The sequence below is a fragment of the Meles meles genome, chromosome 5, assembly GCF_922984935.1.
Source record: "Meles meles chromosome 5, mMelMel3.1 paternal haplotype, whole genome shotgun sequence".
Lineage (NCBI taxonomy): Eukaryota > Metazoa > Chordata > Mammalia > Carnivora > Mustelidae > Meles > Meles meles.
This window is the reverse complement of record NC_060070.1, coordinates 31823244-31895332: the sequence shown is the minus strand read 5'-3', so window position 1 is coordinate 31895332 and position 72089 is coordinate 31823244.

Below are 72089 nucleotides of genomic sequence, written 5' to 3'. Positions count from 1 at the left end.
GCCTTGGGTTCAGGTCATGATCTCAGGGTCCTGGGATTGAGCTCGGAGATGGGCTCCCTGCTGAACAGGAAGACTGCTCCTCCCCTCTGCTACTGTTTGCTTTTTCTCTCTCTCCCAAATAAATAAAATCTTTTAAAAAAAGTAACTTTAGGCAAATATCCTAAATTTATAAAAAATATAATTTACTGAGTTTATTGGATATAAGCTACCAATGTGCCTATGCTCTAAATAGAAGGAAAAAATAAACCACCTGCTTAACTTCTTTTGTATCTTATTCTTTCACTGAGGGTCACCAGTAGATATTTTGTTTCTATTTTCTGAGAAAAAGAAATTATTTATTTGTGAAATTTGGCAGACAGGACTGAAACCTAAATTTAGACTTCATCTCAAAAACAAAAATATTTTTGAATAATTATGACCGGTTAATTAGTTGCTGCCTTCTAGTGAGTAGTTACCTTATGTTAACTGGAGGGGAAAAATTAGCTTTTTGATGAGACAGGTGATATAAGTTAATTTTTTGAGTTAACTTATTAACTGCATAAGGTTTATTCATTTTCTCTAATAAGCACTAAAGAAATTAAGTATTTAATCTTTTCTTAAGTGTGGATTTATTATATCCTTTTGGTTTTCTTTTTTCTGTTTTACCCTCTCTCATAAACAGCTCGTCTTTTATCTGAATGTTATTTCAAACTGTACTGCCACCTAGTGTTTGTACAATTTCACTGGCCCATCCTAAGACATAAAGTGATAGTCATTGTTTCATGGGTGAATATTTTAAAGTAGAAAAGCAGTATTTTTTTTTTTTATGATTTTTCATACCATGGACTCTGAGTGAACCAAACTTATATCTTAAATTAAACTCAACTTCTGATTTCACCTAAAGAAAGCAACCAGTTAGTTTTAGTAAACTTCAAATGGGTCATGGCTGAGATGTTTAGTATTCTGCCGACTTCACTGAAATGTTTGGAATTCACAGAGCTTCACACAATGTCAAGTCCAAGGTAGCTTCTTAACAGATACTTAAAATCATAGACTGCTAGTGCTGGGATGTCCTGGCTGAGTAACTGGGGACACAGGGCAATGGTGACTGACAGCGTCGCTGTAAATATGCTGTTATTTGTTTTCTTTTCACGAGTTTCCTGGTTGGTTCACATGAGTTCAAACTCCAGAACTATATAGATTCAACTATTTCAAAAGTTAAGGAGGAATGTAAATAAAGAATTTGCCTATTGACAAGGTGGTATCTAAGAGAATAATTGATCCTAATGTTAACTCCTTACAGATGTCCTCTCTTTAGAAAGATATATTGGATTATTTATTCCTGCTTTCTTAGAAGAAAATTTATCACTTAGAATTGATGACAACTTTCAGCTCAATTTTAAATGTCGTCTAAAGGAGTAAGATTATTTTGGGAACTTCTGACTACAGTTTTGGTAACTTCTCACCTTTCCTGTGGTTGATACTTTTTTAAAAAAAGATTTTATTTATTTATTTATTTGCCAGAGAGAGAAAGAGAGAGCACATGCAGGGGGAGCGGCAGGCAGAGGGAGAAGCAGGCTCCCCGCTGAGCAAGGAGACCGATGTGGGACTCGAACCCCTGGTCCCGGGATCCTGACCTGAGCAGAAGGGAGACGTTTAAATGACTGAACCATGTAGGCATCCCTTCTGAGGTTGATACTTTTTAATATTGTTTTGGTTGGAGTGCCTTTGTAGCAAGTGGCAGAAGACCCAGACAGTTTGTTGCCCACACAGTAAGAACCTGTACAGTTGGTTTGATCATGGCTCTGGTTCTGTTTCTCTAAGTTCTCTTCACCCTGTGTTACGTTTTGTCCTGCAGCTGGCTTCTCTCATGGTGATAATACAATCTATCACCTTGACATCACTGCAGCACCCCGGAGGAGAAAGTGTCTCTTTTCCTCTCCCTGTAAAAAGGTCCAGGCAGAGCTTCACTCTGACTGGATCTGATTAGATCGTGCCTCTCATTCTGGGACTAAGTCAAGAGAATGGGATCACTCTGAATGGTTTAAGTCAATCAGAAGCTGTCCTTGGAATAGAGCTGAGGTTAGTTACAACCGAACTTCATGCCTGAAAGGCTCAAGGTTCTGTTAGGAAGAGGGGAGTGTACATTCCACTCCTTTTTGGATCTCTGACGATGCTACTGAACTGTAGATAGGTCATTAGTTCAATCATGGCTTATTCACATTGGGTATCCCAACACAAAGTGTCATATAAAGTAAGTCCAATTAATACATATCTATATATTTACTTTTAAAGATTGGATTTATTCCTTTGAAAGAGAGAGAGCAGGAGAGAGAATCTGGAGCAGACTTTGCCTGAGTGCAGAGCCCAATCAATCCCACGATGGTGAGGTCCCCACCTGAGCGGAAACCAAGAGTCAGACGCTTAACCGACTGAACCACCCAAGCGCCCCCCAATTAATGTATATTTAAAATAAGTTAATGAGAGGCTAAAGGATGAATTCAATAACGGCTTGATTTTATGATTTTAAATAAGTATGAATATGTTGGCTTAAAATATCTTTCTAAATCAATGGATTGAGAAAGTGGTCATGTTTAGAACTGAGCACTTTTGGGTTATTTTTGCTATCGATTGTGATAATAGCTAACATATGCTGTTACCACCCCACACAACCAAACAGAAAGTTAAAGCGATGATTCATGGAAGAAACAGTACCCTCAATATGGAGATTAAAGTACAGGAAGTGGAAGACAGCATAAAATATTCATATCATTATTTTTCAAAACTTGTTTCAGATATTGTCACAAGATGTTATCACAAGAAATCAAAACAGTAAATCTGGGTATACTGATAGAAAATGTGAGACTCAAAACATGTTGTTGATGTCATTTAGCGAAGTCCGTGTCAACAAGTGAAGCTGGGAACCCAGGATTCTGCAGGTTTTTGCCTTTCGTCTTTCATTCCCGTCCAGTGATGTGGCCACACAGCAGGGACATGATGCTAAGTCCCAGTCTCCAGTGTCCACACAGACCAGGCCTTCGGAGATCAGACACTCTCTTCATCAGCTGTAGTTATAACCCACCAGCCAAAACTTATCCCGCTGAAGTGTCTCCTCCCTGCTGACCACTTCAAGTAGACGGGAAGTACACACCTGGGTAAAGCCCAGAATTTAGTTTTCTCCAGAGAGAAAGTTGCCATCTGGGTAGGTGGAGCGCCTGATGTGGTTTCCAAATTTGTTCCTTGAGAGACCCAGGGTTTTGCATACCTCAGGGACTAATGGGAGAAGGAGGTTACTAGTGAATGTGTGTCCATTCCTGACCTCTTTGCTCTGCTCTACAAATTGATCTTCTATATATCAAGATCTTATATTCAGTTTTATTTGGAAAAAAAAAAAAAAGAAAAAAACAGTAGCTAAAAAGTTTGGAGAGGCCTTTCCGTGCTGGATAGGTGAGCATCCATGTCTGGAGGGCATAGCCGCGGACACTGGAATGAGATAGTGAAGCTTCCAGGGACATATGGACCCCATAGTGTGCATATTGGCGAAACTTCTGACTGAAAGAGTAGTTCTAGTTGTTATCTAGATGGGCTATTCACCATGCAGAGATTTAAATGCGTATCACTCTAAATTCTCAAACAAATGGAATATTAAATGATTTCTAAAATGCTAAGCCTTACAGTGTCCTGTATTATTACAGATCTGCCTGTGATTCCCGTGGGGCAGAACTGAACTTCTCAAAAGGCCTGAGCGTATGGGTAAGTGACTCTCTGTGACATTGTGACTTAGGAAATTAATATTCTCCTTTATTTTTTTTTAAAGATTTTATTTATTTATTTGACAGATAGAGATCACAAGTAGGCAGAGAGGCAGGCAGAGAGAGAGGAGGAAACAGGCTCCCCGCTGAGCAGAGAGCCCGATGAGGGGCTCGATCCCAGGACCCTGAGATCATGACCTGAGCAGAAGTCAGAGACTTTAACCCACTGAGCCACCCAGGTACCCCTAAAATTCCCCTTTAGAAAAGACATTTCTTCTAGTGACCTGTGACTACACATTCTTCTGTTAAAAATTCACGTTTCTAGATCAGAACATTGTCTTCTGTTAAAATGTAATTAATTGTATGTAGAAGATATGATGTTTCACAAAATACGTACTCAAGTTTTCAAAAATATAATTAAAAATATCTTGAATTGTATTTATTTGAGTGTGCAATACCATCTTTCTCTTCAACAGCAGAAAACTGAATCCTGCTGAACTGAAATAATGTAGTCACTTCTGATTTTAAACTCAGTCTTTTTGAAAACTTACTGTTCAGCCATTCAAGAGTCTTTCCCCCCTTCTTCCATTCTCCTTGAAAGAATCTGGGTTTATGGGGGCTTATCTAAGGGAATGCTGGTGCACTGAAGAGTATGGTGGTTTCCTGCCCTCAGAGGCCTTTGTTGAGGTGTAACTCACCTCCCCAGGCCTTGGGGATTGACTTCTGCCTTCGCCCGGTCTCCCACTTCCACTTGTAGAATCCATACTCCCTGTGTCCTTCTTGACCCAATCACAAGAGTTCTTTAGTCTATCATTCCCTTTGATAGTTCTCCACCTTCTTGGGGACCAAGGACCCCTCACTGGTCCCCACCCCAAACTAAGGTAAGTAGAACTCTGGATAAAAAGGGTGGTATATGGACACAATATGAGTACATAAACTATTTAAATTATTTGTTATTAGTTTTTAAAGAGATCAGTACAGGAATGGAGAATAAACATTCAGAAACTTTTGTAGAAATTTAGATTTAATAATTAAAACCTGGGGCTTGTATTTTTATGTCTTTGGATTTTCTTTATCATATACCTAGTAATTCATTTTTGTTATTTTGTTTTTATTAAAAAAAGCAACTGGTCCTTCACCACAGTGAGTTTGAGAAGTCTTGGCCTGAATGATTGTTTTTCCTGTTCAGGCGCCCTGTAGGACCTGGCTTAGGGCTTCTAGGTGAGATCTGGAAAGCTACATCTGCCCATTCTACTGAGGCCATGAGTCTCACTGACCTACCAAAAGGAAAGCCACAGGCAAATCAAGAAAAAGCATGAAAGGGGCACCTGGGTGGCTGAGTGGGTTAAGCCTCTGCCTTCAGCTCAGGTCATGATCCCAGGGTCCTGGGATCGAGCCCCACATTGGGCTCTCTGCTCAGCAGGGAGCCTGCTTCCCCCACTCCTGCCTCTCTGCCTACTTGTGATCTCTATCTGTCAAATAAATAAATAAAATCTTTTTTTAAAAAAGAGAGAATAATAAATCCCATTTCATTGATTATCGTCAGGCTTAAATGTGAAAACATTCAGAAAATTCTTAATTCAGGGTCGGGCACAGAAAATTTAATTGCTATAAAGTAGGTAGCTTTCACTACCTAGGGCTATAACTATGAAAATCATAATATTTACTCGAATTATAGGAATTAAATAAGAGAACGAATGCACAGTGGCTGAGCAAAGTGCCTTGGATACAGGAGGAATTGAATTAAGGCTAGTGCCTCTCATACATACACACATTCATTCACCCACACCCATATGCACGGATTCACACACTCACCCACATCTAGCACACTCGGATATAAGTTTCAAAAGCTGTTTTCTGCCAGCAAAATAAAAGATCCAGTAGACCTGGGCATCTACTGCGGATGACATTTTGTTGATATATTTGGTGTATACGTTTATTAAGTAGAAACAAAGCAAAAAAATGATAGCTGCCTCCTGACGATTATATTCTCCTGCTTTCAAAGAGCGATTCCATAAATGCTTCTGTTTTCTCCCTATCTTGCTGTGATTTTCGTAAAGTAATTATACTAGGAAGGAATGGTTTGGACCTTGGAAGTGAAATATTTCTCTTAAATACTGCTGTTTTAATTAAATGTAACCCTAGGAGAACAGTGTTTAGTTACACAAATGAAACGGGCTGAGCCTGGGGGCACTCAGAATCCAACAGAGGAAAGTGAGCAGCAGAGTCAGTTGGGCACAAGCTATGAGAAGAGTGAAGCCATTTATCAGGCAGCCTCGAAGTTAATTATTTAGTCAAAATATAATACGTCATAGCATGCCAAATGCATCAAGCCACGTGGGGCAAGTACGTCAATGTGACGACTATTGATCACCACCAAATTAATGCCTTGGTTATTTAATCAGTTTTGTATTTGTTTTTAGCACTTTAAAATCAGCTAAAAGCCACTGCAATAAAAAAGGGGGGGGGCGAGTTGGAGCTAATACAGAGACCAGAGCCATAATCGAATTTCAAAGTCAGAAATTGAATTTGGTTCATAAAGTCCCAGAAAGCATGGTTTCAGAACCACTATGTAGACTAGATTTTATGGGGAAAGTTTCTCAATGGCAAAAATGAGATCCACACACCGCGTAACAAAGAGAGTAGTCATCTTCTCTTTATACATCTCTGGGCCTTCAAATCCACCCATAGTCCTGGACAAAACATACTTTCACGTAATTTGGGGAACAAAGTGGTATCAGGAAATGAAAATGATGGGGAGGAGAGAGCACGACATTACCAGGAACCTGCTTTAAAGGGGACTCAGCGGGGGGGCACCTGGGGGGCTCAGTGGGTTAAGCCTCTGCCTTTCACTCAGGTCATGATCCCAGAGTCCTGGGATTGAGCCCCGCATCGGGCTCTCTGCTTGGCAGGGAGCCTGCTTCCTCCTCTCTCTCTCTCTCTATGCCTGCCTCTCTCCCTACTTGTGATCCCTATCTGTCAAATAAATAAATAAATAATCTTTAAAAGGTACTCAGGGGTTTTAATTTGTTTTATGGTAAGACCCGTAGACATGGAAACGACTATGGTGAAGGAAGGAGTTTTTATGCTCACAGATCTTTAGAAGCTGGAAGCTAGGCATGCCAGGCAGGTCTGCATGGGAAGCACAGGTTGGTCAGGAGGTGGAGAGAAAGCAAGGGGAGGTATGGGAAGACTTTATTGTGGTTTCTGTGGGAAAGAATGGGCAAGGCAAGGCAAGCAGATTTAAGATTGACTACTTTGAATAATTCCAGCAGGTTCTGGGGTGTATGGATTGTCCTGAACTGTTTTATACCTGGTCCTGACATGATTAGGGCAGTGGGGACAGTGGTCCGGCACCTGAGAATTCAGTAAAGGAGATAGTGGGGGAGCTTGGGCTCTGGATGCGCTGGTTTGCCTGTGAAAGGGGTGTTTGCTGGAAGTCCTTTGTAGTCTCTAGGAATTGCCCCTGAGAAGCAGTCTCTCCAAGGCAGGTGAGGCCCAAGAGCATCAAAAAGTTGAGAAAATATGGGTAATCCAGGACCTTTCATTCTCTGCATTCTGGAGTAGGAAGAATATTCAAGTATTGAAAACACTGGGGCTGGCATCAGTCTGCATGTCACTCAGCTGTGCTAAAGACTGTCTTTATTTTTATGCTTTGTTAACCATTCAAAGATGCTATTTGAGCTTTGCGGATCCTGACCAGGCATTCTTCTCAACTACAGATTCTTTTGCAGCTCTGCTGCTAATCATGTTTTCTTCAATAGCAAGAAGGCTTAAAAAAGTTAAATAATGAGAAAATGACTCTTTAGACACCAGTGATTCTGCCGAAGTTCTCTTGAAAGCTCTTCACTTATGGAGAAATGCCTGGGAAGGCTGTCCACTGAGGGTGTCAGTGAAGGTATTAAGAGATCAAGCATTGTTGAGGAAAGATGAACATCTCATTGTGACACAAACAGAATACATTCTAGAAATTAAGGTCTTGATAACTTCAAAGAGCAGAAGCAGCAATATCCTTAGACTGAAACAGGTGGGAATGGTTTTCAGATCACTGTTTTACACTTCATACACAGGATGAGTTATAAACCAAACTGTAGCCAAACTTATAATATCAGAGGTGTATTTTACTTTCATTTATTTAATGTGATCATTGTAATGTCTATGGTTACATTTGTGCTAAATTTTCAATTATTAAATTTGATTTTCAGTAGATTAAATTTAGCAGTAAAATGTTCTCTCTGCCAAAGCATAAAAGGAAAATCCTCAGGCAATAGCATTGTTTCAATCATTGATTTTTGGAAATGCATTTGGTTGTAATAAACAACAAACACGCAGGGTAAAATATGACAACTATTTTTTTCATTGTTAGCATTTTCATCCGTAAGTTTTGAAATTTAGCCAACAGTTGTTTTTGTCCTGAGGTCAAGAAGCGAAAACACCACAAAAATGTGTTTTCACAGAAAATAACACTGCATTGATCACATCTAGCCAGCTCTGGAAAAATAACAAAGAACCAGTCCTCTGTCTCCAGGGGAACAGCTAACTGCTGGTGTTTCCTTCCCTCAAACAGTAGCTATTCCCTGTCTCACCACTGTGTGGTGCTGCTTCCTACAAACTGAGTGTGTGTGTGTGTGTGTGTGTGTGTGTGTGTGTGTGTTCGTTCTCTTTTTACATTTATGATGCTCGATGTTGAAAGGATGGTATTTCTGATTTGGAAATATCAAATGCTAACTGAATCTGAGCTCTTTGAGCTTGACTGTGGAGATCCAGCTTCACCAGATGATACTAGTTATCCTGAGCCTGAAATTACGTGTAATTCCCCCCTCAACCCATGACTTCTATGATGGTAACAGAACTCAACTAACCGTATTCCTAATTAATCTGATTCCACACACAGACATAGATTTGCTGTAGAAACTATGCAAATAAAAACCTTTCAAATTATGGAAGCATTTAACTCTCTTTCCAGTCGAGATTCCTGTGTTTCACTATTTTCGTGAAAGAATAATTAAACAAACAAGACTTTTGAATATGGATGATCAAGTAGACTTGCTAGTTAGTTCGGTTAAAAAAAAAAGAAAAAAGAAAAACAACTCCACAAGCCTACTCAACTTAAGCAAAAGGGGAATAATTTAAAGACTACAGGAATAGCTTAAAGAGTTCAAAGAAAGAGATTATAACCTCCAAGATGGGAGCAGGTAAATGCCAGTCCTCAGGAAGCAATGGATAGTTCCATTAAGTTCCATAAAGGCACGTAGTCCTTTTCTCTCTCTGAACTTCAAACTGAGAAAATGCTCCTGTCCTTCGTTTTTATATTTAAGCACAGTAAAATTCCACGAGGAAAAAAAAAAAAAAAAAAAAAAAAAAAAAAAAAAAAAAAAAAAAAAAAAAAATTGGAGAGTTTCTGTAATACTTCTCTTTACATAAAGTGATGCTGCACTTTGAACAGACTATCTGTTCATTTTTTATGTATGTCGGGATTGATCTCATTCCAGCCAAAGGGGTTGAACATTGTAATGATACCCATGTCTTTTTGTTCATTTCAGCTTGATGTCTTTATAATTTTTGTTGATCTTTACTGAATTTATTAGTATTTTTTAAGAGTCCTGTGATGACTATGTAATATAAAGGCAGGTTTGCTGTTCTTCTGATCACTATGGCCCTTGGACCAGGGATGGATACATCAGGCAAGGCCTATAAGTGCACTGATTGTGATTGGCTAGATTCTCTCTCACAAGAAATGGGCCATGGAGACATGTATACTACAGTAACTTGGGGGCTGAAGGTTGAGCTGAAAGGTCAGATGGAAGCAGAGCCTGACCCAGTACAACAGCAAGCAAAAGCTACAGGCAAGCTGAATGTTATGGGGAAACCCAAACTGAGCAGAAGGCACATTATTAAATTTACTGAATAAATTGTTTTCCATTGACAAATACTTTGGAAAGGATTCCAAGAGAACATGAAAGGAGGTCTAATAATTGAATTAGGTTATTTACATGTCTGAGACTCTGGAGTTGGGAACAGAGGAAGTATTTTAAAAAAATATATACCTTTCTCTCCTGATTCAACTCCAGGAAGGTTGAATAATTTAAAAGTCCTGGTGAGATTGAAGAGCATTTCTAAGGAAAATACACCATGAATATGACTGGATTAAACAATCGCCAGCTCACAGGTGTTAGACCTGGCTTTGCTTTCATCATCATATGCCCCTACCCCAGTTTCTGCCGTGCCCCTCTGGCCCAGGAATGGGGGAGAAGGAACTGCTTCCTCAGTATGCGGATGACAGAAGAGGTACAGTGGCTTTAGTTGCTGGTTTCTTATTGACATTTTATTTTCCCTAGGACACCAATGGAAGAGAGGAAAACACACTATGTTATCAAAAATATAAGCCCATTGAGAGCAGAGCTGTGGCATTTATTTTAGATACCTTCATTTCTACCAGAGAAGAAGCACCATTCATTGTTAGAAAGAAGTCTAAAGGAGAAATTGGTGCTTTTAATTCTGTTCTATCCTTAACAGACTTTCAGAACCCAGACAGGTCCCCTCATTTATCTGGGTCTCAGTTTCTTTCATATAAAAAAGATCAAGTCCCTTCTTATTCTCTCTATTGCTTGTATTTCTTGTTATTCACACGGCACCCTCCTAAAGTGCTCAAATCAGATAACAGTATTTGTTTCCTAACCCAAATCAGGGTGGATAATTTTGGAAGAGCAGATCTGCCAATTTAAGATTTATAGGAACCAATAAATTAAATAAGATGGGCTTTTAGCAATGAGTTGTTTGAAAGAGGGGAAAAGAATCCAGGTAATTATTTGTTAGTTCTATGGAATTAAACCATTTCAACCCTCCCCTCCCTATTCATGTACACATGAGTCCAACTGAATTTTTGTGCATCTGAAACCCACATGGAGAGGCAGGGGAGTGCAAAGAGTTTGAGGGTATAGGTCGTGAGGCCAGGTTGCCTAATTTCAAAGCCCAGCTCTGCTATTTCCTACAATGTGATGTTGGGCAAATTACTTAATCTGTCTGAGCCACATTTTCCTCATCTGTGAAATGGGTATAATAATGATACTCTCCTCAAAGAGGGGTTGTGAGGATGAATAAAGGCACTCACTCAGTATAGTGTCTGGCACATAGAAACATTGTGTATAATTATTATCTAAATGTACTGGTAAGGAAGGGGTTAAGAGTTCGTGGAATTTGATAAGGTCTGGGAATGCTTTAAAAGGAAGAAAACGAATTACAGAATAACTCTCCTTGGCTTCCCAGAGACATTTTTCCCCCCATGCTGGCACGTCCCTAACATTTGTCCGTTCCACCAAATCATCATCTGAGTCATGAGTAGCCTCTCCTCTTGAGTATGTTCCAAGAACCAAGGATGGAAGAATCTTTGTAGACAACTCCAAATGGCTACCATGTAAGCGGGCTGGTTGGGTTTTATTGATTACCTAGTTTTAGCTTCTCGTTTTATAGATGATTGGCCACCCACATTGGAGAGAGGGGTAGGAAGAGAACTGAAGCAGCGACTCTGTCCAGGGAAGGGCCATACAGAGTATGCGGAGGGCTGTCTCAGAAAGCTGGAGTCCAGAGGGGGAGAGAAAACAGGAGTCAACTCCATCTAAGCAGGCGAGAAGGAAGAGGCAGAAGAATAAAGTTAGGAGAATTTTCCACAAATACCTCCAACAATAATCATGCAGCTTGGGAACTGAGAACTCTCTGTGGAGCTAGGCTCTGGTGTGGCCTTGGTATTCCTAGCATCGGAGATGGCCTTGGAGACCCAGCCTGAGATACAACTCACGAGGGCCTCGTGAAGATGGGAAGGATATATGGGGCAAAAAAGTGTGGCTACCAACTGCTGGCTTACTTCCAGGTACTGTAATTTGTTTAGTGTTTTATTCAGTGTCCAATAAAGCTGCTTATCATTTTGTCCATTTCACTTTGGACGTATTCAAAGACACCTCTTTTTGTTAAAAATCCTGATGTAAGCGCTCTAATTAGTTTTTGTAGAACTAGCTAGATGTGGAGGGGCTCTAATGATCAGCAGCTGTTTGCTCTGCTGGTGCCTAAAGAGAAGGCCTGCCCCTAATTGGATTTACCTGCATGGTTTAGTTATCAGACAAGAAGTACAGGAGAAGAGTTGTTGCGGGATAAAGATGTGAAACAAGGATAGGTACGTGCTCATGAGAGACAGCCAAATATCAAAGCCTGTGCCATCTGTCGTGTTTTCAAAGCTGTGCTAGTCATAGATCAGGCTGGACAGAGTTTTAGGATTCACCTAGCATTAGATCCTCATTTTTTAAGAAGAGGAAACCGAGGCCTAAAGGAGTTCAGTGCAAGGTCACCGGGTCTAGTAAGCAGCCCATGTCCTACTCAGGGGCTTTTTTTGTCTTAGCCCACTGCCTCTCATGGTCATCGCTAACCTGTGTCTTTCGTAGGGAGGAAGTTGTTTCTCTCTGTTCTTTCCGTGTAGGCTGGAAGACTTCTTTTTAGTAAGACCTAGTGATGAAAATGACTGTCGGCCATTTTCTAAAATAGAATTCTTTTAGAATGAGGAGTTCAAACAAAGCTTCCAGGAAGAAGAACTCTTCATGACGATGTGTGAGACAGACCGCCCCTTTGACCAGCCCAGGAATCATTCCTTACGGAAGACTCAGGGCATGGGTAAAGAAGCTGGAACAAGGTGATGGCCTTTTGTCAGAAAGGAACAAGCACTGATGAATGGGCCAGGGCAAATATGTGAAAAAAAAACGTACCCTTAAAACCCAGCAAAGGGAAGGTGGGCTTGCTTGTCTAAAAATGGTTAAAAATGGCCAAGTTAAGTGTATGAATAAGCCAAGTTACTTGTACTTGTCTGAGAGAAGAGGTGGCTTATCCAACTACCTTTCAGGAAAGGAGTGTCTCAGGGCTCTGTGACTCTTCAAGTTTGTTCAGGTTTCTAAAATAGGATTACCAAGGAGGCTGACAGTGTGGGGAATAATGAAGTGCCCCGAATAAGCAGCAAAGGTGGCTTATGCCATGTTGAATGCAGCACCGTGAATAAGAGGTGATTTATCCCTTTCATCAGGCCACGCTCCTCACAGGCAAGGAATCTTATTCAAACGATGGCCACATCCTAGACCATAAATAAAAATCCCAAGCAACAAAAGCACCCTTGGCCAAATATAATTTAAAATAAGATGGTATTCATCTGGTTTTAAAGGTAAGAAAATGTCTCAGAAACATTTTATCCATAGTCTATAAATAATACCACGATCTTCACAAATTTGATATTTCAAATTCCAGTTGGTGAAACTGTTGTCAGACTCTCCCAGGGCTTTAGGGGAATATGAAAAGTACTGTAAGCCACTTGAAGCCAAGGAATATTCAGAAAGCATGGTAGGGTTGATGTCTCTCTGGGTTTTGTAGGAAATACAGGAATGAAGTCACTGTGTAGTGTAATGGAAACAAATTTGTATTTATATAAATATACGTATATATGTTTATATATATACATATATATATCATCTTATATATGTGCAAGGAAAACAACATGAGCAACGTTAATAAAGTAAACATTGTCTTACTTTTGAAGGGCATCAAGATCCTTTTATTTTTTTCCTCATGGAAAAATCTGCAAACATTCCCCTTAATACCTAGGGAGGTGAGTAAAAAGCATTTGACAGATCATTCTGAGGTGAAAAAAGCCTCACAAATTTGACTTCTATTGTGCCGTCACAAAATTTCTAAGGAGTTTTATTTATTATTTATTTCAGTGACAGGAAAAAACTAAAATACATTGTATGCCTCTGTTTACCAAGCAAAGCTTTTAATGAGGTCATTAAAATGACTTCCTAATTTCTCCGTGCTGATTTTTTTAGGTAAAATGAGGGGAAGGGCTCTTACGGCAACCTCTGGTCCCTGTTGTAAATTGACCTTGCACATGCCTGTCTGCTATGCGAACCGTGAAGAATTTTTTGGAACTCTTTCAACCCCCTCTCTTGCCTCGTTGTGGTAGTTAAGATCTACAGAGAATGATAAATCTGTAAGAGGCTCACTGCAACGCTGCTCATTAATTGGAACAAGTGTTACAAATTCGTAGGTAGATGGAGGCTGTGAGGACCCATAGAGGAAGTCGAGAACAACGGGTTGAGGCAGCCCCCTTTGTTCTTCACGTCACGATAATAAGGGACATACGGTCATTACCAATAAAACAATGTTCTAGAGATCTCTTCCTAATGAACATCAGTGCTAACGCCGGAGGCTGTTAGCTGTTGCCAGTATTATAAAACTACAAACAAGTTTACTAGTTTCTTCCTGAAGCTTTTTTTGGGTTCTGTGTTGTAAGCTTTTATCGGAGTGGCAGAATGAACGCATCATTCAGCGACTGGTTCTTTCACTCCGTCTTCCTCTTTTAGACCTAAAAGCTATACTGCAGACTTGGCTCATTTAAAATCAAATTCTTTGGACATTTTATAGATTTGATAGTTTAAATGAGTCTGTTTCTTCATTCACTGTAACTTAGGGGGAAAAAAAAAACCTGGGCAGATTGTATTAGAATTTCTCTAAGTGAATTTAGGCGGGGTAGCTGCCAAAAGTCCCTTCTCCAAGGACAAGGCAAGCTCAGGTTAATAGTCACTGTAAATAAGAATCTTGAAATGGAAATAGAATAAGCGAATGATTACAACAGGATGATCTTTACTGTGTGGTTGCTCACAGGGTGGTTTCTGGTGTTGGACTCCGGCTGTCTGAATTTTGATTTGCCATTTACTATCGTATCGCTCTGGGGAAGCGTTGTATCGTCTTGTTGAGTGTCAGAATAAAATGGAATGATAACAGCGACTTCCTCATAGTGCTGGGAGGACTAAATGAGGTGGTAGGTCCAAAGCTTCTAACAGAATACCTGGTTACAGTAACCATTATTATGTTATTATAATCTAAGTGTAGTGACCTAAATTCACAGGATTAAGTGAGCCGCTCATCTTGAAATTCTCATAATTCTAGCTGTGTCCACCGTTACACTGCAAGGCACATTTTATTTCTGTTGTTGGATGAAGGAAAGATACAGAATGATAACATGTAATGGATTTTATCACTGAGTTAAATATTAAGATATTTGACAGAGTGCTTCTAATATTGGGACATGATAACTGTTTGGAATGTGAGTCACGCTCTCTGTTATATCGTGTGACTTCATCTGTCGAGAAGCTCAGCGGTTGCATTTTCCCTTTCCTTTGTTCTTAACTTTGCAGAACAAGTGGAGCATTTTACTTTTTAAATTTCATTTGAGGGAAAAAAACGTCTATGCTGTACTTTTTGCAAAGATTTGCCCTCTTTCTGTTCTATGACAAAATCTATTCTGTTCAGCTAAGGACTTTATGGCCAAACCATTTCTCTGTACTGTTAGAATCCATGGGGAATCAGACATATATTTTGAGAATAAGAGCCAAGTTAATTGACAAGTGCTAAAAGCTAAGAACAGCTAAGTGACAAGGACTTGGTTCAGGAAGATAAAACTCAGCCAAAAGAAGAACGTAAAAAATCCGTGCCAGAATGAAATGGGGGCTTATTTTTTTAATTTTTATTTTTTAAAAGATTTTATTTATTTATTTATTTGACAGACAGAGATCACAAGTAGGCAGAGAGGTAGGCAGAGAGGGAGGGGGAAGCAGGCTCCCTGCGGAGCAGAGAGCCCGATGTGGGGCTCCATCCCAGGACACTGAGATCATGACCTGAGCCGAAGGCAGAGGCTTTTTTGTTTGCGTCCTCATTTTAGCATTTCTTCTGTCTTCCGTATGTGGAGAAGTGGAAATGGTGAATTCTGGGAGCTGTTGCTCTGTGCAAGAGATGAAGCAGGTACCTCTGGCCGGTCCCTCCTCGGTGCCCAGGGCTCTCTGAGCAACGGGGATTATGGTAGTCCCTAACCGCTTTCCAGCCAGTGGCACTCTTCCTTTTCTCCTTTTTCTCATTCTTCTGTTTCCTTATTCAATAAATATATATTCTCTAAAGGCCTAAGACCAGCTCCTGTCCTCAAAAAGCGTATTATTGAGTGGATGTGCCTTGCAGTGGTCCATCCCAAGGAATCCTCCACGTACGTGACCGTCAATGTCCAATCAGGATGATTCTGGTCCCTTACTTTAAACTGCATTTTATGGGTCTAAAAAGTACCTCCTATGTAGCACCTTTGTAGTATAAGGACATGGAGAAAGAGAAAGCTTATTTGTCCCACGATTACATTTTCTAAGGGAAAACTTAAAATGGGCCATTTTATTTTCCCATACATAACACCGTGTTTTGTGTGGAAGTTGACTCAACGATCCAAGAGGGCGTTTGTAGGAATGAACAGAGTTCTAGGGTGCTCACCACTGTACCCAGGAACCAAAAACCACATACGGCTATCATTCCAGGGGTGCTCAGTTGACAGCAGCCCAGAATTATAAGCTTGGAATGAGAGGTGAAAAATTCAAGAGCATCACTGTGTTTTATTTAAAAAAACAAAAACAAAAACAAAAACAAAACCCCAAAACAAAATAAACAAAAACCAAGCCGTAAATGTATTATTTCCCCTCAGAAGGGGAACACCAATAATGGGTTTTAGGCTTGTGGTGCCAAGTTCTCTCAAGTTAAAACTAGACTGATGCAAAGCAGATGAAATTTCATCTGTGGCTTGCAAATGAAAGCTTTTTAATGGGGGAATGGAACCACTTCTGGCCCAGAATTGTGGAGCCTCAGGTTCAATAGAAGTTCAAGTCTTCTTTTCCTCGGCATGCTGGAAACAGGCATCTTGGTAAACATGTTCTAAAGGAATCATGCGGAACATACTAAAGGTTTAATGAGAAGGGTTTCTGAAGGCCAAGAAATGCAAACAGATCCCCCAAACGAACCGTCTACTGTTTAGGTTTATTTTTTTTTAAAAAATATGTCAATCTAACATACATAGAACCACCAAATGGGCACTGGTTGATAGAGGATAGCTTTGGTAACACAATTCATTGTCTTTTCATTTGGAGATGCTAGTGAATTTGCAGCCATCCTGTCCCTTATTATAAATTTAGCAGTGGGATCCCATCCATCCCTAACTCCTCTATTTTCTGAGTAGAGCACTTTTCGGGCACCATTGTCGTCGTTAAGGCATTCATGCTGATAAAATTGACAGCATTTGGGAGAATTGGAGAGGTGACGGTTTTGTAGTTTTTTTTTTTTTCTATGATTAAGTCTGTGTCTTTAGTTATTTGTTTGCTTTATGTTGTTTTTGACCTCAATGAAATAGAATCCTTTTTTCCCCCTCCAATCATTTATACTGCTCATGGGAAGTGGAGGTGGAAAAGAAGAGGGAGTTGTATGAAAGGTTCCCGCGAGTCCCAGCAGTCACCAGCAAGGACGGTGCGAAAGGCTGCTTCTGATGGTGGCCTGTGGCACCTGATGCTAACACTCATGGCTGAAGAGTGTAAAGTGTCCTCGGCCATCAGAAAGCTTGTCCCCAGCTTCTGTGACATCCCAAACCAGAGAGCTACGAGTCAGTTCCAGTTTTTCCCAGAATAAAATGATAGCGACCACGGATCTTCCCTTCCTTGGTAAAGGTACATCGCCAACAGGGTAGGAAGAATCCTCAAGGTGGCAGCACTGTCCCAGCTTTCAAATCCTCCCGGTCTGAAGTTTTTAATGAGAAGATACAGTAACTACATAAAAACAATGGATCCACGGAGCACCGGGGGTTTACGCAAACAATGCATCACGGAACTCTACATCAAAAAACTAATGATGTGCTGTACGGTGACTCACGTAACATAAAACAAAAAACAAAAACCAAAAAACAAAAAACAGTGGCTCCAGGAGTAAACACCTCTGAGGCGCTACTGACCCGGAGCGAGGCAGGAAGCCTCCCGTTATTAATGCTCTCTCCCAGTCTCAGACTAAATATTGCCTGTTTGGACTTTCATGCGAAAATACTCCCTTTCAAGGACCTACTGCCAGTTTATAGACCCGAAAATAAAACAGAACATCGACGTGCAACAAGGAGGCTCTGGCCTGTGAGTTCCACGACGAGGTGATACTGTGGGGCTGCCCGTTTGTCATCCCGTCCTTCCCACCCACCAGCAGAGCTGTCCGGTTGTGATTGTTGCTCTGATGTCCATGTCCCTGCGCTTAAGGAAAAAGCAATTAAGGGAGCTTTAGAGCCAGGGTAAGAAATGATTGAAAACGAGGAGCAGGAAAGAGAGGGAGTGACCGCTCTTCAGAAGGCTGGTGAAGGGTGAGCAGAACGGCCCTGGAGGAAATGGCTTAATGTGTTTAGGAAAAACCGTATGCTGTTCCGTGAGACGTCCTCTTTCTTTTTGGACTTTGCAAATGATCCTATGGAAAACAGTTACTCATTGAAAGTATAGCCAGTTCAGTCAGCAGTCTTTTCTGTAAAAGAAAAAAAAATGTAGAAAAGGTTATCATATTCCACAGGCCCTGATATGGCTTGATCCTTCTTCAAGATTCATGGGTCTAGGTCTCTACGGCATCACAAAGGAGTGGGCAAGAAGGGAAGTACCGAAAAGTTAGCTCTCCCTCTCAGGTATCCCTATACTAACCAGCTGGAATTTTTTAAAAACTGAATTTATTGAATTAAATGAACTGACTTTGGGTGATCATAATTTCAATTTTGTGTGGTCTCAGTGGAGCCAGTGTGAGGGTGTTGGTGACATTACTGTCCCTTATTTATTGTCTATTAGTGTCTCGGTTGCCCAGGCTCGGAATCTGGGATTTACTTATTAGCCACCTATTCAGACATGATGCAACTGTTTAACTCTGTCAGGCCCAGTGCTAGGGCCTGATCGTCAGCAGTTCAGTTTCTTTCATTCCTGTCATCAATCAGCCCAGTTTCGGTTTTTCTTTCTAGCCCGTGGACTCCAGCATAGACTCTGAACATGTAACAGGTGTATTACCGCAAAAGCCCTGCTCTAAATGCTCATGTTTGCTGATGCTGAATGTCATTGTATTCTGTGTGCCCCTGCTGCCCACCTGCATGGTTCATTATTACTACCACAACTCCATTGTTTACGAGATCAACTGAGCAATCCCTTGTTATGGAATCAAACTTTCTTATTTTTTCTTTTTAAAGCTTTTATTTATTTATTTGAGAGAGAGTGTGCAGAAGTCGGGACAGGGGCACAGGGAGAGGGAGAGGGACAAGCGGACAAGGGACTGCCTGAAGCAGTGCGGGGCTCGATCCCAGGACCCTGAGATCATGACCTGAACTGAAGTCAGATGCTTAACCGACTGAGCCACCCAGGCGCCCCTGGAATCAAGCCTTTCTTATCATCTGACCCTCCATCATGGGAATAGCCTTATTTCCGGAGGCTCTTCATGGTGTCCTATACCTGCCATGCTTTTTTGCCTTCTGGCATTTTGCTCAGAATGGTTTCTCTAACTTCTTGCCAAGCCCCAGGCCTCCCCTAACATTTCTTGTCTCTTCTTTGCAATCTCTCCCATGGCAGTTAGTATGTCTACTCAATATTCTGTCTTCCCTTACCTTTTTTTTTTTTTTTTTAAGCATTGCTGTTTTCCTAATAAGTTTATATTTTTCTGAAAGGCATGTTCTGGATCTTGGACACTTTTTGTCTTACGCACTGTGCTCAGCACATGGTAGGTGGTGAAGAAATGCTTTTTAAAAAGTGCTTAGCAAGCTGAATGTTTTCTCTAAAGCAGAGGCCAACCGATGCATGCCTCCTATTCACATCGGTCCCCACAGGAGCGGCTTCCAGAAAGAGTAAATGTCCTTCTACTCATAAAAGGAAATAGTCAATATAAAATGTTCCTAATAGGTACTAGAAAGTGTTGAATCTTTCATGTTGTAAAAGGTACCTTTAGAAGATTACGTGGCTCACGTAACAGTAAAAGCTTCCACCTGATTTTCCTTTGAAACGGGAAGCTCAGGTAACAGCGACATCTGCATTCTTCTGCTGTGTTTACTGCTGGGCAGCCTGACCTCTTATTCTAGCTTAATAATTTTGTTTTCTCTAATAACACAGTCTCTAGCACGGTGAGTCATGATATTCAGAAATGTTTTGAGGATTACCTAGTGAGCAATTACTATAGTGAGTAATTCTGACCACTGGGAGCTTTTTCTGCACAAAGTAAGGGGTTGTAAGACAGTTGCCCTTTGCTATCATCTGGGTTGACTTTGAAGAGCACAGGGACACGGCAAACAAGCTTTCCTTCATGGGACTCGTTCAATGTGTATCTTGCCCATACCTGAGTGTTTCCATTACTGATATTGCCTCTGCATCCTGGGACTCAGGAGAGAGGGGTGGGAGAGGATGATTCTAGCTTCAGATACAGTAGTTATTTTAAAGACACATTTATTTCTGAAGTGATCTCCTAAAGAAAGCATAGATAATGCAATTTACATCTTAAAAAAACATAGCCTATTTAGGAACTAACCTTTTAAAGAGTGTTCTATTGCTACTGATGCTTGTTTAATATGTTCCACATTTGGTGTAACTCTCCTTAATTATAAGCAGCCTTCAAATTTACAAAGGTTACTTTGCACAGGTGAGGTGGTTAACAGGTACCGAGCATAGGGACTTATAAAAATGGTCCACGGTGGGGGTGCCTGGGTGGCTCAGTCGTTAAGCATCTGCCTTCAGCTCAGGTTATGATCCCAGGGTCCTGGGATCGAGCCCCGCATCAGGCTCCCTGCTCAGCGAGAAACCTGCTTCTCCCTCTCCCACTCCCCCTGCTTGTGCCCTCTCTTTCACTGTCTCTCTCTCTGTGTCAAATAAATAAACAAAATTTAAAAAAAAATGGTCCATAGTGAAAGGCAGGAAAACCTCTGAACAGGAAAGGCTAGAATCCTGGGAAAAAGGAATTGTCCGTGGCTTCCATCACTGACTATTAGAACTGCCAATCACTGCCCCAATTCAGTTTTTCTGCCATCTTGACCAGTTGGTCTGTTTTGCAGTGTTTTCCATGTCGTCTTTGCATTAGCAGCCTGGAAAAACTCTGCAACCTGCATTTTCTAGCTTTTGTGAGAATATTCCCTGCTTGGTGAGCTTTAGCAAAATCCTTGTGCTGGACTTGAAAGGCTGCACCGATAGGAAGGACTCTCCTCCTACTCCCAACTCTCTTCATTGTGGGGTAGGGGGAAGTTAGCTCCCTTGTCTCTCTCAGGCACTGCCCACGTCAGCCCAGAGCAATGGAAGTAGATATTTGGCACAGTGGAGTAAAAGAACTATATAATTATAATGCCCTAGCATTATGTTAAGAGAAGTGGTCATATTATAAGAGATGGGGGTGTGTTTACCTTGTATTACTGCAAAAGTACCTGAAGAATTTAAAGCCCTCCCACGTGCAGTCACTCATGCCAGCTCCATGAGAAAGAGGTGGGGAATCCAGGTGACACAACATAGCTGAAATCCAATACCTGGGTGGGGGATGGGGGGGAGGTGGAGGGGTGAAAATGTAGCCGGGGTTATCAGCAGAGGTGAATAAGGGAGAGGGAGACACTAAAGGAGAAAACCCTTGACACCGAGCTAAGGTGACTTCAGTATGGAGTGATGGATAATTTAAGAGAAAAAATAAAAAGCTGCTTTGCTCCATCCTCTGGCTGGATGTAACCTCCATTATGCAATAGTATTGCTTCCTTTCTGACAATGTATTTGCCATTCCTTCCGAACCTCAGAGTATCTGAAAGATACACACACAAAAAGAAACAAAGTTCCTAGAGTGGCAGGTCATTAGGAGACATAATCCATGAGTGAAATGTATAGATTTTCACCACAGAGGCACCTGGGTGGGTATTTCACTCACATTGCGACCTCCTCCTTCCTTTTCTGATGCCGTTCCTCAGATTCTACTCCTCTCCAAGGCCCCTTTCAGGAACTCTCTCTTGCACACTTCTGTAATATCTGTAGAAACGTCTTTAGGAGCAGAGAAGTTAAGTATTCTTTCTTATTAAAGGGTTTAAGGACATATATATATTTTAAATACTCTTATCTGCCCCAAAGGTGGGGACGGGGGCAAATTAAGAAGTGTAAAACCTCCCAGGAAAACAAACAGATGAGTGGAACCCAGACCATGGCTTTCTGCAGGAGAAACCGCTGGCTCATCTGAGGTCTTTTCTGGCTCTCTCTCTGACTAGGGGCCTGAATTGGTTTCTGATGTCTGTCTAAATTAACCCTTTGTTATTGAAAGTCAAGACCCATTTATACGAGTCAAGAAAGAAGTTGTTCTCCCGAAATCTTGGCGTTCTGTAGCTATGCAGACGCAGCCCAAAGTTTCAGGTGAGGTGAGAACATCGATTTCCCTGCTGCTTCCCTAACTCTTTACGTACTCCTGAAAACCAGGCCAAAAAATGTGTTGGTTCTCAGGATCAAGTGACTGAATTCAGGTTGCCATGACTCCCCACCTCCTTCGGATGTCATTTTCTATCATTGTTCTAAGGGAGGAGAAAGCCAAGAGGTGAGGACTTGTGTGCCTAAGAAAGCATTCTAGTTTGACTCATGATAGATGCAGAATTACCAAGGATTACATTCAACTCTGTTCCATAAATCCCATATTTATTTATTTATTTATTTTTTATTTTTTTAATTTATTTATTTTTTTCAGCGTAACAGTATTCATTGTTTTTGCACAACACCCAGTGCTCCATGCAAAACGTGCCCTCCCTATTACCCACCACCTGTTCCCCCAACCTCCCACCCCTGACCCTTCAAAACCCTCAGTAAACCTAGCGATTCACAGACCTGTACCCCTGGGGATAAAAATACATTATATGTTTATAAAAAAAAAAAATTGGAAGGGGAGGCGAACCATAAGAGACTATAGACTCTGAAAAACAGCCATATTGATTTTTTAAATGCATATTCTACCCCGATGACAGTACTTGGAGAAAAAAATTTGGAAGATACTTCCTTCTGATCGTATGTGTTTGAAGATACCATAGAGTAGTTGTCTGGTACCTACTTCCTTCTGTGTGACTCTTGCAAAACATTTAACCTCCTTGTGCCTCAGTTTTATTATTCATAATATGAAGATAATAATAACTTCTATTTTATAAGTTCGGTGTGAAGATTAAATAAATTAATCCACATAAATCCAATAAGAACGTGTGCAGGACATACAAACACTCAAAAATATTAATTGTCAGCAACAGTGTTGCTGGCATTATTGGGTTTTCTGTTATTTCTCTCATCCTAAAGATTCATACAAAATTTATTTAAAAATGCATTTGAGGTAGTGATTTATGATTTGTGGATTACAAATCAACTATAAATTACTGTGGATTCATTTTATAAATTTTCCCAAGGCAATAAAGTTTCTCTGGTAATAAATCTAGATATTATAAAAATGTTCGTAAGTTTCCAAATTAAGGAAACTTTTCATGTAATTCATAAGGACTTCAGAGAAAAAAGCTACATTGAAACTATTAATTTATTTAGAGGACATCTGAGATGATCGGGACAGAGGTAGCAACATAACCTTTGGATATTCCCAACTACCACATTAAAAGAGATAGACAACTAGACAGCAGCATAAAAAAACCCACAAACAACACAGAAGAGTGACAGAATATCCCTATTAACTCCACGATATAAGAGTATGGGAAAAGATTACCAATAGCTACAAGACCTACCAGTTATCAGCTTTTGTGTGAGGGGAAGCATAGGGAAGCACCAGACATCTGTCAGATCTGAGAACCAGAGTCCCCACATAACCAACAGATATTCATGAAAAGTGCAACAGGCCAATTTGAGAAACCAGGAGAGATTTTGCCCAATCCAATAGCGGCATAAAAAGTCTGGTGGTAAAGATTGGAAAGACGAGCAGGCCAGCCCTTGGGAACTCTCAAAGTGGCCTAGACATGATTCTATTCATGACAGAATCCTACACTGAGGAGAAAAAAATTAGATCTGAATAAAAGCTGAGGACAGAGACAATGGAGATGAAAGAAAGAGAAAATTTAGATAAAAATGGGGGAGGAAAACAGCTCAGAAATTGCAAAATGAGCGGCCATTTTTTTTAACAGTACACAAGAATATGAAAAGAAACACTGTGAAATTTATCTTAAAGTTTATAAAAGTTCATGGAAACTAAGTTCACATTAAAATGGGAGAGAGTAAATTATTAAAGTTAAATATTACAAACACATTTAAAAGCAGAAAAAAATTATAACACGCTATTTAAAAAATCCTTTAAAAACTAAGAACATATTAGAAGATCCAAAAGAACAATGTAAGTCAGAATGACAAAAATTTAGAAATGAAGTGACAGAATTCAAGAAATAATTAGAAATAAAAGATAATTTTATTTATTTATTTTTTTAAATATAGTTTTAAAAGCAAACACTAAACTAGAAAAAGCACCACAGCAGTTAACACAAAGGATGAAACTTTAAGAGAAACAGAAAGGTAAAGACAATTTTTTTTTTTTTTGGAAAAGACAATTTTTAAAACAAGAAGAAATAAAAAGATTTTACTTATAGTACCTAAAAATCAAATGCTATACATATACTACACCTAAAAATGAAATGCATTATAATAATAACACAAAAGAGAGAAGGGGATAAATGTAATTAGGATTTCTAAGGTCCTAACGCTGTTTGGAAGGTGGCAAGAACATTCAATTATATTGGATTCTAATAATTTAAACATGCCTATTATAATCTCTAGAAAATCAGTAACAACCAGTAAGTGAATATATAAATAACTAACAGGAGAAAAATAAATGTCTGCTTAATTCAAAATAAAGAAAAAACTATAGAAAAGTGATATAAAATAGGTGAACAAAAAAGAAAATGCATAGCAAATTGACAGATAAAAACCCACATATTAATTATAAGTGGTCTAAATATTCTAATTAGTAGACTGGATTTTTTTAAAAAGCAAAACCCAGCTATAAGTTACTTACAAAAGGCACACCTTAAAGTGTAAAGTAGACTTAAGTATTATTAGAGATTAAAGGAGATATTTCTTAAAGATAAAAAAATCAGTTAGGAAGATATAACAATTATTCTAAATTTGTAAGCATCTAATAGCATAACTTCAAAACGTGTAAGTCAAAAATTGATAGTACTACAAGAAGAAATAACTAAGTTCACTATCATAGTAGGATACTTTAATACATATCTCTCAGAACTGATAAAACAAGCCAAAAAATTAAAATAGATCATACCCGAACAACATGATTCACATATATAGAACACTATACAAAGCAGCAAAATACTCAAGGAACTTTGACAATAATTGAATATCTGCTCAGCCATAAAGAAAGTTTTATCAAATTTCAAAGTTTGAAATGATGAGAGAACATCATAGAATTTATTAACCACATTAAACTAGAAATCAAGGTAAAAAGGATGACTAGAAAATTTACTGAATGTTCCAAAATTAAGCAATTTGCTTCTCAAAACAACCCATGGATCGAAGAAATCACATCACAATTTAGGAATAATTTTAAATAGAATAATTAAAATATAATCTATTCAACTTGAGTAATGCAGCTAAAACTATGTCTAGATGAAAATGTAGGACCTTAATGGTATATTAGAAATTAAGAATAGCTGAGAAACAATACTTCAAGTAACTATCTCAAATAAAATCAGAACTAATGGAAAGGACCCCCCTGAATGCCCAACCCCAGGGATGAAAACAGATCTTCCCTGAGACATATCAGGGAGAATTCACTCTAATACAAAGTAGAATATGACAGTTCTAGACAAAGAGGAATGCCTGCATTTAGCAGCACTGACCACAGTGTGCCTAGCATTATTATAGATGTTGCTGGGTCCTAAAAATAGGTACGAAATGTAACTCTACCCTTAGAGAAGTTTCTCTGTTAGAAGAGGTGCTCCCTGGAAGGAAAGCAGGATAGACAGTAATAATAATCAAGTAGGGAAGGGTGGTGAAAGGAAGAAGGATTTTCATTAGGGAATTTTTTTGAGTTGCAGCAGAACTCCAGCTCTAAATAGAGCAAGAAGAAAGAGCAGTTCTGGCCCATGTAACTGGGAAGGCCAGGGGTGGTGCTGCCCTGAGCGCAGAATGAGGCAGGAGCTCAGATGATACCAGGACCTATCTCTCTTCCCACCTCTCAACTCAGCCTTCTCTGGGTGATGGCTTCGTTCTGAAGACAGTCTTTGGATATGGTGGGGAAGATAGCTTTAAACCTATTCTTATCTTGATGAAGTCCCAAAGGTTCATTTTCATTTCCCTTGTCTTTGGAGACGTGTCTTGAAAGATGCCCTTCAATAGACCAATGGATAACGAAGATTTATATACACAATGGAATATTACTCAGCCATCAGGAAAGATGAATACCCAGTTTTTGCATCAACATGGGTGGGACTGGAGGAGATTATGCTGAGTGAAATAAGTCAAGCAGAGGAAGTCAATTAGCATATGGTTTCACTTATTTGTGGAACATAAGGAATAGCATGGAGGATGTAAGGAGAAGGAAGGAAAAAATGAAGTGGGGGGAATCGGAGGGGGAGACAAACCATGAAAGACTATGGACTCTGGGAAACAAACTAAGGGTTTTAGAGGGGAGCGGGGTGGGAGGATGGGGGATGGGTGAGCCAGGTGATGAGTATTAAGGAGGGCATGTACTGCATGGGGCACTGGGTGTTATACGCAAACAATGAATCATGGAACACGACGTCAAAAACTAATGATGTACTGTATGGTGACTAACATAACATAATAATAATAAAAGCCTATTCTTTTTTGTTTAAGATTATTTATTTATTTATTTATTTGACAGACAGAGATCACAATTAGGCAGAGAGGCAGGCGGCGGGGGGTTGGGGGGCGGGTGGAAGCAGCCTCCCTGCTGATTAGAGAGCCCAATGTGGGGCTCGATCCCAGAAGCTTGGGATCATGACTTGAGCTGAAGACAGAGGCTCCAACCCATGAGCCACCCAGGCACCCCAAAAAAGCCTATTCTTAACACTGTGATTCAAGTAGAGATCCTCTGTGGCCGGGTGGCCTGGCAGAACTCATGAAAGAATGTAATCAGCCCTGCTTCAGGCCACTAAGTTACTCTGCTGGGGGAGGGGATAGTCTGATCAATCGTCATAGGTCAAGTGCAACTTTCTGTGATGAGATGTCATTGACAGCCCTGTTGGGACCACCTGGAGAGGGGAAGTTAGGTTCCACAGAGAAAAGGATGCTGCTGGGCAACATCCAGAAGAAGCGGAGAGGCTGTAGACAACGCATAAGGTAACAATGAAAGTTAGGACAATGTAAGAAAGAAGGTTTGGGGGATTTTTGTTTTGTTTTGTTTTTGTTGTTTTCCTTTGTTTTGTTTTACTAACAAGTCCTTATGCTTCTACCAAAGCATCTTTTATTATTTCAGTGTAGCGCCACTGGGGCTCTAACCTGTTCCCTCCTACACAGTTTTAGAAATCTCACTCTTAGAGCTCTCCCTGATTGTAACTGTTCCAACCAGCAATGGATGAGAGCAGAAAGGATGAAGGGTTGCCACGTGGTGAGTTGATGTTGCGTCACTGAAAACAGTCTTTTTCAAGTTATGCTCCAAAAACATTTAATGGATGAGAAAAGCATTTATTAAGTACCCACTCTGTGCTCACGTTGGCCATAGGCACTAAAGATCCCAAAGCAATAAAAGGAACAATTTCTGTCTTTGAAGGTCTTGAAATTTAGTTGTGGGTTGCTATGGACTGAATATTTGTGTCCTCAAAATCATGTGTTGAAACCCTAGTCCCCAAAGTGACTGTATTTGGAGGCGAAGCTTTGGGAGATAATTAAGTCATGATGGTGCAGCCCTAATGAATGGGATTCATTCATGAGTAAGAAGAGATATAAGAGAGGTTATCTCTGCCTCTGTGCTAGAGAAGAGGTTGTTTCTTTTCCATGTTGGAGAAGGAAGGGTCCAGGAGGAGACCTCTCACCAGACCTGAGACACTGAATCTGCTGGCACCTTGATCTTGGACTTCCCAGCCTTCAGAACTGTGAGAAAAAAATATTTGTTGTTTAAGTCCATGGTAATTTGTTAATGCAGCCCAAACTGACCAAGACAGGCATGAAAAACATATAAACAAAACCAGAGATCAATTCAAATCAATTCATAAACTATAGACAGAGTAATGTGTTCCATAGCTTATCCAAGTAAAAGCTCTAGTCGGTAGAAGGATGGGGAAACAGTGTGCTTTATGGTGAGCTGCTGCTTTTCACTAGTGCCCAGCTCTGGGGTATTTGGCTAAAGCTATGAGGTATTTGGATAAGTCCTTAGAATATTTCACTTTTATTGCAGACATAACACACTTGCATATCCACAGTTCGCCTACATGTCTTGCTCCTTTCCATAAATTCTGTCCCCCTTTAGAATGTCTACATTGGAACCCATCAAAAGAAGAGACTTTCTCTGCCCTAGTCTTCATTTATCAAGTCTCATGCAGAGATTCAGATGGAAACTGCAGGCTGACTGCCTGGTTCCAATCCTGGCTTTACCACTGAATAGCCATGTTGATCTGGGAAAGACATTAATTTCCCTGTACCTCCTACTGGGTATTTACCCCAAAGATACAAATGTAGTGATCTGAAGGGGCACCTGCACCCCAAAGTTTATAGCAGCAGTGTCCAACAATAGCCAAATTATGGAAAGAGCCCAGCTGTCCATCGACACATGAATTGATAAAGAAGAGTGGTATGTATGTGTGTGTGTGTGTGTGCGTGTGTATTTTGGAATATTATTCAACTATCAAAAAGATGAAATCTTGCCATTTGCAATGACATGGTTGGAACTAGAGGGTATTATGCTAAGTGAAATAAGTCAGTCAGAGAAAGACAGTTATCATATGATCTCATTGATATGTGGAATTTAAGAAACAAAACAAGATCGTAGAGGAAGAGAAGGAAAAATGAAACAAGATTAACCAGAGAGGGAGACAAATCATAAGAGATTCTTAATCACGGGAAACAAACTGAGAGTTGCTGGGGAGGGTGGGGGGTGGATGGACAGGGTAACTGGGTGATGGACATTAAGGAGGGCATGTGATGTGATGAGCACTGGGTGTTATATAAGACTGATGAATTACTGACCTCTACCTCTGGAACCCTTAGAACCATACCTAATAGCTGACGCTGTATGTTTGCTCACTGTATTATTTTCCCAGTTCTTCAACAGCATGAGTCTCTCCATCTTTTTGGATGACTGGATGTTTATTGAGTTCTGCCATGCCTTCCTTCATGACATCTACATTTTTTCATTTAATAAACCTTTATTTACCATGTACCTTGTTCTAGACAAGCTGTGGAGATTAAAAAAAAAAAAAAAAAGGACCAGCCTGTGGGGCACTGTCTCCACTATCTCTCCATTTCTGTGACTGTAGTTATCAAATCTGGTCTGCTCTAATCAGATCAGCTTCTCTAAAATCTGTCTTTAACAAAGCCATCCTACTAAAGCCCTGTTTTGTTCTCTGAGGGTTATTAGCTTGAGCTTGGTCCCTGGACCGAAATTTCTTCTCATGGATTCTACCTCTCTCCCTTCATTCCAGTGACAATTCTGGTCTAATCCAGTCTACTGGTCATCAGTTAACACACTATGACTCAGGTGTTTTGTTTTATTTTGTTTGGTTTTGTGCCTTTCTCCTCTTTAGATTCTAAAATTCCTTAAGAGTAGGCAGTGGTACAATGGAAAGAACATGGGCTTTGCCTTTAGACCTGGTGCTGACATTTTTATACAACATGGTGGTCAGGTAACTTGTCTGAGCATCAGTTTCCCCAGCAGTAAAGGAGAATTGTCTCACACAGTGCAGGGCATGAAATAAATGTCAGTTTCCTTCCTTCCTTTTGTGTCCTCTCCAGCACCCACTAGAATGCTGAAGGATCAGCAGGTGTCTTAGCAAACACACAAGAAGAGGCCAATCATGTAATGAGCATAATTCATTTCAAAGTTGCTTCCCTTAACTGCAGCTGCTCTTTGAGGGCATGGGAAATGAAGAAACCTTTCCTCTTTTGTTAGCATCCCAGCCTCTGCTTAGCCTTTTCGAGATTTCCTCTATGCATTAACAGGGCAAGAACTGGAGTCTGGATTTTTTCAGCCATTCATCCTGTATTTTTATTTCTGACATCTCCGACACATCTCTCGTGCCATCAGAACTTCACCACTAACTTCTGAAGCTTAGGTTTGGTTTGGTTTGGTTTTGCTTTGTTTTAAACCAGGACTCCATGCTGCTGTGCAAACAGCCTGGCAGGAGAGATCTGGTATGTGAGGGTCTAAATCCTCCAGCTGGAGAAGAAGGAGTTGTCCAGCTTCCTCCAGAACTTCAGAGTGGACTTCTGGGGCCAGATTGATTTGACGCTGCCGCTCTGTGGTGAGTTGGGTAACTACTGAGTGAAAGAATCAGTTTAGGTTATTAATGGCCAAGACTCAGAAGATTCAAAGACTAGGTTCCAATGAGCAGTCCCTAAAGAGTGCAGGGAATTTAATTCTGAGTTGTTTTAGTGTGGAGCGTAGAAAACTTATCTTGAAAATGTTGAGAGGGGTTCGCTATTGTTTGAGCAAGAAATAGCAGAAGAAATACCTTTTTGAGATGTATTTTCATGATCTGGAAAGACTAGATATGAGGCTAACAGGAGAAATCCTCTGAATCATATATTTCAGCATCATATTAAAAATATACACAGTTATGGACATTGGGGAGGGGAGGCGAACCATAAGAGACTATGGACTCTGAAAAACAACCTGAGGGTTTTGAAGGGTCAGGGGTGGGAGGTTGGGGGAACAGGTGGTGGGTGATGGGGAGGGCACGTTTTGCATGGAGCACTGGGTATTGTGCAAAAAGAATGAATACTGTTACGCTGAAAAAATAAATAAATAAAAAGGGGGAAAAAAAAATATACACAGTGAGTTTTAGCATATATTGAAGTAAAAATATTTTTTGTAGCCTACTTCATGTAACAGCTTGGTAGAAAGTATTAGGGAATGGCAACATGGCTCATGGATGAACGTTAATGGGTCAGTTATGTTGTGTTAGCCTTCCTTGAAGTTACTGAGAGTAAATGAGACCAAGTGTGACATGTTACTGTAGATATTATTCTATGAAAGTGGTTTTCTGATTTAACATAACCTAAATTCCAGGACCTACCATTCACAGTGGGAGAATATGTAAGCATTTTAGGGGGCGGTTTTGTTTTTTGTTTTTTTTTTTTTTTTTTTTTTTTCGTATTCAAAGATAAATCTATTTTGTTGTAAGAGGAGATTCATCAGTGAATCATGGGAAGGTAGTGTTGAGTGACAAAGGCAAGTGCGAGACTACCTCAGACAACAGGATATCCTTTCCCAAAAGTTCAAAAAGCAACTAAACTAAACAATATATCATTTCGGCATATATGTGATAAAAACCACATTTTCAAGAGCCTGCGGATGATGGATAAAGACAAAAATCAGGACAGAGGCTCCGGGGCACCGGAGGAGGGAACTGGAACACACAGGCTGATCTCAGTTACTGGCGACGTTCCAGGCTCTGCGTCGGGCAGTGTGCTCACGAGGGCTCACTAGGTTATTAAATAGATGCGCCAAAAGCTTTAACATGAGACTATGCATGAGTCCACAGTGATAATGTCCTGAACTAAGAATTTGGATCATTCCAATTGGGTCTATCTGAGGTTCACATTCATGAAAGACTTAATTTTGGAATATAATAATTCTGGAGGAAGGCACGGGCATGATACTTTTTAGAAGTTCAAAAACATTTCTCAGTTAGCTGTATACATCTTCATCATGAGTCCTAGAATCAGATCAATGAGGTAGGAGGTAATTCCCCCCCAGAGCAGCCAGACTAGAACTATACACTCTGGAAAGGCATGTGGAGTGAGGAGGACACTGGGAAGGAGGAAAAGAGGATAAATTAAGAGAGAAACAAAGCCCATCTGTATACATGGGAAAGTGCCCAGCATATAAAGGTATGAACTGAAAAATCTGTTGGCTGGCTGTGGCCTCATTAGCAATGCCATTGCATAAGACATACATCTAACACGAATATACAATTATCTGCTAAGCATTTACTATGCTATGAGTGAAATACAGTTACCCTCTCAAGGGGACTTACAGCCTGAGGGTAAAAGGCCTAACAGATCCTCAGGTTCAAAGAGATCATTACCTCTCCCTATATGAGAGAAGAAATGAGGAAATAAATGGTGAACAGAGCAGACTCCCAGCAAGGGATACCAGTGTTGCATAAAGATACTGGATGGAAGTTTAGGAAACTTGATTCAGTTTGCCAGAGCAAAACAGCAACTTCTTCCCCTGCTGGCCACAGGACTTAACCCCCCTGTAGTTTGGAGGCAGAGAATGTTGAGCAACAAGGCTAACAAAAGGCTCTTTGAATCATGTTCTTTCCTCTTCCTATTTACAGGATTCGCTGAGCTCCCATCACTGGGCACCTGCTCTGTGCGAGGCACAGTAGAGCTGTAGATGAAGGCTTTCAAACAGGCACTGGATTAAAAGTAGAGCCTCCCAGTTTTGGTTTTTTTTTTTTTTTTCCTGGAGAAGACTGTAGCCTAAAGCAGTTGAAAAAATTGAGTCTGTCTTTTTTTATTCCATCCGATCACGACATTACCATTTGTGAATGTTTAGGTTTGATTTTGATTTGTGATGCCTTGCTAGGGGCATCTGTCCTTACCACTGTGGGCAGCCTCCCCCTATGTTTTATAATCTGTATTGCTTAGGACTGAGGCTGACGGACATCTGTAACCAGCACGTTTCTGTTCAAATACAGCATCTTTACAGGAACTGGAGTCTGCTTCGCAATAAAACTTACTTTCTGGGATTTACTGACATTAGCTGGAACACCAATTCCAGTAATTAGGCTGAAACCGTGGCATGACCGATTTAGAGAGACTGATGTTACGTGCTTAGATCAGCACGTTCTAGGGACCTTCCATGAAATGATTTGCCTATAAACTGCCATCACTTTGGGGTAGGTGAAAAGCAATGTCCGTAGAAGCCCTCTGACATACTTCCAACATTCAATTATTCATGGTAATGAGGACCAGGCAGCCATTGTTCCCAGGGGGACATCAAGTTAAATCCTGATGGCCTAGAAATAATGGTAGTATCTGGGTCTGTACACCCAGGGGCCAGTCAGGCATTTGTCAGTGGTACTTTCTGCATTTTTCCAGGGTAGTAGGTGAGAGCTTAGAGTAGTAGTCACCTGCTGAACAACGGAACTATGCCCATTGGCCTCCTCTGACGTCCATTGGCCTCCTATGACGTCAAGATTCTCAAGGGCACTCCAAGAGCCACCTAGAGCCCATCTGCTCTGTAGAGATGCACTGGCAGTCCTGGCAGACGACCCCATTTGTGTCTTCATCTCCTGTAGCCTTCCTCTGGGTGTAGAGCAGACCCACTGAGGATGGAGGCTCCGCTGACATAGGGAGAGCAGCTGCCAAGGTGGAGAACCTGCTTGGGCCGGGCTCATAGGGGCAGGCATACAGCAGGTGAGGAAAGCAAGTGGGCCACCCGGAAGGAGAAGGCTGACGGCCGGGTGTCCAGGGGAAGGCGTGGAGAAAGCACTTTCTCTTTGTTTACTCTTGCTTCTTATTTTGTGGCCTCTCAGAGCACATCATGGTCCAGGGCATGGAGATAGATCACTTATTTAAGGATTCCTGCTTTTGTTTTCCTTTACAAAACTATTAAAAAGGGATTGTGTCCCAGAGTGGGTTGGATCTGGGGACAGCGGTGCCAAAACCACTTAGTAGATTCAGGAAGGATACCGAACCTGGATGTGAATAACATGCCAACAGATTCCAAGCACAAATTGAGGACAGCTCTTTTTCAAGCGAAAGCTGATGGAGAGCATCACACTAATTAATGCAAATGAACAATGCTGTTTGGGTCATTAATAATGAATTAGTAATGCCATCTAATTTGCACAGGCGTATTTTCCAGTGATTATTGGATCCTGAGATGGTTCTTGTCAGGTACGACTGACAAGGTAACAGAGGAGTTGTGTGACTTGCCCAGGTCGCACAGCTGATGAGAATGGTGAGGAGAGGTGGCCCCGTGTGTCAGAAGGGCTCCGGTTCAGAAGATCTGTCTTTTGATTCCAAGGAGCTAATTAATTTTGCAGCGGTAAGCAAGCAAATCACTTAACTGCTCTAGAAATCCCTCATTCATAAAATGAAGTTTGAGAAGATTAATTGCTCTCAACCCCAACTGCACTTTTAGTTCCCCTCCCTAGTGGAGATTTTTGGAAAATATTATATCCCAGACTTGAGACCCTACCCCAGATCTAGTCGGTCTACACTGCTGGTGGGCAAGGCTCCTCAGCATCGTTTGCTTGTTTGTCTGCTTGTTTGTGGGTGTTCAAGCTGCCCAGCACGGAGGGCTCCTGAGCTATAGATGTCTGAGGTGCTTTTCATCCTATAAATTTGCTGCTAATCTGGTTCCCAAGCCTGGATATTTTTAGGTCCATTGCATAAGCTCCCACAGTGTGAAACTTGGCCGAGAGGCTGAATGGGTCTGTTTACGCAAAAGAGCAAAACTGAGACAGGAGGGCACGGATGCTGAGGCCCATCCTGGGCTATGCCCTCTAACATCGCAAAGGCTCCTGCAAGTGTCAGTCCCATGTAAAATAAGCACTCATTTGTGTAAGAGGAAAACAGCACATTTTTGTTGAGACACATTATCAGTTTAAGGGAAAGTCAGATCAGAGAAGGAGACGACTGTCACTTTTTTAGTTTTAAGAATTGAAAATTGGCAAGAATGATGATCTGTAGAAAGAAAGAGAACCTGATGCTTCCCTCATCTCACTGAGGGAAGACATATCAATGCTCACACCCCTATGAACACCTACTCTTTCTACAAGAAACTAATGGTAATTTAAGGATATAAACATTTGATTAATTATTGAAAATGTCAAAAGCCAAGGAATATTTCATTGTTGTACTTTACCTCAGCACCCCAATTTAACCATCTGGCATGATTTTTAAAAAGATTTATTTATTTATTTATTTATTTATTTAAGGAAGGGGGGAGAGAGAGAGAGAAATAGAGCACAGTGTGGGGGGGTGGGGAGTACTCCACTGAGCAGGGAGCCTGACCTGGGGCTCAATCCCAGGACCCTGAGATCATGACCTGAGCTGAAGGCAGATGCTTAACTGACTGAGCACCCAGGCACCCCCCCCATCTGGCATTATTTGCTAGGCGTCCTCTAGCCAACAGTCTGAATGGAAGAATAGACAATTTAATGGTTGTATTTTTTTCCTTAAATTTATTTATTTTTTTCAGCGTAACAGTATTCATTGTTTTTGCACAACACCCCGTGCTCCATGCAATATGTGCCCTCCCTATTACCCACCTGGTTGTATTTTAAAGCTAGCACAAATCTCCTGATTAGAAGGCAGGTCTTTTTGTGCTGTATGTTTAAAGTATAGTAGTGATACAAATACTAGCACATTTACTATTATCTGTGTTGCTACTGTATGTGAGGGAAAAAAAAGCAATGTTTTAGGGAATACTTTTTCCATGGGGGAGGAAAAGATTTTCTGAATAACTGCAAGAAGGACTTAAATAAAGTTATACAGTTTCCTTTAGAGCAAGTCTACTCAATCTATAATACACTAACTGGCCCGGACCTCTCCAAACGTGAGAATGCAGGGCAACATTTGCCAAAGTCTGCTGCCTCAGAACCACATTTTGTGGAGCATGCTGTGGGCCGGGGATGCTTGCAGCTTAGGAAAATGATGGACTAGAGACAGAAAGATGTTATCAGTCATAATGCTTACATTGGATTTTGCCATTTTAAAGCATCTATGGTGAATTTTTATGTTAAGTTTTTGCTTAAGAAAATGAAGATGAGAGCAGAATAAGTAATTCTCTCTCACCTGCAATGCATTGAATGTCTTCCACAGAAACCCTCAGAGGTGGTAACCCTAAACTCCTATTTAACAACCCAGATGTCATGAAGATAGTACAAATCAAGAAAAAAAAAGAGCAGAGTTTCAGAGGGAATAATGGATGCAATTAAGTTATTGGTAAGTTACTTACCATGGGGCAGCTAAGTCAGCCCCTTATCAGTTAAAGTCAGAAATAAAGTTCCATTAGAAGATTGAAAGAATACCCAAACACTTGCTTAATTTAGGTAATGATGATTATATATTCAAAGAATGCTCTGTATTTATACTCAGCTTTAAAACTGTTTTGTGTGGTGAAAAATATAATTGCAAAACTAAATTGAAACTCAATTTTACTTTTATAACATTGCCAGTTTAATTAACAAATACATACGTGGTGAAATGATAGAAAGCATATTTTAAATTAAGATTGCTAACCTAAATGTTCAAGATAGAGACACAATTTATGCTTGCTCAAAATTGGCAGGAAGCATTTGGAACTGGACTGTGTTTTTGCATGAAGCTCTTCCTGCCTCAGGGTAGTAAACACAGAGTTCTTCCCTGGGGTTAGGAATAACAAAAATGAGTGAAATCTTCAGATAATTCAAGAGCTTAATTTTAGTTCACAGTTCCAATTTCCTCTTGAGTAAATCATATCACTGCTGCTAAAAAGTAGGAAATACAACTAATTTTAGTTCTGTTATTTTTCCTACTCCTATCCACACATTAATGAGCAATGAATGTACGTAAAGCAGGACACGGGAGAGAGAAGTTAAAAAAAAAAAAGAAAAAAGACAAAACAACATCAGGAAAAAAGGTCCACTGGCTGGGTAATAGTTCCCTAAGTCCATCGAGAGTGCAAAATTAGAAATCAAAACAATGCTGAAGGCCGAAATAACCTTTCTAATGACATGATTGAAATGTCTACTGAAAGAATGTCCATTTTTTAACTTACAGACTAGGACTGTTTGGAAAACACACTACTTAAAGTAAGTGAGTCAACTAGTTTATAGGGTGTTAGTAACAATTTTCTGTAGTGAGGCTGCTGGACCATTCTTTACCTTGAGCACCGGGAACTGGAGTATCCTAGCAGAGCACTGTGGAGTCAGAATAATAATGCCAAGCACTAAGAAGGCCTACAGCAATGAAAGGATAGATGAAAGGATGACAAAATAAAGAAACTATGGAAAGAGGGATGTCACCTTTGATATTAGCCTCGTTTTTAGGTTAGGCCTGATTTCTTAATGTTGTGAGCTTCTAAATACCTCATTCCCTCTAGGACTAGGATCTTTCTTCTTTACCCTCTGTTTTGTCTTGCCCCTGCTCCCTGTTGATGGAATTCCCTGATTCCAACTTTTCCCCCATCTCTCTGGTTTCCAACTTCTGCCTACTCTTGGACTCTGTTGCATTCCTTCTTCTACCATCCTCTGTCCACTGTGTGGAGAGCCAATCAATCCACAGCCACTGATTTCTTGGCTATTATTGGCATCTACTATTGGTATTTACTTCTTCCCTGGTGGGATTGGCCCCATAGTCTGTGCCCACAGCTCTGGGGCTCTGGTTTCTCTGCCCTACCACTCTGGAATTAACCGAGCATCTGCAGGGGTCCTTCCCAAGGTATAGCCATGAATATGAATCTAAACAAGTTGATATTTGAAAATGAATACTAACTCATTGTTCCTCTCGCCCAGCCCCAAAACCATCAGCAAAACAAATTTGTGGGCATATTCATAGTCCATGAGACAACTCTCCACGTACACCCAGCCCAGATGACCACTGAAAGTGCTCTATGTAACTGCAGGTTCCCAGAGGTTCTAGCTCAGGGTATCTGGTGGGAGGATTCTGAGGCACAGTCAGGCTCAGGAAGTCCTGGGCTCCGTGTTGTATTCTCCACATTGAATTATTAGCTTCTGAGCACCAGCTGTGATTCATCTGACTGAAGTAGCTTGGGTCGTAGAGTGCAGTTTCTATTATTTATTTTACTTCAGGTATTCTGTTACATCTTGGACTCTTGGAAGATTTTTTTTTTTTTTTAAGAATCTCACTTTTCCAATGTCAAATGATACAAGTGTTGTGGAAAAGAGTAGGACAGTTCCTCAAAAAATTAAAAATAGAATTAAATTGATGAGTCATTGAACATTATGTAAAAAACCAATGATGTACTATACCTTGGCTAATTGAATTTATATAAATTAAAAATGGAATTAAAAATAGATTATGACCTAGCAATTCCACTTCTAGTTATACACTCAATAGAATTGCAAGCAGGGTGATAAAAAGATATTTATATGCCTATGTTCATGGCAACACTATTCATAATAGCCAAAAGATGGAAGCAATCTAAGTGTCCATCCATGGATGAGTGGGTAAATAAAATGTAGCATAAACCCATAATAGGATATTATTTACCCGTAAAGAGGAGGGAATTCCGACACATGCTATAGCATGGATGAAGCTTGAGGACATTATGCTAAGTGAAATTAACCAATCACAAAAAGAAAAATACTGTATAATTTCATTTGCATGAGATTCATAAAGTAGCCAAATTCATAAAGACAAAGTAGAAGAGCACCTAGGTAGTTCAGTCATTAAATGGCTGCCTTTGGCTCGTGTCATGATCCAGGGTCATGGGATGGAGCCCCACATTGGGCTCCCTGCTCAGCGGGAGGCCTGCTTCTCCCTCTCTTGCTCGCCTTGCTTGTGTTCCCTCTCTCACTGTCTCTCTCTGTCAAATAAATAAATAAAATCTTAAAAAAAAAAAAAAAAGAAAGTAGAATGGTGGTTTCCAGAGCCTGAAGGAAGAGGGGAGTAGAGAGTTACTACTGTTTAATGCGTAAAGAGTTTCAGTTTTACAAAATGAAAACATTCTGAAGATTGATGGTGACGACAGTTATACAACAATAGAATGTATTTAATACTACTGAGCTGTGCCCTTAAAAATGGTCAAGATAGTAGATTTTATCTCATGTGTTTTATTGTGTATTTTACTGCAATTAACACATTTTTAAAAAGGATAATGCTTGCTGAAAAATTTTTTAAAATAAGAAACAAAGAATAAAAACCCTACACCTTAAGCTTTGGTTCCCAATTCCAAGATACAGTGGAGGTATGAATACATACAGATGGCAAAATCAAAATGAACTTTCTGAGCTAAGAGACTGTATTGTTGTCAGATTTTGCTCAAGCAGTATGACATTCGACTGAGCATCCACCATATTTAAGGCACTGTGTTAGGTGCTATTGGGGGTGTGGCAAGTATAAGACTGTATGGGAGAGAGTCTCAGGCGTGGGAAAATTTAAAGACTAAACACATCCACTGGTAACTACACTGTGGGGTCGGATGCTATGTGAGAGAGAATATTAAACATCATGGGAAAGCGTAGAAGGAAGACCTCACGTGTGGGGAGTAATAGATGGAGTTGGTGACAGTTGATCTGATTTTGAAAGTTGGGTAGATATTGATAGGCAGAGATATGGGGTGGTCTTTCCAAGTAGAAGGATCAGAAAATAGAAAAGCATGAGCAGCATTCCAAGAACAGGGAACTGGACATGGGCAGACGCAGTGTGTTGAATCCACTTTAGACCTAATTTGAGGCAATAAAGAAACCATGAGAAGTTTTTGAGTTAGAATCGTCACAAAAAGACAGCTCTCTTAAAGATGTAATCCACACGGGTTATCTTACAATGAGTTTGGGAATGCAGGTGGGATATCAGCCAGAAAATTATTACAAAGACATGTGAAAACGACCACCTGGAACACAGAAATGGCTACAGAAATCAAAAGAAGGGGAGGAGGGGAGCTGTTGGGAGAGAAAGCAGGGACAACAAAGAGGGGTAGAGAGAGCACTAGGTTGGGAGTCAGGGGTCCAGGACATAATCTTGTTTTTACTATCCTCTTCTTTGTATAATCTTGGGAGGTCACTTAGCGTCTTAGAGCTTCAGTTTTCTCATCTTTAAAAATTGGGAGTTAGGATGATTTTGGTGGTTACTTCTAGCTCCAAAGCTGCAGGATCCTAAACTGAAGTTACGGTTTGGTGGAGTGAGCACAGGAGGACTGGAGTCCCCAAGGAAGGTCAAAGAGGAGAGACCCATCATGAAAGACTTCTCTCCCTTCCCTGGGTACAGTAAACAAGGCTCTGTCTCAGCGCAGTCCTGCCGACAAGGGATCTGTGAGGCACACTGGACTGGTTGTTGGTCTGGCAGGAGAGAGCAGTGGCAAGGGGAACAGCTGAGCTAGCAAGGGCGCGCGTCTGTATTTTATGGTCCTGTTCCTCCTGGCTGGAGCGATGGCACCACCATCGCTCTGGCAGGCCCGGCAGCAGGTGCACGACCACGGTTTGTGTTGCCCAGCTCTGAAACAGTACAAGCTAGGCCAGGGAAATGGCAGCTGCTCGGCTGAGCCCGGCAATTGGAAGGGATTGTTTCTAGATGGCTTCGCAGCTGACACGAGGCACAAATCATTATTGTTTATGAAGAGGCTTTCTCCTGTCATTTAGCATTTCACTGTTGGACAAAAAGATTCAATGAAGGACCAAGTGAGCACAGTATTTTGTTTGGTGCTATTCTTACCCATAATCTAGAATTTCAAAAATGTGTAATCCCAAACCAGCTAATTTGTTTCATGCACTGCTGCCTTAAAACTCACCCATTATCTCATCCAGCTACTGTAGAGGGCCTAACTGGCCAAGACCCTTCTTTGAGCTAACAAATATTCATATGGAACTATCTCATCCCAGTGGCAGTAACATCCTACCTTATACAGTTTTTCCACTGTTTTTAAAATCCTGGGGCCCTATTCCTTCTCAAAACTCATATCTATTTGAGTAAATCTCATATCTATTCCTATATCAAAAAATGCTATTATCAGATATCAATAAAAAGCCTATTACTGATCTTCCTACCATCCTTTCTGGAACATTGGTCTTTTTTTTTTTTAAAGATTTTATTTATTTATTTGACAGACAGAGATCACAAGTAGGCAGAGAGGCAGGCAGAGAGAGGGAAGCAGGCTCCCCACTGAGCAGAGAGCCTGATGCGGGGCTCGATCCCAGGACCCTGAGATCATGACCTGAGCTGAAAGCAGAGGCTTAACCCACTGAGCCACCCAGGCGCCCCCTGGAACATTAGTCTTGAGAGATTGTGGAATTTGAAGTATCGGTTAAAGAGAATTTACCATACGGTAAATTCTATAACAGCAGGGAATTATTATATATTTTTTTGTTTTGTTCACTAATAGCTGGAACAGGGCCTGGCACATAGCAGAGGTTAAATAATTATTCATGGGATAAATAGAATATATGGGTGACAATAACCAGGCCTTCAGAAATCTGGTTATAGGACAAAACTTTTAGAAATATATTAATATCTCTAGACTAAATATTCTATTTAGGTGGATTGTTTCTCCCAGAACAAAAGTTCTCTGTCAGCAACTACAGTTGTGGTCCAGCAAAACTTGTTTACAAGGAAAACACCTAGTAGATCTCAGATGGTGACAATGATGTAGGAAAACCCAGGGGAGCCCAGAGAGCTTATAATATTTATATCTAGAAACAACTTTGCTGGTGGTGATGCAGAATCACCATTAAAGATGGGGCCTGGCATATATTTATAAACTTTATGTCTAAAGATAACAATGTTCAGGTGTATTCATACATGAAATAATGAACACCCAACGAGTTCTAATGTCAATATGCCTTAATATTACTTAGCCACTTACATTTTAAACTAAGCTATAGAAGAGTTAAAAGGTATTGATAAAGTGATTCACTTTGCCAAAAGTGTTTTTTCTTTGATTGTTTTAATATTTATTTAACTTAATATTAGCTTATTGATTTAAGTTCTATTTCTTCCCAGTACCTAGAAGTCTAGATCCAGAAGGAATATCTTCCCTGGTGTGTTTACTAACTGATTGAAAAAATGATTTCTAATTTTACTCTAAATTAGATTAATATCAAATGTACATATCAGTGGAAGAAACATAAATCTTATGTTAATTGGCAACTATACCATACAGAAATGATTTCAGTGGCTGAAATTTCTTCATTACAAGAGTTTTTAATGGGATATACAACGACCTAAAATCTTTAGTAGAAGTACACAAATCTCCAGGAAAAAAAACAAAACAAAACAGGTGTGTGATAAATTAGCATGCCATTCAATGCACAGACATTTCAGGGAGGATAGAGAGGATTTTAGTCCTAAAGACTAAAATATATATGTATTTTGCTATTGTGGAGAACCAATGCACAAGGCATTACAAATTGTTACATAAAACAGTCAGCAGGGCAACCCAAGGAGGAAACCCATTAAACATTAGCATAATTGAAGACCTCTAAAGAATGCAATGTGACTTGTAAGAAAGTATCTGGAGAACAAGCAGAGTTCTGCCCATACTCCACTCCAGGATGAGGAACAACGGAGAAATGAATAAAGCCAGAGAACAGGGCGGAGTGTTCATCTGAAAGCCAGATCTGAGGGAAAATGTGACACAAAAACAAACATGTGATGTGATAGAAGACAAAAAGTGCTGAAGGGCTTCTTGTACTACAAGTATTTTCTGTTCAGCTAACCAGCTCTTGATAAATCAGGGTGTGATTTCATCTTTATAAAACTATTTAAATCTTAGCCGAGGAGAAAAAGAGGAGTACTGAGATTTCCAAGAGTGATGAACATTTATTCTGCAATGGGCAAACTTGGTATTTCTTGGGTATGTTCTAGGTCATCAAAGTGTCTTCTTAAATTTTTTTTTTAATCTCTCTGTGTCTGTGTGTGTGTGTGTTCTAAATTTTTATTTAAATGGATCATTTAAGTGGGAAGGCTCAAGTTTCAATATAATATACTCTAGCCTAAATGATTAACACTAATTACATCAGAAAACAATGAAGATGAGATGCCTGGGTGGCTCAGTCGGTTAAGCATCTGCCTTCAGCTCAGGTCATGATCCCAGTGTCCTGGGGTTGAGCCCTGCATTGGGCTCCCTGTTCAGTGGACAGACTGCCTCTCCTCCCTCTGCCATTGTGTTCTCTGGCTCTCTCTTTCTGTCAAATAAGTAAATAAAATCTTAAAAAAAGAAAACAATGGAGATATCGATGGATTAAAGAATAATATAAGATACATACATACATGCAATATAAACATGAATATTTTTCTGATCTTGTGATATAAAATTACTTCATGTGATAGGTGGAATAATGTTCTGCAAAAATTCATGTCCACAGGAACCTGTGACTATGAGCCTATTTGGAAATAATTACAAGCTGTGTGATTACAATAATTACTTAGCAGATACAATCAAATTAAGATGAGATCGTGCTGGATTGATAGGCTCTAAATTCAATATGACCGTGTCTTTGTAAAAAGAGGACAATTTGGACACACAGACACAGACACGTAGGGCAATCCTGTTGAAGAGGAAGGCAGATATTGGAGCAATGCACCTACAAGCCAGGAAAGCCAAGGGTTGCAGGGAATCACCAGAAGCTAGGAGAAAAGCATGAGAACAGATGAGGTTTACCCTCAGAGCTTCTGAAGGAACCAACCCTACTGACACCTTGATTTTGGAGTTCTAGCCTCCAGAACTGTAAGAGAATACTTTTCTGTTGTTTTTAAGCCACCCAATGTGTGGCAATTTGCTACAGCAATCACAGAAAAATAATATACTTCCTAAATAGAAAAGGAACCCCCCAAATTAGTTATTTGACTTAATAAAAAATTTAAACATCTGCACATAAGGAAACGTAAAACCAAAGTTTAAAAAAAAAGCCAGGAACTGAGAGAAAATAACCATGTATTTGAAATATTTATGTCAAATACATGGTTAATATCCTTAGTATGCAAAGAATACATAAAATAATCAAGCAACCATTAGAATATTGTGCTAAAGATCTGAAAAGGCAATGAAAGAAACAAAAATGGCCAGTAAATATATGAAAACATATTCCATCTCCATTATAACTATGAAAAATGAGAAATTAATTTTACCTACAAAATTTGCAAATAATAATAGCAAAAATGTGCATGACATTGTTCTAAGTACTTTGCGTATTGTTTATTATTTATAACAACCCTATGAGCTAATAGGGTTATTGTTAGGTAATATTATTATCTTCATGTTATAATGGAAAAAAACCAAGCCATAAATTTAGCAAGGATATACTTAAATGTCCATCCTCATCTACTGCAGCATGGGGGATAATTTGGTGAATTTTGTTTTAAAACAAGCATATCTTTTTTTTTTTCCCTTTTTATTAATTTTTTCAGCGTAACAGTATTCATTCTTTTTGCACAACACCCAGTGCTCCATGCAAAACGTGCCCTCCCCATCACCCACCACCTGTTCCCCCAACCTCCCACCCCTGACCCTTCAAAACCCTCAGGTTGTTTTTCAGAGTCCATAGTCTCTTATGGTTCGCCTCCCCTCCCCAATGTCCATAGCCCGCTCCCCCTCTCCCAATCCCACCTCCCCCCAGCAACCCCCAGTTTGTTTTGTGAGATTAAGAGTGAAATCTTGCCATTTGCGACGACGTGGATGGAACTAGAGCGTATCATGCTTAGTGAAATAAGTCAATCGGAGAAAGACAACTATCATATGATCTCCCTGATATGAGGACATGGAGAAGCAACATGGGGGGGTAGGGGGATAGGAGAAGAATAAATGAGACAAACCATAAAACAAGCATATCTTTTAATGCAAGAATTGCCTTTGTAGAAAGTTGTCCTTAAAAAGATAAAAAGAACAAAGTGTTAACAGGTATTACCTCTGTGTAATTAAGATGTTATCTTATGCTCTTTTGTATATTCTTCATATATTTCTATTTTCCAATTTTTTTTTTTATTTCTAACATATAGCCTGTGAATAGTATCTCTTAGTTTGGCAGTGCACAACTTGACAGCTCTGATGATTTCTAAAAAGCAGATGAGAATTTCTGGCTGTAGATAATTGACAATTTTCCTTGTGTTACTGAGAAATCAGATATGGCAGATGGGAAGCTTGGGGGAGGTGGGCAGAGGTAAGCATTATGATATAACACGCTGTCTCCCTTTTAAAGGAGTCACGGCCACATAAAAATTATTTGATACTATTTTTATTCATCTCAAGTAAATCAACATCTGGTAAATATTTTTATCAGTTTTTAGGTGGAAAAATTGAAGCATATAATGTTTGCCTTACCTAGTACTCAAAAACTGAGCTTAAAGTCAAAGCTGTGGCCTGTTTCCAGCAGCAGTCTGTGCCTCACAGCATATGGTATCATACATACCTTTTTTCAACTTATTTCCTTACTTTTATTTTCTCTTTGATTTTTCCATTGATTTATTTCAAATTTATTTTATGATACCATTTTGTATGCATCTTTACAGACCTTCTTAAATCTTTTCTTAGAATACAACACAGTATAGATAAAAATGCATTATTTTAATTTTTTAATTTAAATCCCATTAGCCACGATATAGTACATCATTAATTTTTGATATAATGTTAATTTTTTAAAACTTCAATTCAATACTCATTAGTAAAACTGTGGAGAAAACAGAGAAGCTATTTTTTTAGACAGCTAGCATTTTAAAACCAGAAAAAAAATTAAAATGTAAACTAGTTATATTAAGATAAAATGACATAACACAATAAAAAATAAAAATATATGATAATCTACAAAAAAAGATAAAATAAAAACTAGTATAAATGACTTTCAGATAAATATAAAGTGAATGTTTCAAGTGATCAAGTAGCAAAGAAAGGTGAATTGTGTCATATTTCATGTGCCATTCTGTTATAAACCCACTTAAAATCTGGGTCCCTAGGGTTGTCCCTTTCTTTAATGGCTACACTTTGGAGACAGGTGATGGTAGGCTGAATCTCCATGGCTAAGTGTTTGATTTATTATTAGTTTTGATTTGAGAATATTCTGTGTATGCAGTCAAAAAAGGAACAAATGAAACAATGACATTTGGGAAGCAGTAAAATCTGAGGGTAAGAGTTCAGAAGAAATTAAATATACCCTGTCAGCTACTAAAAAAAAAATAAAAATTAAAAAGCCCAAATGCACTTAGAAAAGTTCAAAAAGTAGAGTTTCACATGTCTGAAGAGGAAATAAATCATTTTATTCAATATGACCTCCATCAGGTGGCCTAGGATATCATATATAGTTTTACACTTACCAAAGAGAAACATCAATACCGTGGCTAGAATTCAAAGGCACCCAAACAAATCAACCAGATGATAAAAGGATAAGAGGATTGAGTCTATGAAGAGAGATTAGAGAAAATTAATGTGTTCAACAAAGAATGAAAAGGAAAAAGTGCCACAAATGTAAAGTTGGAGCCTCCAACCAGAGCAAAAGCTAACAGGGACTGACTTGTCCAGTAGGCTCAGTAGGCAGAGTGCCCAGGGCCCAAGATACTTTTAGAGGCCCACAAAAATGTTTAAATTCTTTCAAAAGTCAGAAGAAAAAATGAATATTATCATAATAAATATATAAAAATGGATCAAGCCAGGATTGTATTCATCTTTTTGCCAACATATTCATAAAACATAATTTTAAATATGTTTTTATGGAGGAAGGCGCCATCAAGGGCAAAAGTGCCAGTGCCCACGAAAGTCAGAACGTGGCCCTGGCAAACTTTAGACAAAATACTGGATCAAAATAATCTCCATGAAAGGTTGTTAAGCATTAAGAATAGATGACTTGGGTACACGTGCCCCTTCGGATCACTATGTTTGTATCTTTAGGGTAAATACCCAGTAGTGCAATTGCTGGGTCATAGGGTAGTTCTATTTTCAACATTTTGAGGAACCTCCATGCTGTTTTCCAGAGTGGTTGGACCAGCTTGCATTCCCACCAACAGTGGAGGAGGGTTCCCCTTTCTCCACATCCTCTCCAGCATCTGTCATTTCCTGACTTGTTAATTTTAGCCATTCTGACTGGTGTGAGGTGATATCTCATTGTGGTTTTGATTTGTATTTCCCTGATGCCGAGTGACGTGGAGCACTTTTTCATGTGTCTGTTGGCCATCTGGATGTCTTCTTTGCAGAAATGTCTGTTCATGTCCTCTGCCCATTTCTTGATTGGATTGTTTGTTCTTTGGGTGTTGAGTTTGCTAAGTTCCTTATAGATTTTGGATACTAGCCCTTTATCTGATATGTCATTTGCAAATATCTTCTCCCATTCTGTCAGCTGTCTTTTGGTTTTGTTAACTGTTTCCTTTGCTGTGCAAAAGCTTTTGATCTTGTTTATAGCAGCAATGTCTACAATAGCCAGACTATGGAAAGAACCTAGATGTCCATCAACAGATGAATGGATAAAGAAGATGTGGTATATATACACAATGGAATACTATGCAGCCATCAAAAGAAATGAAATCTTGCCATTTGCGACGACGTGGATGGAACTAGAGCGTATCATGCTTAGTGAAATAAGTCAATCGGAGAAAGACAACTATCATATGATCTCCCTGATATGAGGACATGGAGAAGCAACATGGGGGGGTAGGGGGATAGGAGAAGAATAAATGAAACAAGATGGGATTGGGAGGCAGACAAACCATAAATGACTCTTAATCTCACAAAACAAACAGGGGGTTGCTGGGGGGAGGTGGGATTGGGAGAGGGGGAGCGGGCTATGGACATTGGGGAGGGGAGGCGAACCATAAGAGACTATGGACTCTGAAAAACAACCTGAGGGTTTTGAAGGGTCAGGGGTGGGAGGTTGGGGGAACAGGTGGTGGGTAATGGGGAGGGCACGTTTTGCATGGAGCACTGGGTGTTGTGCAAAAAGAATGAATACTGTTACGCTGAAAAAATAAATAAAATGGAAAAAAAAAAAAAAAAAGAATAGATGACTTGGCAGGCTCGCAAAGAGGGACCCTGAGTTGAGGCTAGGAGGGAGAGGCTCACTTTCTGATCTGTGAAATTCCAATTGCCTTCTCTCGAGGTCTTCCATTGTGTGAAACACTCATCTAATTAATGCTCATGATAATGTTCTGAGGTAGGATTCGTTATCCCTCATCAACAGATGAGAACACTGGAACTCAAAAGATGACATAATTCAGTAATACTAGAGATGGAGCCAGTCAGACCCGAAGCTGTGACTCTAAGTGGCTGTGACTCTTTTTCTTGCCTGGTTAACATGTGTCACAACACAAAACTGGAAAATTAGGCAGGTGTCATTTCCACCCACCCCACGCTATGCTAACCCCCACTCCTCATCACTCCATCAAGTCCCTTCTTAGATTCATAATCTAATACTTCCTTCATTTGGTTAGTTACATTTTCGACAGTTGGTTGTGCCATAACCCATGCATCTGCCAGTTCAAATTCTTCTTGGTATGGCTTATTACAAGAAAAGAGGGTCTTTGAATATGTTATTTTACTGCATGAATCTGTTTCTTTTAAAGGTTTGGATCCCATTGATATGAACTTGTGTGACATATGATTTTCTAAAAAAAAAAGAAAGAAAGAAAGAAAGAAAAAACAAAAATGAATGTACCTTGGGGAGTGGAACGGAGAATTGATTTAGGTGATCAAAGGTCATTTTCAAAACAGGGATATCTTTTTAAAACCAGGTCTTCTAGCTAGGCCAAAACATATGTGGCAATTTATACTTTGAAATTAGAATTTTTTAGAATTTATTCTAGAAGAAAGATCTCCAGGGAGTTGATAGATATGTTTGTGGATTGGCACATTCCTTGGTATTTCTTACTGTGTAGTTGTAGGCTTTTGGAATTTCTGAATCACGGGGAGTGACTTTTATTAAGAGAAAGGAGAAATTTCTATTCTACAGAATTCTTCTTAACAAGAACGTTGTATATTTTTAGGAAAAAAAAACCCCACTTGGATGAACTTCTTAGTATGAAAGATGAGATCCTAATGGGCCAATAAATTGCCTTATAAAGCAAGTGGATCTTGTTACCTGGGGGGCCCTTTGCCTAAATGCCATGCTGTGTTTGAGTGTACCATGTTTAGCATGGAAGATGGGCAAAGTTGAAAGGCTCTGCACAGAAGATGGGAAAGTAATTTGAAATTTCCAGAAGATCCAGAAGGAGGGTAGAAAATCCAGCCAGGATGCTTAGAAGGGGGAGGTATATCTAAGAAAAGAGCTTAGGAGAATAATTTATATTAATTTTTAAGTTGCTTGCTATGGAGTTTGCAAAGCAAACCTTTCCCTCAGAGTCTTCAGTATAGTCTATATATCTCAATAATGCTTTTGAGAGGGTGGATTCTTTTCAAGGAATTCCAAAAGGTGCTGAGTTATGAATCAGGGTTAGCCGAAGGAAACCCAGAGACCGCAGACCTGGAGGCAGGAGTTGGGGCTAAGGGCAGAAACATCTGGGTTCATTTAAGTTTTGCTCCAAAGTCAATACCACATGCTGGGAAAAGCAAAAGCATCTACATCCCTGCCCAGCGCCGCACATAGAAGGAAATTAGTGTTTCTGACAGGAGAATTGCTTAAAACTTAGGGATACCTCTTTCTCTAACATTTGAAGAATGAAAAATCAAAATATACTACAGATATTAATTTCCTATTAGTGTTTTTATTTTTAATCATCAGTGTTACAATCATAGAAATCCTGTTAGTATCACTTCATTTTTTTTTTTTACTGCAAAGATTTTTACTACAAAAAGTTTAATTCAATGACTTAAAATCAATATTGGTCAATACTGATTTTCACCAGTGATCCTTATTGTCATTAATTATAATAATGAAGATGAGAAGCATCATCTTATTATTAATCTTTTGGGGGCAGGGACTACTCTCAACGAAATACTGATATGACTGGGACAGACGATATAATAATTTTCCTTTAAGTGATTGAGTTACATTCCTTGCTGTGATGCACAAATGTTTCCCACACTTGCTTCTATTATTTGGCAGTGTACTTTAAAAAAAAAATGCTGTTGTTTAAGCAATCCAATTTGTGGTGCTCTGTTATGACAGCATAGCCAACTAATATTGCTATGTATTTAGAACACCTAGATTCATCCAGATAAATAGCTGATTTTCTAAAAAATTGATGTACAATTAGCATACAATGTTATATAAGTTGCAGGTGCAGAACATATTGACTCAAAGGTTCGGTACATTACTCAGTGACCACTACCACACGTGTTCTGTCTATACCAACGGTTTCACAGAACCAAAGTTGTTTATTCAGTCCTTTATGTTTTCTTTAGGAATTCGGCAGATTGGTATGGGAGTATTGGTAAGACCACTCTGAATAGGTTTGTGCAGGCAAAGTAAACAATTCATAGAGACAAGTAATCTTCGTAATTTCTGTGCTCCCAGTCCCTTCTTTTCCTTCATGTAGCTGGTCTTTATGAGAATTACTTCAGATTTTCACTTCCTTTATTTTACAAAGCAGTCAAGAAGATAGTTGAGTTTTAGCATGGAATCTCTGGAGCTTTGTTTGCTTTCCTGCAATGACCTGGAACCACCGGGTCACATCTAATTAATACGTTGTTGGCAGGACACACTGAACAGAAGTTGTCAAAACCAAATAATTAGAGTTTAGATTCAAGGTTGAATTACATGTGCTACTTCGAGTTATTGCAAATAGTATGTAACTGCTTTAAGCCTACAAGGTCTAAGGCTATTAAAACACACACACACACACACACACACACACAATGCATTAATGAATTTTTATCTTATTTTATTTTAAAAAACATTTTATTTATTCATTTATTTTCCAGAGAGAGAGCGAGCGAGAGAGTGAGTGCACAAGCAGGGGGAGCAGCAGGAAGAGGGAGAAACAGACTCCCCACTGAGAAAGGAGCCCTATGTGGGGCTTGATCCCACGATCCCCGGATCATGACTTGAGCCGGAGGCAGAGCCCAACCAACTGAGCCACCCAGGCATTCCTCATTAGTGGATTAAAAAACAAAATCATAGAATACGTTGCCAACAAGTATTTTTAAGTGGAATTACTTTTAATATTGTCAAGTAACAGATATTTGATATTTTATAAATTTGACACCTCTTGCCTTAAAAACCGAGAGAGGTGTGAGTTGAAATATTTTTCTCAATCATTTTGACTCAAAAGTTTTGATAAGAAAAGTGAACTTCGGGCCTACCTTCTTCAAATTGACTGTCGACATTAATGAAGCTCACTGCTTAAGCTGGGCTTTTTCACTTATCCAATGTAAACATACTCCTTGCCCTGTATCTTTGCAAATTTTACACTATATTTGCCAACCATAAAATCTCTGTAAACATTGGACAGGATCACCTCTTGCTACCTGGTAACAATGTTTATAAATGTATTTATTCAGAGAAGATGGACAAGTACATTTAAAAAATATTTCTTGGGACACCTGGGTGGCTCAGTTGGTTAAGCGGCTGCCTTCGGCTCAGGTCATGATCCCAGCATCCTGGGATCGAGTTCCACATCTGGCTCCGTGCTGGGCGGGGAGCCTGCTTCTCTCTGTCTCTGCCTGCTACTCTGTCTGCCTGTGCTTGCTGTCTCTCTCTCTCTCTGACAAATAGATAAATAAAAATCTTAAAAAAAAAATTTCTTAAAAGGGATCTCAAAAATGCTTTTTTGCAACCTGAAATCTTCATTCCTTGTTCTTCTTTCCATTGTTGATGCCAATGGCCAGATTTATGCAAGAATGACGAATCACGAGTCTGAGTCTGTTAGAAATGTAATTTTTTATTGTCAAAGTTTATTTCTTCAGAGTACTTTCATAAGATACATGAATGTAACTGAGGCAAAAGGGGTTTTTGTTGCTGCTGTTTTGTTTTTTTAGCATCATGAACTTTTTGATTCATATATGACTTTCATAGAGTCAATGTGATCATTTTATTTTCACTTTTTTCTCTGCCCACTACCCGGGCAGTGAGTGAGTTCTAAATTCCTTCTAAATTCTAAATCCCTTCCATTTACTTAAGACTCACTTGAAACAATTTTGCTCTTGATTCTATGGTGCTAACTCCTTCTGACCATGATCTGTTCATTAGTGGAGCTGATTTGGACTCTGTTCTAAGACAATCCCATAAGATTTTACCAGCAGCTGAAATCTAGTTCTTCCAACATGCCTTATCCTTGGCTCTTACCTATTTGGAGATCTGAAGCCTGGGGCCAGTCCCATGTGATTTCTCAGAGTTATCCCTCAACCAGGTTCTTGTGAGCAATGCTCTATATAGACCTCTTCCCTGCAGAGAGTGGGTGCCCCCCTCTCCTGCCAACATGATTTGCGATGTGGAGCCCAGTCCTGCTCCCGCTTCCTTAACATAGTCACTGAGGAGGGCTTGGTGAGGATTGAGGCAGACGTGTTTGATAATCTACTGGGATCCAAGTGCAGCAGAGTATAGACCCTGCCTTTGATTCAGATAATAACTTCCTTAATCGAGAATCAAGTCATTTGATTCTTCCTCTGTTCTTCCTCATGATGAAATAAACAACTCTGGTATGCAGTTCAAGGGCTTAGAAGTTGTGAGAAGGATATATTTGGCACTGTGAAATTCTGAATTATAAAAAGAGAAGTACAAATAAAAAATGCAAAAGTCTAAACAATTATTTAACATATTTAATAAATACCAACAACTTTTAGGAACTTGGCAATTGCCAACAAATGACCATAGCAGATGGTTTTATAATTTGGTTATTTTATAATTTGGTTATGTTATTAATGTTCATAGTTGACAGCTAATCTGGTTATTGATTTTAACTTTGCTGCCACATGTATATTTATATATTCTTTAATTCATGACTACATGACTATGACTTTCATATTCATATGCAATATCATTAAAAGCCAAAAAAATCAAACTCAGAAGCAATCAGGCAGTAATTCTACTTAGCACTAAACAATGGTTTTAGCAATTATTATAAACTATTCCTCTTGAATTAAACCATAGATCGTCACAGGAGACTACTCATGAGATTTATTGAAGCAGATAATTCCATTACATTAGTATAGAAATAGGAACAGGGAAAGGTGACAAAATTCCTAATCAACATATGTGCATGGAGACACTGCAGAATTTTTGTATATACTTTTGTTCAGTAATAGATTTTGAAGATTATTTACAAACCAGAAGTTGTTTTCCTTTTAAAAGCCTTTATTCACAAAAGAAGAATGGTGTGGATTGTTTCAAGTCGTGAAATAGTACGTCAGATTTTTCTTTAAAATAGGATCCTTTAACCAAGAAATTGGCGGTAATTAGATTCCCAACTCGGCCTCCCCTTACTTTTTGGTTTCTGTCTTCTGAATATTTTCTGACTTGCTTTTTTTAAAAGATTTTATTTATTTATTTGACAGAGAGAGATCACAAGTAGGCAGAGAGGCAGGCAGAGAGAGAGGGGGAATCAGGCTCCCCACTGAGCAGAGAGCCCAATGCAGGGCTGGATCCCAGGACCCTGGGATCATGACCTGAGACAAAGGCAGAGGCTTTAAACCATTGAGCCACCCAGGCGCCCCTCCTCCCTTCTTTCTTTCCATCTTTCCTTTTCACCCTTTTCCCTTCCATTCTTCCTGTGGCAAATACCGAGAACATAATATCTATCCGCACTGTATTAGGTGCTGGAGATAAAAATGAGCAAAACATTGGCCTCTACTTTCATAGAGTTTATAATCCCATGAAGGATATAGAGAAGAACAAAATGATCTCACAAATAAATATAAAATTGCACCTGTGGCAAGTCCTAAGAAAAGGTATACACTCTTATGAACCTGGAATAGGAGGCTTTGAGCTATTGGGAGATCAAAAAGTCTTCTCTTCTCTCGAGCAGGATGCTGAAGGAAAGATAGAGCTAATAGGGTGACAAGAAGATGGAAAATCGTGTCAGGCACAGAAACAAGCATATGCGGTGGGGTGGGTAGGAAAGACCCTTGTGAAGGTGTGAGGGATGGAAAGGACTCCAATACGAATGGAGCAAAGATAAGGAAGCCTGAAGGAACTGAGGTCAGCTGGGAAGTAGAAGTTGCCAGATCACGCAGGATCTTCAAGGTCCTGTTTTATCTTGAGCCTCACACAACAAATGGGAAACCATGAGGAGTTTTAAACAGGAGGGAGATGACATTTAATTTCAAAAGATTACCATGAAGCATGAATTGAGAAGACACCAGAGTATATGCCCATGGATCAGTAAAAAGACTATTGCAGGAGCTTGGGGAACAGATAAGGGCAAAGTAGCTTGGTGTAACTGGCAAGAAGACAATGGAATTGAAAAGTATTTAGAAGGAAAATTGGTAAAACTTGATAATGGATCATATAAGATGGGGAAGGGGAGAATTAGAGAAAGGTGAGAGATTCATGGACTGACAGCTTCTGTCTCATGTGACTGAGGGGTGCTGTGCCATTCAGTGAGGTGGGAAACACCGGAAGAGGGCCAGATTTAGGAGGAAAGATTATGAATACAGTTTTGTAAGAAGAGTCATTGACGGAGCGCCTGGGTGGCTCAGTGGGTTAAAGCCTCTGCCTTCGGCTCAGGTCATGATCCCAGGGTCCTGGAATCAAGCCCCACATCAGGCTCTCTGCTCAGCAAGGGAGCCTGCTTCCTCCTCTCTCACTGCCTGCCTCTCTGCTTACTTGTGATCTCTGTCTGTCAAATAAATAAATAAAATCTTAAAAAAAAAAAAAGAAGAGTCATTGAAAATTGTGCAAGGAAATATCAGGTAGAAAGTTTGATCATGTGTGTCTGGAGCTCGGAAGAGTGTTCTCGGGTGGTGATATAAATTTGTAACTCTTTGGCATATAGATGGTAATTGAATCCATATGGAAGAACATCAGATAGCAAGAGGAAAGGCCAGAGCACTGAACCTAGAGAAACTCAATAGTTAGTAGCCCCTGGGAAGAAAACACAAAGAAAGACAGAGAAAGGAGCAGCTAGCTAGGTGGGAGGAAAGCCTAGAGGATGCTAAGATTTCCAGAGGAGATCAATCTTTCCGTTCAGATGGAGGAGATCAACCTTTCCGTTCAGATGGAGGGCGGGTGGTTGAGAGCTGCTGAAAAGTTAAGAATAGGAAGCATCCTTCGGTTGATTCATACAATCTTACTGCCAGCTAAAACCCATCCGTGCTTTTTCAGATGTAAACAAAGAACCCCAAGATCTCAATAGCGTAATAGAATCAAGGTTTCTTTTTCCTCACAACCTATTCCAGGGACGTTTGAGTTGTTCACGTCAAAGAGGTGGCTTAGGAAATACGTTGCTTTCATCTCGTGGTTCCTCCATCTTCTCATTTCATGGGCTCCCTGGTACCATCCTGCTGCGGAAAGGAGGAAGGGAATGTGGGGAAAGGCTCAGCTGAACTTTAACTTCCTCGTTTTAGAAGTGACATATGTCCCTCCCTGTCACTTTCCACTGTCAGAGTCAGTCAATGGGAAACCTAGCTACAGGGAGGTTGGGAAATCTAAAAGAGCAAAGTCAGACCTTGGGCATTTACAAACCCCATGACCCCTGCCCTGCCCTTAAGCAGGTGAAGCTTGGGATCCAGGGCAGGACCTTGAATTTACCACCCTTCAGTCTCAGTATTAGATCCCATCATTTCAGCCCACTAGGCCTTTTTAGATTCCGATTCTGAAATTTTGCATTTCCTCCCTTGCTTGAAGTTATTCGACAATTTGATCGGGATTCATTTTATGGTTTTATCCAATTAAAGGATAAACTTCTTAGTTGAATAAGGCCAAGAACTGAGTCTCACCCCAAAATATCTCCAGAAGCTGGCCTCCAGGCTGGTTTCAACCCACCCTTCAGCATCCCTGGAGCTCTTCAACCAGCTAGGGCTTACCCAATTGAACTAACATCTGTAGATAATAAAAAGAAGGAAGAACAGAGTATTCTCCTAACATCAAGTTGTTTTTCGAAGTTAAATTAGAAAAGAAATACATGTAAGATTGTTCTTCTGGAGTAGTAATCTGTAAACACACCTGAGGTATCTAGAGAAATCCTTATTTTTGATAAACAGGGCACAAAGCTCTATAAAGAGTGTGCTATTGGGAAAAAAAAAAAAAGATTGTGCTATAGTCCAAATGTCTATGTCCATCCCTGGCTAAAGTTTCATGTTAAAATCTAATGCCCGATGTGATGTGGTCTGAGGAACAGGGGCCTTTGGGAGGTGATTACATCATAAGGACAGAACTCTTAGGAAGAGATTCGTGCCCATGTGAAAGAGGCCCAAGAAAGCCCCCTTGGCGCTTTACCCCCCTGTGAGGACACAGCAATAGGCACTATTTATGAACCAGAAAGTAGGCCTTCACGAGTCACCAGATCTGCTGGTGTCTTGATCTTGGACCTGCCAACTTCTGGAATGGTGAAAAATAAATTTCTGCTGTTTATAAGCTATCAAGTCTCTGGTATTCTCTTAGAGCAGCCCAAATGAACTAAGACAGAATCACTGTATTTACTGTCTGAATTTGTTATAAATACAATTTTGGGGGCACCTGGGTGGCTCAGTCATTAAGCATCTCCCTTTTCGGTTCAGGTCATGATCCCAGGGTCTTGGGATGGAGCCCCGCATCAGGCTCCCTGCTCAGCAGGAAACCTGCTTCTCCCTCTCCCACTCTCCCTGCTTGTGTTCCCTCTCTTGCTGTCTCTCTCTGTCAAATAAATAAATAAATAAATAAATAAATAAATAAAATCTTTAAAAAAAATAAATACTAAGTTAGAAGAAAGAGTGTGGTCACAGAAGCAACAAATGTTCATGTGCTGGGGAAAAGAGCCGGGGAGGGGAGGCCCTTGTTCTGGGTGCCTCTAGCCCTAATCAGGGGATGTGAGCATTCAGCCCTCCAGGCAGGTATTACCAGATGTATAGGACTACAGCCTTGCAACAGGCAGCAGACAGACAAGAAATAAAACATGGGGGCACCTAGCTCTTTATAACTTTGGTGTAAGTCAGTGATGGGGTTGTAAAGTACAGCATAGGGAATATAGTCTATAGCATTGTAATAACTTTGTATAGTGACAGATGATAACTAGACTTAGATCATTTTGTAATGTAAATAAAATACTGAATTGCTATGATGAACATCTGAAATTACTAGGGCATTGTATGTCAATTGTATTTCAGTAAAGATCTTTTTATTTAATTTTTTATTATTAATTTTTTAAAATATAGTTTCATGGGTAAAGAGTTTCAATTTGGAATGATGAAAAATTCTAGAGGTAGATAGTAGTGATGATTGCTTAATGTATATGTGCTTAATGCCACCGAACTGTACACTTAAAAGTGATTAAAATTATAAACTTTATGTTATGTGTATTTTACCAAAATTTAAAAGAAAGAGAGAGAGAGAAATCATGAGTCTGGAATTGAGATGTGAGGGCCTGAGGACACGGCTGATAGGTCCTCTCCCTGCTATTCCCTTTCTCCAACCCTAGAGTGTATGAAGGCAGCGAACCTCAAGTTCTGGGTCCCTCCAACCTGGCAGAATCCACACTTAGTTCTCATAATCTGCTGAGATGGCAGGTGTGTCTCTGTGAGGACCAGAGAAGGACCTGGAGCCACATCTACCGGTTCCTTCACAAATCCTGGATCTGGTGTGCCCTTCTCTCTACTTGCTGGCAGACCAACTCAAAGTAGTCTTGACTGTATCCAAGATGTCGTTCTCACCAGGTCCCATATATGGACCTGCCTTTGTAATCTGGCATAGCTCAGGGCTCTCCTAGTTTTAAACCAAAGATAACCAAAATAATCATTCACTCTATTTGCTCTTTCCATATATTCTCTGACTTTATGTGATTTATACACAGAATTTATCTATCCTCCAGAATTTATATATCTACCAAATATAGAATTTATCAGCCAAAATAAGAAGATTCCTCCATTTTTATCGTTATTATAAATCAATGACTTAGCAATCTGATTTAAACATCTCTGTGGTCAGGGAGACACTTGAACTTTCATATGTGCCCACCATCAGGTGATCCTGGATTTAGAACTGCTGATCAGGCTGAGGCCTCTGCAAGGAGCTGCCCTGTGTGCAGTTGTGTCCTTAGGGGCCAGCCTTGCTCTTTAGCCACGACACCTTTTGGCCATCACTTCTCTGTCTTGTCCACTTGAACACTGGTGTCAAATGCTTTACGGAAGTTTGGACATACTCGGTCTCCTAAATTTCTGTCAACATTTAGAGTAGCTAAATGCTTCCTTGCAATCTCTTTACTCTTCTTTGGCTTCAGTGGCTTTTTTTCTAATATTTTTCTACCCATTACTTAAATTTCCCAATGGCTTTGCAGGTAGATGTGGCCAAGTGACTGGTTTCATCGAAAGAAATGTAAGTGAAAGTGAAATGGGGGACTTCTGAGCTGGGACACTCAGGAACCATTTCCCTTTGTTTTATCTTCTCTTCGGCTGCCAGGGAAAACAGAGCCTTTCGCGGACCTACCCTGAGCATATGCTCTTATTGTATCATGTTGTTTCTGCATCTTAGCCAAGCCTATTCTGACTGGTAATCCTGTTGGTCAGAAAGTTTCTCTTTCAAGGCAATGATTGTCACATACTGCATAACGTTCACACCTGAAATGGTCTATATTTTATGAACACGATATACAATATGATGGTTTAGCCAAGTATAGATTCTGGAGTCAGAATGCTAGTGTTTGAATCCAGGTAACACCATTTATTAGTTCTGTGATCTTGGGCAAGTTAATAACCTCTCTGAGCCTTGTACCATGAGAATGGGAATAGTACCTACCTCTGAAGGTAGTTGTGAATATCAAACGGATTAAATTACTTAGAGTGGTGCCTGGCACATAATAAGCATTTGTTAGGTGTTGATTGTAATTATGAGATATAACAGGACCCTCATGAATATTGCTATAATTAAAGTGTGAAGCATTTTGATAATGTGATATACGTGAGTGTGGTTGTTGCAAATCAACATATACTTTAAAATTCTGATTGTGAATGCTTAATTCTATTTACCCAAAAGAAAAAAATATTAGAACTAAACATGAAGCAGCTTATAAATAATTTCAAAGAAGGCAGACTCCCCCTTCCTATGGATAATGAGCAGCTGTTCCACATCTGTCGTCCCATTTTGAAGTATATATGTGTTTAGTGACTCTACACAATAAACAGTTTTCTCTCTGACTCTTGTCTTTACTAGATAATGTTATGGGCAGTCTATTGAGCCTGTGCATGAACACACATTTCAAGTAAGCATGATTCCATTATGACTTTAAAAGCTGATTTGATTTATAATTTAATTTCTCTTATTTTTTCAAAAGATATAAACTCAATATCCAGCATCCTATTAGTAAGAGTTTAATTTTCAATTCTCTATTTCCCTTATGAAAGAACTGATGAGAAAATATGTAGTCTCATTATATTCTAATCTTTGGATACTATATTCTATTTAAATCAAAGGTATGGTGCTAATTTTAGGTCTCTTGAGTTGCCTTTGCAGAAGATATTTCCTGTACAGAAAGTATGTTAGAACCAAACTAAAAGAAAATTTCTACTTCTGCAGTGCTTATAGAATGCTGCATTTCTCTCCTCCAGAGTATTTTCTTGTTCACTAAATTGTAGTCAGAATGTAATCATCATGAATATAAATGTTTTTACTTGTGTGGTAAAGCAGGGTGGCCATGACTGGAATGAAGACTTCGATTTTAAGAATGAAAATAAATGGGAAAATTACATTAAAAATAAAAATGTTACTTTCCCATGGAAAAAGGCTGAGAATTCATGTAGTTTAGCTCCAAAAGAAGCCCCCAAAGGGGATTTTTAACCATCTATCAATAAAATGTGGTTTTTCAAATAGTAAATAGTCAGCAATAGTGTTTGCCCACATAGGATCTACAGAGTGATTACGCTTTCTCTACACATGTGACCAGGCCTGTGGAGAGCACAGATTCCACCTTCACATTTGATGGGGGAGGCAGTGGAGTGTGGATGTGAAAAACCTATGAGAGAGGTCATCCTAGTGACCAGGATAGTATGTTCTGCAAGTGGACAGTGGTGGCAGGAAAGGGAAGAGGACAACGCAGATGCCAAAGAGTAGCAGCAACATTTCCGATTGGTTTTCTCCCAAGATTAGTATTCGTAAATTAGTTTGTTTCTATATGTCTATTGTGCTCAGAAATGTGAGGATAATACTAGCCAGTTGCTCTCTATAAATTTTGGCACTTGGATCTCAAAAAACTCTCCAACTTTGCTTTTGCAAACACACTAGGAGCTAAATTACCATAAAAGATGACTTTTGATCTAGTGAGGTCTTCCTCACTTCCTCATTTTGCACATGTCTTCCATGCGCAAAATGTCTCCAAATGTAAATCTTCCAAATTATAGATATTAAAAAAATATGTCCTTTTTCCTTTCCTTTCTTTTTTTAAAGTTTCAAAGCTTGTCTGTAATTCTGATTTTTTTTTCTCGCTTGTTCCAAGGTCTGAACATTGAAAAACAGTCACTCATTCATAGGTTATACTTGGCAAATTTTCTAGAAATTTAGGTATGTCATTAAACCATTTGGCAAAATTAGTAAGCAAATATAAGAAACTATAACATAGGGGTGCCTGGGTGGCTCAGTGGGTTGAAGCCTCTGCCTTCAGCTTGGGTCATGATCCCAGGGTCCTGGGATTGAGCCCCACATCGGGCTCTTTGCTAGGCAGGGAGCCTGCTTCCCCCCCCTCCCCCAACTGCCTCTCTGCCTACTTGTGATCTCTGTCAAATAAATAAATAAAAGAAACTATAACATAGGTGTATTATGTCACAGACTCTTTCATTTTATACCATTGATAAGACTCAGGGGTATACACTGACAGTCAGAGGTTGGTTTCTCTAGATAGGTCTGTAAACCAGAATTATCCAAATCCTTAAGTGTATGTGTTTGGGAGTTGAGGAAGATGAAATACATTCACTAGTGCCTACATGAGTAGTCACTATGGTTTATCCATGTAATCTTATTTAATACCCACTATTAATTACTGAGATAGATATTTAACATTTCTCTTTCAGTTGGAGAAAAATGACACATAGAAAGTCAAAGTAGTTTTCTGGAATTGGGGCTCACTTAGTTGTGAATCAAAACCCAAACACCTTTTCACTGCACCATGTTCTGAGCCTTTCACCACTTCATATACGTCCATTTTATTCTCTCTTTTAGAGACTTCAGACATACAGAATTACCATTTTAAGGTGTAATACAACAAGCTAACTTAATTGAATTGGAGAATGCCAAAAAGTGCAGTGGATTCTTGTGGGAGAAAATATGTTTAAACTCTACGTTGGTGTTTTTTGATCTTAGAAGTAGTAGAGTATACCCTGAAAAGCAAGATCTAGAGTCAGACAGCCTTAGGGTAACATCTCTGTTCTGACATTTACTTCTTAGCTTGCAAATTTAGGCAAAATACTTCATCCATTTGGCCTTCAGTCATATTCATGCAATAAGAACAATAAAACAAAGTTATATGAAGTAACAAGGACTGATGGTCAGAACACACAATGATTGGGCGGGCACAGGGCACCCGATGATTAGAACCAGCTGAAATCACCAGTAGAAGCTATTGGTATGTATAGAGGAACCACTTTTCTCACTTTGCCCATAGAATCTTTGCCTATTTCCCCCACTGGTGGCAGTGTGGAAAGTCAGAGGTGCGGTCAAGGTTGAGACATAATGTTCTAGGACTGCAATCATTGCAGTCTAAAGAAATCAAGAGGAAACATGGTGGGAAGGTTTGTCATTCTGCTTTTACACTATAAAGTTCCAAATGGTAAGTTTAACATAATCCTAAAATGAACTATAATTTACATTTTCTTGTATATCCTGGGTGAGACTTGCTTTTGACATCATGATATGAGGTAACTCTTACTCAGCTGGACACAGGATGGAGAATCTTTACAGGTTCAAGTGAGGTATAGTGATTTATCAATGAAGATTGAATAATGGTAGAGAAAAGGAACATGCATGTTTGTTTACTGCACTATCAGGGCAAGTCCAGATTCTTTATCCTCCGAGAACCACCCCCCCCGAAATTAACACATAAGCCCCATTCTCCTGATCTAATCTTTCATGATTCTGTGAAAGAGTGCTGCTCCAGTCAGCTGGATCAGCTCACCAGGACAGCTCACTGGAATCAGGCAGGTAGCCAGGTCCTGGAATGAATCTACTGCTGTGAGTTACAGAGCTCCTCAGAGCATCAGGTCAACCTAACACAAGGGATAGAGGACCAGGGAATGTGCTAAATGGGAGAAATGGAGCCAGAGTTCACCCGGGTCCTAAGAAGAACTTGCAATACCCTGCTTGGGTGACAGTGCCAGCCCTGGTTGGTCCCAAGGCCTGGAAAAATTCTTAAAAATTGTCAAAGATTTTGAGGAACCTCCATGCTGTTTTCCAGAGTGGTTGCACCAGCTTGCATTCCCACCAACAGTGGAGGAGGGTTCCCCTTTCTCCACATCCTCTCCAGCATCTGTCAGGGGTGGGAGGTTGGGGCAACCTGAGGGTTTTGAAGGGTCAGGGGTGGGAGGTTGGGGGAACAGGTGGTGGGTAATGGGGAGGGCACGTTTTGCATGGAGCACTGGGTGTTGTGCAAAAAGAATGAATACTGTTACGCTGAAAAAATAAATAAAATGGAAAAAAAAATTGTCAAAGAAGGCATTCTCAAAGTACAGACCCCTTTATCTTGTGGCCTGGTGTGGGAGCCTACATGCTGAGGTCTAAAGGCGATAATACCTATATAATTGGTTTCCATGTCAGTCTTGGATATAAAAGGTAAAGTACTTAGCACATTACCTATAAAGCAGTTAAGAACTCAGTATATGTTGAATATCATCATCATCATCACATCAAACTGTCCTTTACTTAGGAAATGTTAATAGGTACTCCAAGAATAAAAGAAGTGAGGTATCAAAACAAATGGCTTTATGAGATTAAGAGCACTGGGTGTTGTGCAAAAACAATGAATACTGTTATGCTGAAAAAAATAAATAAAATGGGAAAAAAAAACTAAATAAATAAATAAAATAAAAAAATAAAAAAAAAACAAATGGCTTTAAAGAACAATTCAGGTTTTAGGTTAATGATGATGGGTTGAATCTCTGTTATTTCCATTCCTTCTCACTAAAACAAAAGTAAGGGATTTTTTAAAGCATAAACTTGTCAGACAAAGAGAATGGGTGAGAAATGAACAAAACCCAAATTTTAGAAGATATAAAGCAGATGAATGAGTCGTTAGTGACTTGGGAGACTCAAGAAAACTGAATTCTAAATCAAGAGTGAGGAAAGCTGAGAAGCCCCTCAATTTTTGTTACACTTAGAAGTTGGAGGCAGCACTTCTGAAACTAGAAGTGAAGATGGGGCTGACATCAAAGGTTGATTGAAAATTAGATTCTCAGACCTCCTCATTACTCCATGCAGAAAAGTGACTGACTATTCAATAACCCAACCAAGCCACTACCACTCCCAACCAAAAGCTAGATGATTTCTGGAGCACTGGTCTTTGGATTACAGAACCAGAATTATCCACATTTTAAAAAATAATAAATAGTAATAAATAAATAATAATTAAATAAAATTAAATTTTAAAAAGGTAAATTATATCAAATTAAAATAATAAATAAATAATAATTGCATTAAATAAATAAACCCAATCCCCACTACTACCACTATTGCTAATTTGGGGTTTTAATTTAGTTTTATTTTGTTTTTGTTTGTTTGTTTATTTTGTTGTGTTGTGTTTTTTTTTAATTAATTAATTAATTGATTATCTCATTCAATTCCCAGAACTCTGACAACCAGGGTTATAGCAGTCTAATCAGGATTTTGGAAGAATCTTTTCTGGAAGATTTGACTGGCCCAAGGGAGGTGCCCTAAAGATACTGACTACGCCATCATCTTCTAGTTGTATCCTAATATCGATTCTCTCCTTCTTCATTATTAATATAATTCTTAATTTGTTATATGGCTACACAAATATTGTAAAAGGCCAATCTCATTTGCCATGGGATGTGGCCAATAGTTCTGGCCAATGTGATGTAAGCGGGTGTTCTATGTATAACTTACAGAGATAGGATATATATCTTTCCTTCCTTTTTTTCCCATTTTTTTATTATTAGAATATAAACATGGTGCTGAGATTTTATTTATTTATTTGACAGAGATCACAAGCAGGCAGAGAGGCAGGCAGAGAGAGGGGGAAGCAGGCTCCCTGCCGAGCAGAGAGCCCGATGTGGGCCTGGATCCCAGAACCCTGGGATCATGACCTGAGCCAAAGGCAGAGACTTTAACCCACTGAGCCACCCAGGCACCCCGGTGCTGAGCCTTCTTGTACCATGCAGTGAACATCCACAAAATAGTAAAACAACAAGATAGAAGATTTCTTTGTCCTAGAAATACTGGAGTGCTATGCTAAGCTCAACCTGCATTTGATACAAATAAGCTTTTGCTTGTTTAAACTACTCTTCCTTAAATTTTATGCTACATACAGCTGAATGTATATATTAAGCAATATAATAATGTAAGATGCTTCCTCAATGAAATGGCACAACCCAATAACCCTACAGTGAAGCACAAGTTTGAAAAGCTCTGCTCAAGCACATCGAGGTTACAAACAGCTTTACAGAGCTTCACTCTCAAAGTTAAGAGGTCAGTCACAACTACCAGAAATTTGAGAGATCTCTGAACTATCATAAAAGACAGAGATAACAACAACAATAATAAAAACAATGAAAAAGGAATTTGGATAAAAAAGAAACCCTGCAAGAAAAAAAAAATCCAAAATTTATCACTAACTCTTCAGATAGATAAGATAAATATCTTGAGTTCATAAAGCAAGAGAAGAATACTTTAAAAATGGAACAGAAACAATTATAGACTTTGAGATTAAAAATATGATTACAGAAATAAAAAATTTAATGAAAGTTGGAAGATAAAATTGAAAAAAAAAATCTCCCAGAGCAAAAGGATAAAAGATGACAAATAAGAGAAAGATACTTTTCCCCCCCATTTTTTAAAATTTATTTTCAGCGTAACAGTATTCATTGTTTTTGCACCACACCCAGTGCTCCATCCAGTACGTGCCCTCCCTATTACCCACCACCTGGTTCCTCAACCTCCCACCCCCCGCCCCATCAAAACCCTCTGGTTGTTTTTCAGAGTCCATAGTCTCTCATGGTTCATCTCCCCTTCCAGTTTCCCTCAACTCCCTTCTCCTCTCCATCTCCCCATGTCCACCGTATTCTTTGTTATGCTCCACAAATAGGTGAGACCATATGATACTTGACTCTCTCTGCTTGACTTATTTCACTCAGCATAATCTCTTCCAGTCCCGTCCATGTTGCTACAAAAGTTGGGTATTCATCCTTTCTGATGGAGGCCTAATACTCCATCGTGTATATGTACCACATCTTCCTTATCCATTCGTCCATTGAAGGGCATCTTGGTTCGAGAAAGATACTTTTTTTAAAAAAAGGATCAATTCAAGAATTCAAACAACTAAGTTAATAGGAATTGCAGAGGGAAAGGAGAGAAAAAACATTAGGTATAAAATCCTCTAAAAAATAATTCAAGATTTTCCCCAAACTAAAGCCTATAAGTTGAGAGATTGAAAGTGTTGTTGCATACTCAACACAATGAACAGAAAGCAGAACGGCATCAACCCGTATCACCGATGAAAAAAAAGTAACAGAAAGAAGATTCAGGAATCAAGTCACCAGACTTCTCAACAACACTGGAAACTAGAAGGGCTGAAAACCTGCCTTTAAAATTCTGATGGGAAATGATTTCCAATATAAAATTCTATACCAAGCCAGACTTAATAGTGTGAGAGTAGTTTACATATGAGAGAAGTAATATGTGAGAGTAGTCTACAATATTTTAAGTTTTTCAAGAAAGTAAAACTTATCTCCCATGCAACTCTTCTCAGGAAATGACAAAGGTAGGCCTTTAACCAAGAAAAGAAACCAAGAGGGAGGAAGAAACGATTCCAGAAAATGAGAGAGAACAATGAAAAATTCAACTCAAGAGAAATGTGAAGGGCCCTTTCAGGATGATGGAATTCATGTGCCTGTGACTTACTGGGGGAGAGCTCTCAGGAGAAAGCCAGAGAGGGAAACAGGATAGGGCGGTGCAAGGAAACAAAGAAAGATGTGGACTCGAGTGAAGAACAGCTCAGCCTTATCCCGTGGGGAGCTCAGCTGCTTAAGTTGCACCTAAAGGCAAGGAGACCAGACTTTTGTACTCCTGGGTCAGTCCAGCATTGACTGTGGGAGGGACGTAATCTCTTGGTTGAAGTGGCTCCTATTTGACTTCAGGTAATTCATTGAAGAAGGGGCATCGGTGAGACACTGGCAGACACAGCCCTGTAGGAGGAGGTGATCAGGGTACCAACAGTGACCACTACAATGGTGAAAAATTAAGTCACCAGTGTGAAACAGGCATTGAGGGCAAGAGTCCGGACTAGAGAAGAAGGTTCTGGAAGACCTTCTTCAAGAAGATAAAGCCGAGGGAAGGCTTAATGTGTTTGAACATATTGAGAAGAAGTTTATACAACTGAGGGAGAGTTTGGGGATAAATTAGTCATAGGCACATAAAGAACTCTGCAAACACAAAACAGTAAACTAACTCCAGAGAAAACTAGACGTTGTACAGGAGGAGAAATTAATCAAAGGTATTATATGGCTCAACCATGAATGGCATTTCACATGGTGATAGTAACGAATATATTGAACAATGACCGAACCGAAGTGTGACATAACTACCAGGGGTATCGGGCAGTGGAGTCAAAGAGTCCTACTGGATTGTCCATTGGTGAACCCAGCAGTTTTCTCTGGTTACCTGGCAATGACTCAACTGGGACCAATGCTTCCCTCCCCCTAGGATCTATCAAGACTGGTATGTGACCAAGACTGGTATGTGACCACCCTTATCTGCATAAAACCCACTGTCACATTCCCCCCCAGCCAGAGCCCCCTAAACAAAGAAAGCAGCTGGACAACGGAAGTGTCCCTCTCCGGAGCACATCCTTGGGTCTGGCTATGCTCACCCAAGTACTCCTCTTCATATGATGCTAAGAGACTGGGATCTGTGATCCTGCTAGTCCTTTCTACCTGCGAGTTCTAGCCTGCACTGTCTGATGACCTGAGCCCTTTTTCTTAACACTTCCATTGTCAAAGTCAATAGATAACACCTAAAACCAACATATCAAAAAGTAGGAGTACAAATAGTTGTTTAGGGTTATTTAGAGATATTGGGAGTAATACTAAGAGAATCGCTAGTGCCTCTGGGAAGTGGGAAATGCAAAACTGGGGTGGATTTTATTTGTTTATGGAAAATAAAAAGATTTTTATTTTCCATAACACACACTGTGGAACTATGTGCATATATAACTTTCATAAAGATAAAAATATTTTAAAAATGGTTAAACAAGTTGCTTTACTGCTGTACTTTTCAAATGTTCCATAAGTGGAAACTTTCTAAGGGCAAAATAAGGTAAGCAGCATTCCCCAAACTTTAGCCGTAGAAATTTTGTATTTATTTCTTTAATCACTTGTTAACATCTTCAAAGGCACAAATGCGGCCATTTGGTAACTACTCTTATAAAAAGAGCAAGAATTTATAAAAAGCAGAAAATCCTGAGGTCTCTAGGGAAGACATTTATCGAGCACTTACTGAGTGCCCGTACTTATCCTGGGTTGGGGCTAGATGTCTTAACATGTGCTTGCTCCAGAATGGGACTCTGATCAGATGTGATAATGTAATTTTGATGCAGTCTCATGCTTCATTCATTCTAGGAGAACGTCACTGAATGCCTACTATGTGCCCGGCAGCGCTGGGGGAGAAATGTACAGGATACATAGAGCCCCTGACTTCACCTCAGAGACTGTGCAGTCCTCAAGAAGAAAAGGAAAATGGATATATCTGGACCATCCATTTACTACCAGTGATTGTGCATTTCATTTAATGGACCCATTTCTGTATGTTCAAAAGTGACTTTCACATTGGTTCTTCTGTTGCCACGTGGTGAGTCCAAAGCTAGCTCACCCCGGGTGATTTAGAGCCAACCACTATTCCCTTAATTTGGTCCTGTATCTAGGGCTGCAGTCTTCTCCTGCTTTAGGACTCTCTTGCATAGAAACCCCTGCCACCTGGTAATGCCCTGAATTGATTCTGCCACGGAAGCTCACAAAGGTAACACGTTTACACTGAACTCCCGATACCTAATGAAAGACAAACTCAGAATAGGCAACCTAAAATGCTTTTTGCTTTGTTACATTTTATATATATTTTTTTACCTATAAAGTCATAGGTGTTCATTTTAGAACACTTAAATTATAGCCAATGTCAATTCAAAAAAATCAACCATAGTCGTTCACCCAAAAATATCCATCCATCTTGGTGTATTTTCTTGCAAGATTTTTTTTAAAAAAAGCTTTTCCCATATATAGTCGCTTGTGGTGGTTTCTAACAAATTAACAGAACAACGGGCCCGGTGAAGCCGCTGGTAAGGCAACCTGCAGGGACACACTGGGCTGCTTTTCCACGCCCTGACTCACAAGCACGGGGATAAAGCAGGTTCCGCGTGCCTCATCACTGCAGCGTCAGAGGCTCTGAACCACTTTGTCGCTCTAAGCATTTTCCTTTTGGATGTAAGTCTTGGAGGGAAACAAATCACTAAAAAAGAGAGAGACAAGAAGATGTTAGTTTTGATTGCTAAAACACACAAAAGGCAAGGCAGAGAGAGCCTACATCAGCAGCGCGCTTTGCTGCACGGAGAACGCTCTCTCCCAACAGCTAAGGGTGGTGCGGGGGCAGAGGCACCAAGAACGCCAGCTGTCTGTCAAGTCGGGGAAGGGCGGGAAACTACACAGAGTCCTCAGCTAGGGGGCGCTAGGTGCCCTTCATATGTTGCAGGAAAGGCACCCTGAGCAATTGAAAACGGCTAGGCTGGAATACACGCCTTTCCATAGAGTTCTTTGGCTTTTCTCTTTTGTTTAATGGTCCTAGCATGCTTTTTATGGTATTGATTTGTCAAAATCTTATCATTCTTCTTGTTCAAACCACAGGCCAAATGGTGTTAATTTACTGTTTTTGGCTAAAATAACTCCTCAGATATATATACATATATATATATTTTAAAATAAGGTGATGAGGGTTTATTTTCTTACACTACACATTTAAAATTATTATAAATGTTTTATATATATATATATATATATATATATATATATATATATATATCGTGAAAATCCAGTGGTGGGAATAAAATCACTCCTGGGGAACTGCTTCACATTTTTTTAAAAATCAGCATCGATTTTCATTTGAGTACTTGCTGGACAAGTCATCACTTCTTAGCTCTGGTTATAAAGGCATTTAGCTAAGTCTTAGCCCTCAAACTGCTTCACTTCCTGTACTTCCTATATTCACTTCCTATACTTCTATACTACACTTCCTTGGTAAGAAAGCCAAGATGGAGAAGGGCAAGTGATTTGGGCTTGGTTACCATAGAGTTGGGAAGGGTACCTAGAAAAATCCCCTTTGGAGGTACAAAACAAATACTTCTTTGTAATAAAATTTATTTCTTTGGTCAGCCACTTAGGCTCCAATTTAAATGAAGCCTGTAGACCCAGCTAAAACAACTGGATTACAATGCCGCAGTTTCAGTATGGACATCGATGCCATGCTTAACGTGTAAGAATGGCCTCCATCAAAATAGTGGAAAAGAGTTGAAGGATTAATTTTGCCTTTGTGGCCCACTTCCTGAATGCTTGGTCACTTTAACACTTTCCCTACATGAATTTGGCCCCATACATGGAGAAGATGCAATGATCCCATCTCCAAGCACAGCCAGAGACAAAAGGACAAACCCTGGTACAGTGCCTATGCTATTGCACGGACCAAGATCTTCTGGCAGAAGTGCTGTTCTTCCACAGCCCTGGTGAAGCAGCCATTTCCACAGGGACACAGGTTGCTGGTCAATGCCACACCCCCTTTTCCAACAGCAGTGGGCTCAGCGTTCCTCCTCAGAGTTGCCGGATAAAATACAGTATATCCAAATATTGGCTGCTAAAATATTACGTGCTAAAAAAAAAATTCATTCTTTATCTTAAACTCAAATTTAACTGAATGTCCTGTAGTTTTCCTTAGTACATCTGACAAATTTATTTCTGCCGTAAGGAGAAATTACTTCCTTCTTAGGACAGGAATCCTTCATTTTCTTCTCCACTGGGTTTAAGGAAGATAGGAAGGGATATAAGATTTTTTGCTTATGAGTCTGTGTTCTCCATGTGAACTTTCACTCATTTACAAGAATAAAAATATTTAGTCAGAATGGTCCAGAAATCTAAGAACTCAAAATAATTATCTTAGTCTAAAGTCCAAGGGTTATATATTCCCAGCATCTACTCCCATCCATGTAACTATTACTAAATAAATCGGCATAATGGCTCATGCAAATTGGGAATCAGGAAGGTTCTGTCTTTGCTTTGATTTTTTTCTATAAGAAATAGCTTCCCCATGCTTCTATTTTATCTCCAGGGATTTTAATTGGGAAGGTTCTACCATATTGGATAATAGTGTAGGAATTGATTTTATTTTTAAAATCTGACCATGACTGAGCACCTCAAAGATAGGTAATCTTTAAATAAACATGTAATACTATGCATATTGTAAATGTTCTCCCCCAAATTTATGTTACCTTTTTTAAGGGTCAGACATATTCACAAATGGAAAAGTTGATTATTTATATTATCTGAACTGAAGAATACTTGGAAACCTCTTTTATGTTAAATTAGTTTCTGTCTCTAGATGCTATAATATTTAAAAGAACCTTTTAAATAGTTCTTATTTAAACTATTTTAAATAATAAAGATCATTGATCTTTTTAGCTGGTCTCTTTAAATCCCCAGAAAGGGATCTTTTTAGCTGGTCTCTTTAAATCCCCAGAAAGGGATTATAAAGCACTCACACTTTAAAGTAAATGGCCATAGAGGAGACTGGATTTCGGTCAGCATAAGCATTATGAATCTGAATTCAAGTCAATGGATTAGTGCAGAAAACGGATGAGGACATTATTAGTAGTAGGAAGCTGGGATCATACCCAAGAAAAATGTCATTTGCTCCATAAAGGCACCTTGGGTTCATCCTGACTCATGTTCTTACTCTACTCCCAAGGTGTCTTGTTTTTGACTGAAGAGGGAGGGGGTTGATTTTATTTAAGCAACTGCTCTTCCTTCCTGCTCTTGGAGAATTCATTCATACCGGTACTGCTCCGGTCTAAGCATAGACCGCCAAACAGGCCCCATTCAGATAGCGTGGTAGAGTGCTGAAGGGTTTGCTGTGTGACCTGAGGCAAATCACTTAACTTCTCTGGACCTCAGTTTTATCAAAATAGGATGTCAGAGTGGCACTGGATGGTCTTACCAAGAAAAGAAAAAGAAAAGCATCATCAAGGCCTTATATTTTGTTCAGTAGAAAACCTCTATTGTCTTATCCATTATGGCTCTACTCCTCATGAGTTGTAGTCCTTGGGAAACTTATTTCCCCTTTCTTTGTCTCTATAAGCAGGAAAAAACCCCCCAAACTACTGGATTATGATAGTGTGATAGTAAAATGAGGTCGCACCTGTGAAGCACTTAGAACAGTCTTGACACATAAATGTTTGATAAGTTTTAGCTATGATCACAGTTAGTAATAGCCATTAGTTCCTTCAAAATCATTTTGATTTTAAAGAAAACGTTAAGTTATATTAATATCCCTCTTAAGTTCTTGTTGTAATTGGCATCTTTATGAAGATATGGTTGTTTTTTGCTTCCTATTAATCATATTCTACATAAGCTTTTAAGAAGGTAAAAATCGCTATCATCAACATCAAGTTCTCAGAATTCAGAGGGAATAAAGACATCCTTTTCACAAATATTGTATTTAACAAACCTGAAAAAAAAATCTTAATTCCTCCTCCCAAGTAATCTACATATTGTGATACCTAACCATAAAACAGTCCTTAAGATACTAAACAAAACACAAAAGAAGATCACACACATCTCCGAAGAAAAGAGTTTTGAAATAATTTTTGAAAGGCTGAGTTAAAATTTTTACCTCTCTAAACTGACCTTTAATAAAAGCATGCATAACTTAATGGAGTAGACTGTAGCAATCTGTGGTACGAACAAGAATTTCAACCAAACTTCCCGTCTTTTAAGCTTTACAAAACCTACTGTCTGCAGAAGGACACTTTTTCCTCTCCTGTTACCACTCATCTCCATCTCTGCATTCCTGGTGTTGTTCCTGAATTTATCAGTTACTCAAGCAATTTTCATTAACGTGAGTTTCCCCAGAAGCATATTAAATCATTTAAGATTGATTTAATCACGAAATCATTTGTGATACTAAACCCGTTCTGTGTTGTGATGCATTTTCATTTGTCTTATATATATCTGCCTTGATTGTTGCATTTGTATTACTTCATCTTCTCTCTCTCTCTTTTTTTTTATTTCCTTTTCTTTTTGGAATGTAGAAACTGTTAGCTCTGGAAGTGGTTAATGTGATGAAAAAACATATTATATAGACAAAAATATCCACCTCAATCCAAAGTGATGGCATTAAGTGGAATCTAGTGTCTCATGGAAAACCTAATGCACACAAGATGTGGAGCGTGTCCCTCGGTCAGAACTTTT